The sequence below is a fragment of the Vicia villosa genome, unplaced genomic scaffold (assembly GCF_029867415.1).
Source record: "Vicia villosa cultivar HV-30 ecotype Madison, WI unplaced genomic scaffold, Vvil1.0 ctg.001687F_1_1, whole genome shotgun sequence".
NCBI classification, from domain to species: domain Eukaryota; kingdom Viridiplantae; phylum Streptophyta; class Magnoliopsida; order Fabales; family Fabaceae; genus Vicia; species Vicia villosa.
In genome coordinates this window covers 331,138-403,226 of record NW_026705698.1, presented here as the reverse complement: position 1 = coordinate 403,226, position 72,089 = coordinate 331,138, and the positions used below count along the sequence as shown (strand labels likewise).

Here is a 72,089-nt window from a genome sequence, read left to right as displayed (position 1 = left end):
TAAAAATTAAAAGATCAAAATAACACAAAAAAATATTAAAAAATCAATATGAATTTAAGGATATAATTAAAGGATCAAAATGAATATTTTGTCGAAAGAAAATTGAGGTTTGTGATTTTAAAATTTGAACTTTCGGTGACAAATTATAAACGAACATGATAAAATTGTCTGATTCAGTTCATGATTTTAATTTACATTGTAATTACAATCTGATATTGTTGCAAAATTTATGACCGCAATTACAATTTAAAATCACTATTAGAATAATGAGTTTTGGAAAGAAGTTGACATATTATTAAAACCCAACCCATGTGTTTTTGTTAGAGTGATGAATGAAGAATGTATAAGAAAACAAAAGATAGTGTTAATATTGGTTTAGTGAATAATGATGATTGTGATGTGGGACTAATCATTAATCTGTTGTCTCCAATGGCTTTGCTTCTAGACAGCCAACATCTTAGGACCCCTACCCTTGCCACCTTATAATGTTGGGGTACCCCTCTAAACTGGTCACTATCTATTATCTACTCTTTTGTACCTATAACTTTTTCCTCTTTCTTTTGCAACCACGCATGAATTAGAATTTGTAATTTAGTATGTCGAAACCATTTGAGTAACTAAACATTTATGACCAAGAATTTGATTGGTGATTAATACTTTTTGTATGCTAGCATACCATATGCACATGTTGTGGTTGAGGTAGATTCGCCCACTCCTAACAATTAAATTGTTAGTACAATTTTTAATTCTATGCATGTAGTTGTATTCACTAATATCCTCGATAATAATACCAATATTTTTGAACAAAAATGTATTTTATTTAAGGGTGACAAATAGGTATGTCCGTCCCGTTTAGACCAACTCTACAAAAATTCACAAAAATAGAGCGGGACGGAGCAGAAATAATTGATGGCGCGGACCTAAAATCTTACTCTGTCTCGCATAAAAGTGAGAGCAGGGCGGAAAATGCTCGTGGACACTGCACATTTTAGGCCTTAAAAACATAAAATTGTGTTACATGCACGCAAAAGCTCAAAAATAACAGGACGGGGAACAGTCACATTAAAAGGGTGATGTCCAACGGGTCGGGCCCGTTTTACCACCCCTCGTTATATTGGTAAATATTCTATATGATTTACCGACGTCTTTGAACAATAATTTGTTTAGTATTGACGTGTTAGTATCTTTCCGTGTCTCATATCATATATATATATATATATATATATATATATATATATATATATATATATATATATATATATATATATATATATATATGATTGCTTTAGGTTTGGTTGTTTAAAATAATTTTTTTCATAGCATAAATATTAAATTTATGACTACATATTTAATAGTTTTAGGCTGCTTAACTGTTGGGACAAAAGGGTTTTGTTTAAAAAGATGTGAGAAGAAAAAGAAGGGAGATAATAAAGAAAATTGAACTGTGAAAAAATAATATTTGTATTATTGAGTGTGTTATTATTTATATTATATTATGCTCTTTATATAAGTAACTAAAGCTCAGGCTTAAAATTTTACGAATCGACCGAAGTCCAAAACATATAAAATGTAAAATATAAAATTATTAGTTACACTTCGATCGACACAATAAAACAACTATATATTATATTCGACTTTGTCGAATATAGCTAACTCCTACTATTTCGAGTATCTTTTGACAGAATATTGAGTCACAATTTCTGACATTAACAATAAGTTTGATAATTATATTATATTAATTTTTTATAATAAAGACAAAGAAGCCCAAAAAAGAAAATTGTGAACTTGGAACAGACAGGATTTACATTTTACAGGTAGTTTTAAATTTGTATGCAACAACTTCTATATAGGACAACAAATTAAGAAAAATTAAAATAAGTTGCAAGTTATGTGTGGACCACGAAATTGTAGGTGTACTAGAGTATGCTACTACGGTTTAAAATAGAATTATCATTACAACACATTATTTTCCATTTTCTGCTGTATTTTTCTGGTATGTTAGAAAGAAAAAAAAAACTACTGTTAAAATGTGAGTAGTGACCACTAGAGTAGAATAGTTTTATTATGGTATATAGGTTATTGATGACATTGGGATGTAAATATTGAGAAGATAGCAGTGCAATTAATATGTAAGTTGTGAGTTTGTTATTATGTGTTGAGAATATAATGTTTGGTTACTTTACCCCACAAATGACTTTGTTACGTCGATTGCATACCTTTCGTTTTGTTGCTCATCTATTGTGACATTTTGAGCTGTTCATCAAAGGTAAAAGCAAACAGGGTATTGTTTTTCTTACATAAAAAAAAAAGTAAAATATGTTTTTTTTTATCACCACCGGTTTCCGGTTCGGCCGGTCTCCTTATCAAATCTAGCGCCAATTACCACTAGATCAATTGGTTAAAATATATTATCTTAGGCTAAACTGTTTTGGTGTTCTGCATATGAGATTTTAATTTGTTGTGTTTATGGGTTGAACTTTTTTTTATCAAATTTATCATTTGATTGAATCAAATTTGGTGAGATGTCTCATTATACTAAATACTATATATGTTTTTTTAAATCTTATAAATATTTAGAAGTGTCTTCTTCATCACGTTCAAAAATTATCTTTTAGACACAGTCTAATCAACTAACAATGCAATGTTAATTTGAAATGATAAAGGGTGGGTACAAATTGTACGTGTGGCCAGATGAAACTTCTGGACAACAAGTTATTTTCGAAATGTAATGTTGTTTTTACATGATTAGCTTCTTAAACCATATTACTCAAAACCCTATATTATATTTCCTGAAACCATTTAAAAAAAAAACATTTTCTTCTTATTTAATTATTGGGTTTGGTAACACAATTAAATTATATTTTGATCTTATAAACATCATATATGTCCTAAATTATATATAAGTACATATGTATCTCTCTTTATTGAATCGTAATATTCTTTTTTTTTCTATGTATTGAGAGTGTTATCCAGAAGAATTCATCTGAAATCTTTTAAATTTTATCCAAATGTTAACTTACAGACGTTTGGAATGATTGCTTAAATTCTTTTTGGTTTTCAATAGTTGTAGGTATGGTGCATTCTGATGCTATTAATCAAGCTAATGCATTAGAGGATAATGTGCCAGAAATTCTCCAACTCAGTTTTGTATATGTTGATAATAGAAAAAGATTTTGACACTAAAGAGAGTATAGTTTACTCCCCTTGAATATATACATCTCTCCCCTTTGACATTATCAATATGACGGAATAAAAAATGGTTTGATTTGGCCTCCCTTCCTATGTGGAGAAAGATTCAAATATGAATAGTTCATTTGTCTCACTTATTTAAGCGGAGATGATCAATTTAGGGTAGAGAGATACAGAAAAATAAGGATTCAAAAGAGAGAAAAGAGGAGAGAAACCTATTCATGTTTTTCTGTAACGATTCGTTAACCGTCGGGTCGAGCTCAAATTTGGAGGGTAGGTTCGCAATACCAGTATCTCAATTTTGACTGTTCATAATTTAAAAACAAGGTCTGATACTCTGATCTGAGAGATATGTGCTTCGCTCTGAAGCAGCGGATTTGGGTAATTTTTAAGCTTTCTTATTCTTATTTGAAAGCTAGTTTTGCTTGGTGATTTGCGGTTGTTAGCAATAGTTTGTGGATCACTTTAAGACTCTTTTGTACCCTTATTTTATTATAGTGGAGTTATTTATTTGGTTTGGACGACTCTTGATTTTTACTCTCATATTGAGGGATTTTCCACGTTAAAATATCAGTGTTCTTTTGTGCCTTTATTTGTTTGATTTGTTGCCATATATATTTTTTGTTGATCCTAATAGGTTCTTATAACTTTAGGGAATTTTATATTTGTTGCGTATTGGTATGTAATTGTCTATTAATTTCCCGTCAGGGTGGCATCAGAGCTCTTGGTTAAGAGTTATTTTACTTGTTTGAATAATGGAGTCAAATACAAATAGGAAGATGGTATTGTTGAATGATTTTAATTACCATTTATGGAAGGGCAATATGAAAGACTTACTATTTGTGAAGAAATTGCATTTACAAATTTTTAGTTTCGCAAAGTCGAATTTAGTGTCTGATGAAGAATAGCAGTTTGAGCATCAACAAGTATGTGGTGTTATACGACAATAGGTAGAAGATAATGTTTATAATTATATTGCTAATAAGACACATGCAAAAACTTTGTGGGAGAAGATAGAGTCCTTGTATGCCTCTAAATCAGGGAATAATAAATTAATCTTGTTGAATAACTTCACAAGTTTGAAGTATAAGGAAGGGACTTCTATTTCACATCACTTTAGTGAATTTCAAAGGCTCGTTTATCAGATATCAGGAATGGGTATTAAGTTTGATGATAAACTTTTTGGATTATTTCTATTGCTATCTTTACCAGAGTCTTGGGAGACATTTCTGGTTTCTATCACAAGTTATGCTCCTAGAGGTATTGTTTCTTTGGAAACAGATGAGGGTGATATTCTTAATGAGGAGATGAGAAGGAAGGCACAAGGCTCTTCATCTCAATCTGAGGTACTTGCCACTGAAAATAGGGGAGAAGTCAGAAAAAGGAATTGAAGGGTGGTAGAGAGAATAGCATAAGCAAGTCCAAGCCACGATACAAGAATATGGAGTGTTATTATTGTCACAAAATAAGACATGTATAGAAGTATTGTTATCAATGGAAAAGGGATAACAAAGACAATAAAGGTATGTCTAAACAAAGATATTATGATGAGTATGATGATGATTGTGTTACTACTGCTACTTGTAACAATATTGCTATTCTCACTACAACGAATAACACTTTTTATGACGAAGCTTTCATCTCCAACATGCTAAAAACCAAGAGGATATGTCTTGGGAACGCAATGTTTTATTTTTTTAATAAGATAAACAACATGTTACGTCGGTGTTATACAAAATCGAAGTAACACAACTATAAGTTAGCGCCTTCATTTATCCATAAAAAATTAATGAACTTGTTATCTCAGTTTTCTAGAGAACCGAGATAATATATCTATAAAAACCTCGCTTCGAATCCCCGTTTCCTCATTTAAAACTTTGTTATCAGTAAACAAGAATAGGTAATAATAGAAAATAGAAATATTTCATTGATAATAATAAAAAAAAACACAACAAAGAAAACTACCCAACAAATTCAAACTTCTCAGTCCACTCAACTTCAACATTATCCCTAATTAACTATTTCTAACTTATAGAAAAGTTCAGAAAGAACTCTTCCCTAAGGTATGAGGAAATTCGTTTTCTCCCGAGAAGTATTTATTATTTCCTTCAAGAAGTTGAAAATGGTAAGAGGAATAATAACTCTCATGTTGTAGATGAGGAATAACAAGAGATGTTTGTCATACCAAGTAAGCATTTCCAAGTCTTTCTCTCTTGGGCAGAGATTTGCTACTAGACGTTGAAACCAAAATTTTACAATAGGGAGTAGAGAATCAGGACTGGAGAGGTTATTTATTTTGGCATAAATTCGGTGAAGTTGGGTTGAGTAGACATTTTTATTTTCATTGTGTTAAAAACAACTACCTGTCTCTTGACAATTGGTTGTCATAGCAATCAGTGTTGGAGTAATGAAGAAATATGAGCCATTAATATAGGAATGGATGACTTCATCATGACCAGTTGGCACAATGGAGGCATTCATCCAAAACTCTTTAACGAGATTAGTGTATAAGGGGCCATGAAGAATTTGAAAGTAATCATCCAACCTCTTTCTTGTTAACAGCTTTCCTTAGTTCAAAAAGATTGAAATCATTAAAATCTACATACTTCTCATTAATAATGAACAACAAATTTACATCTATTTTTTAAACAATACGACCTTGAAACAAGAAAACAAGAAACAAAGAGTTGGCAATGAGACATTGAAAATAGGAAAAAATTTTGAAACAATGTTTAAGATCACAACGAGACATTTAAATAGCTCAAAAGCCTCCTTGATAATCCAAAAGAGACATTACGACTGATCATTGCTAGTCTAGTGATATGATTCCAATCCATGTGCGCCACGTCGGTGTTCTAACCTCTCTTTTAATTATATTTTTTATTTGTAAATAAATGTTCAAATCCGTCGGTTTTACAAAAAAATAGAGGGAACATTGGAACCACTTTTGTAATTGATTTTTTTTTTTTGTAAATAAATGTTCTAACCCGTCAGTTTTTTAAAAAACTAAGGGAATATTGGAACCTTTATTTTAATTGTATTATTAATTTGTAAATAAATTTTATAACTCGTCCGTAATCAAATTCTTGTCGTTCATTTCATGACTATCAACGCTTAAGACATTATCATTAGTGATCCGCGTGAAACAAAAATAACTTCCATTATAAAAGCATTTTGAAACATCATAAAATCCTTGAAACTATCCTCCACTTTAAGATTTGCAACATAATTTTATTTATTTATCTAACCTTTTTTTGTTCACCAGAATATTATGCACCCATCATTTTTTATTTCCCAGAATATCAAAGATTTGAAGATCCAATATCATGAAGAGTTTAAGGTTTGCTAGAGCAGAAGATTATTTGGGTATAAGGTTTGTGTTCTTATTTGAGCAGAAAATTATTTATTTGTGTAACACTTTTTTTGTTCATATCAGAAACAAATGCAAACAAAAGTCATAGAGAATACCTTTTTTTTGTTGAGAATATCAAATCTTCATGGATAATTAATTTTTTATACTGAATAAACACTGTAGTTTGTAAACAAATTATTTTATTAATGTTATGTGAAAACACTATAACGAGATTTATTAAAATAATAATAATGACCCCTCGTTTTTTATAATAGATCGAGATAAAAAAAGGTGCTAATTTTTGTAAATAATTAAAGTACAGAAGTTGGGGTTCAAACCCATGCCATAATCAACCATTTACCTCGGATTTTTAAAAACCTAGGTGTTAAGTAATTACTTTTCATGACGCCCTTTGTTACCTCGATTTGTTGGCCTAGGTAAGATGTATTTCGCGTCCGACGCTAGAATCACTTTTCGTAGTAGTGTCTACATGATATTGTTTAGTTCAACTTTATCTTGGATTAAGATTAGATTGAGCCAGACTTTAGGATTCTATGCAAATACGACAACATGATTAGGGTTTCCCTATCATCCAAACTTTGAACCCATCATGGCATGCAGGCCCGACCCAAGGGGTAGGCCACCTAGGCTACTGCCTTGGGCCTCTAATTTTTTTTGCTTTCTGTACATTAGTATTAGTACTAACTTACTAGTTATAAGTTGTGTTATATTAGAAATATGTTACACTATTTATTAACTATAAGAAATACGTTACACTATTTATATTAGCTATAAGAAAACATATTGGTAGCTTAATTTAATATTTGCATTTGTAATTGAAGAACTCAAAGTGTTAGACATATTTTTTTTATTATTTAAATCAACTATTATTAATAACAACAATAATATGCATTCAGCAAGCACCATAAATTTAATTTATACTCCTTTTATATATTATAAATATACTTTTGATTGTAAAAAAAATGTAATCATTTTTATTTTACCATTTTATGTTATAAACACTTATAATAATAATAATAATTATTATTATTATTATATTAAAATTAATAATTTTTTATTTTAAACTTGTATAAATAAATATTGAATGAATTGCTTTTATTATCTATCAAAAAAACATATTAAATAAATTCAATTAAAAAATTTAATAAATAATGTTAAGTTTTAAAAGATTAAAAAATAAATTTAAATATTTTATAGTAGATTTTATTTAAAATCCGCCTTAGGCCTCGATATGTATCGGGCCGGCCCTGATGGCATGTTAACATTAGGTTAGAAACTCCGTCTTCAAATCTCAACTATAGGTCCACTTTGCATGATAACAATTAAGATCAAGTTTCCCATTAGATTTTGTTTCTTTCTTATGCATCTGCATCTAAAACTAAAACCTTTTTCTTAATCAAATCCAAAAACACTTAATAAATATCTCAAATACTCAAATACCCCCAGTCTTAAGGGACCATTTGAGGGATTACGTAACAAAACACTCAATAAATTCAAAGTCTTTTTTCCTTATGGATTTTCTTTAAAACCATTTCAAAAAGGACATGTTAATTCCTTTTTACACAATACAACAATGCATGAGTCTCCAAGGGTTAAGTGGCAAACGTTAACTGTTACAAGGCAAACTTATCATCGTCCATAAAAACACACAACAAACAAACATTTTCTTATAAGAACTACGGAGTTCTGATTCCCTTTAGGATACGTAGGAACTGAGTTGGAAAACTTGGACGAACTCAATAATAAAAGATTGAAAGAACAACAAGATTTACAAACCTTTTGATTAGAACAACGAGATTTAAAGATTTAAAGAATCGTAGATTTGAAGATGGATGATAGTGAGCGTAAGGGATGTTTAAATCAAAGAGATTTCACAGGTCAAGTGTAAAATGCTTCACTTTTCAGAAAATTGATTTCTTCATGAGGGATTGTCTCGAGAATAAAGGAAATGATGATTCTATTCAGATTGTAGTTACCTCTTATAAGGTAAGTTATGAAAGTACCATAGTATTTGTGGTGTCGAGTTTGAAGGTCGAAGTGGTTTGGGTCATGGACTCGAGTTTATCATATGTGTCCAAAAAAATAATACATTGACACTTTAAAGTTGGAGCAGGGTGGAGGAGTTCTCATTGGTGACAATAAGGCTTACAAGGTTCATTGTATGGGTATGATCAAACTTAAATTTTTTAAGGTGTGTTCTAAAGCTCAGGTGAAATATTTTATGAATGAGCATGTTTGATGATATATACTATTGCACTAGAGTATAACATGGGGTGTTGAATATTTTGCATGGTGAAGTGATCGTAGCTAAATGATCTAAAATATATGGTTTGTATTTTAGAAAGTTCTGATATTGTTGTTCATTTATCATCATTTAGTGACTCCTTTCATGGCAAGTATAAGTTATGGGATTTGAGGTCAAGGCATGGTGGCTGCCTGGATGATGTTTTAGAGCACTTTAATGAATTTTACAAAAGATAGGGGATAAAAATGCATGTGACTACTTATTTTTCATTAAGTTTTTGGGGTAAGGCTGATTCCAAAAAACTTACTGGATGGCAAGTGTTCATTTCCATGAATAGACTTCCAAACACTTATGGAGGTTTGAAGTAGAAAAATTGTAACCTACTTTGTTTTGAAGTTCTTCAAAACTTTTTCTATTATACAAATCAAGCTAATTCAGTTTGATGGTTAAGTTATGGATTACATCTTCAATGGTTGTCCAATAGATAGGAAGGGTTATGAGTTGTTTAGAGTGAAACCTGAAGGATCAAAGTTCATAAATTGTATATGTATTACTTTTAATCAGTCTTGTCTAGGGAAGAATAGTAAAGATTTTGGATGAAGCTTTTAATAACTATGATAGAGAAGTCTCTATTTTAGTTGGAGGTTCCTACTACGAATACTAGTAATAATTAGGGAAAGATTATAGAAGCCTTTGATTATCATTTGACTCGTAATAAGGTAAAGAGGTAAATTATACCATCTCAAAGGGACGATTATGCAGGCCTTGAATGTTATGCTTTAAATGTGGATGAAGGGTTACAAAACTAAAAAATATGGAGCTTTAGGGAGGAATTCAAAAACATGTGGAGTAAAATATGGTTGAAGAATCAACGGCAGCGACAGTGGCCGACGAATAAGTGGTTCAGGTCTATTCGCAGGAGGTTTAAGTTTTTTGGTCATCATGTCTGGTTTTCTCAGTTTGGTTTTTTTTTTTGGCTTCTTTGTTTCGGTCCTTCGATATGTTTGATAATTATATGTGATTTGTGCATCTTATAGATCCATTGGGTTTCAACAGTTATAAATATGTATCTCTGTCTTTCATGTTGTCACAACCTTTAGAATTTTACACTTGAAGATAAAAGGAACAGGTGGCAACCCTAGTAAGGGAAATTTAGAGAGGAAAGGTTAAGGGAAATATTTAGGGTATCTAAGGGGATTGGGAAACACGTCTAAGCACATTGGGCTTGTATTATTTATATATAAATAGTTAGAGAGATTTGAAAACACTTGGGTAGAAAATAGGGTTTTTTCTTAAGAACTTGAGTGATTATTTTCTTGTAATTCATTTGTAATCTTTTGTAACAACTTTTGGAAGTATAGTGAATCAGAGAGCTTTTCTCTCCCTAGAGTATATCCATATGTAACATTTGTAAAGACATATTTGTAGAAACAATATTTTTATATTTAATTAAGGTATTTACTTATTTTTCATTTTGGCACGCATCACATGACCCATGCTTTTCTCAATGCAATTTTGACAAATAGATTACTAGATTATTGAGACCAATTAACTAAACCATGATTTCAGATGAATCAAAAGTCATAATATTATCTTTGTCACACAATTAGATAATACTTAGAAAATTATTTTTTAAGTCAACAACTAAAAGAACCTCCCCAATCGTTGGATTGGGGAACTTATCATTGACACCAGAACCAGTATACAAAACCCCTTTTTTAGGAAAGAAATAAGAGAAAAGAGATTTGTCTCTAGTCATATGCTTTGAACAACCGTTGTCAAGGTACCACTTAATATTTGCTACTGTAGCGCTTACATGCATTGAGAAATCAAGTCTTAATTTTATATACCTAAATCATCTTTGGTCCTTTAATGTTAGTGTAATGCCTATTATCTTTAGATTTTTAAATAGGACCAAAATTGTAAAAATAAGAAGTAGCATGCATATTTTTCTTCTTATTTTCATGATAGTCTTTATAGAAGTGAGAGGGAGAATATGCATTATTACAATTATGACTTTTTTTATAACAAATCAAAATAGAGAGACATGATCATTTTATTGCAATAATTACATTTAAGAACTTGACATTTCGATGTCTTATTTGCATGACATATGTTACTAATTTTTTTTTAGGTTCATGACCTAGATCGGCTTTGTTATAAGAGATTCTTTGATTATCTAGAAGAAGATTCAAGTTATCTCTTGATTTGATAAACTTAACAAGTGTGTTATGCAAATCGTCAATTTTATTTTTTAAAATATTGTATTGTTCACGCTTGGATGATTCAACCCTACTTTTATGAGAAAGATAAGGGGAAGAGTTTTGAATTAACATACTTTGTTTATCTTTAAGGCTATCTATTTCTTCTATCAAATTTTAATTTTTTATTTCAAGGAAAGAGATATTAGTCTTAGAGGTGGAAATAATGTGTTTAATTACCTGATTCTTTATCTAACTTTTTGCATATGTGAAATGATTATTCATAAGTAAATTAAGAAGTTACCTTGTCATCTTTATGATTTGCCATAAAACAAATGTTTACTTCTTCCTACTTTTTTTATTCATTTAAAAATTCTATATCATTGTCATTCGAAGTTATACATGTCTTATTTGTTTCTTTTTTAGGTCTTCTAAAATTTTCAGATTTCTTTTGATTATGGTTTTAAGAACAACTTAGTTTTATATGAACTTTCTTTCTATATTGAGAATAGGTTAGGGCAAATAGATTTTCCTTCTTATTTTTGTGTTTAAAATCGTGTTGTTTTATAAGCCTGTTTAACTTTAAAGGACAGGCCACAAGCCATAAAAGTATTTTAAGCCTATTAGACCAACATATTTAAATAAACATAAATAACTTTATCATTATTATATTTTATTTTGTACTTTGAATTAAAATACAAAATTAAAACTTAATTATCTTGAAAAAATTATGAAAATAAGTTAGAAAAAAAACTTATGTTACTAGGTAAACTCAAATGAGTCAATGAAAATAAATATTTAGTCTCATTGATATTTTAATTTGTTAGTGTATTTTTTTTTTTTTTGGAAATCTTGGTATCCGGCCTTGCGACCGACTAATCCAAGAGAGACCAATCCCACCGTCCACTAGCGGAGAGCCCGTTTAAAGCCAGAACAAAGTTCTGTATGGACTGGCCCACGCAAGGATTGATAGCATCTAGCAAGATTCGAACTTAGGACCTTGAGAGGAGCACACTCTCAAGACCCAAGCCTCCATTTGAATTGCTTATTTATAAATATTCAAATGGAGTGGACTTTTAAGTAGGCTAGTAGGTCAATCCGGCCTTCGAAAAGACTAAGCTCAAACCTAAAAATAAGTCTACGATAGGCTACAAGTCAATTTTAAATTTTTTAACAGACTAGGCTCAGGTTTGGTAAAGTCTAACTTGACCCAGTATATTATCACCCTTACTTTTGGGTATCAGCTGACAAATGTGTTAACAAATAATTTATCAATAGAACGATTCAACCAACTTACTTGCAAGTTTGGAATATTTGATCGGAGAATACTTAGATGTAATTTATTAGGTGTGGTTTGTACTATTTTCCAATGAAAATATGACAAGTGTATAATTTTCTCTTACACATATATAATTTTCTCCTATTTTCACTCCTTAAATGATGTTAAAGTGCATTTGTCATATTTTCATTGACAAATAACATAAACCACATCTAAGAAATTGTAGGTAAATTTTCTCTTAATTGATATTCCTTCATCAATATTTTAGAGGAAGTGTTGTAAATATTAAATATAAATAGTAATTTGTAATATTAATTTTATTTAATAAAGTATGTTATATTTTTTAATTTAAAAAAGATTATTTCAACATTATAATTACATAACCGGAACTTAGTCCTAATAATGCAGTAATTTTAAATTCTCTTGAAAAAAATTTAACGTTTATTGTAATCTTCTTCAACTTAATTAAGAGATCTTCTTCAACTTAATTAAGAGATTAATCTATGTAATTTATAAATTAAAAAAAACACATTCTAATTACAACTTTAAATATATCGAAACTTTATTTTCCAACACCCAATAAACAGTCATTAGCAATTACTCTCTCCGTTTTTTATTATAAGTCGTTTTGGATCTTTTCACACACATTAAGAAAAATAATAACTCTTGTGTGAAAATGAGAAATTATGAAGGTTTTAACAAAATTGTTCATCATTAATGACATGTGAAACATAAATTTACATAATTGAAAGGAGAGAGAATAATAAATATTTAAGGATATAGTAGGAAAAATATCATTAATTATTTATTAAAATTATAAAACGACTTAAATTAAAATACAAATTTTTATTCTAAAGCGACTTATAATAAAAAAAAAAAAAAAAATAGAGAGTGACGAGTAGTGAGGAAAAACACCTGCAACTAATTTATTCTTATGTTTCATAAATTGTGGGAGCCACTAGTGAAAAATGTCATTACAAAGCAAAACCCTACATCCACATTGAGAATTAATTCAGCATGTGAGGATTGAAGCACTTCACATTATGCATTGAACACACACGACAAAAAAAGGGTTACTTAAAACTATCTAGCAATAATTTCTGCAATTTTGAGCCTATAATGTTAGTTGTAGCAGTTTGATGGGTTCATATGTTATGATGATAGAGATATGTACAGAACTATGACCTTTGTTATTTATATGAAATTGCTCAATTCGAATACATTACTTTAAACACGCAAGAAACAGTTAGATGAAACATAAGAATAATGAAATTGCAGCATTAATTTAGAAATAAATGTGATATCAATTGTGGGGAAGATATGTTTGTTTGAGACAATGATAGTTGGTATTGGATTTTAATTCCTTGACAACATGGGAATGGGAATATTTCCACAATATTTCCTATGGCTAACATTGTTTCATGTGAAAAAATGCTATGGCCCAGAAATTATAAAGCATACAGAAATGGATTTGGATCATGTGTGCATGGCCATCTCTCACTCTACATAATTGTCTTTTGCATATGCAGCAAAGGAAAATGTTACCTATTAGTAAATACCCTTGTGACATGTGTCAAAATTTTAAATAATCAATATATTAGTGTTTTTAGTTTTTTTTTTATCTTGAAGATGATATTGTTACTAATTAAGATAACTCATATTTAATTAAGATTATTTTAATCCCAAATTGGGTCAACCTTAGTGCTAACAAGAAAAATAACTACTCTCTAGTCTCTCCAATGATAAAAAGTTGTTTTTGCAATGTGCCATGCTGGATCAATGGTTCGAAAAATCTCCCATTACATCGCGTAGGTTTTTGTTTTGAATAGGGGTGTTCGCGGTGCGGTTTGGGCGGTTTTGACGAAAAAAATCATCCGAACCGCAAGAGAAAAAATTGTGCGGTTTGGTTTGTTTCGGTTGACTTTTAAAAAAAATCTGAACCAAATCAAACCAAACTAATGCGGTTCGGTTTGGTTCAGTTGGTTTGGTTTTTTACAAATATTTCATTGAGCCATACATTCACATATAGATGATAATATAATTTTGTATTTAGACATTCATACACTATCAAATAACAACAAAACTCGTTATATTTTGACAACAGTTTTCTATTTAATATGTAAAATTTAAATTAGACAAAAGTAGAATATTAAACATAAAATAATAGCATAAAACAATATAAAAATTATTACAATTAAACAAAAAATAGAAGAGACGAGAGATTAGTGAAGGTGAAAAAGAAAAAAAGAGTTGAGAGATTAGAGAAGAAGATGTGCGATAAAAACAAAACTGAAATATGGAACATTTACATAAAAATGAGAAAGTGAAAAAGAAAAAGAAAGAATATAAGAGAGTAGAGACTATAGAAGAAGGTGGAAGATGTATGTGGTAAAGAATGTGCGATAATGTTATTAGAGATTTGAGAAGATCGGGACTGAAATTATATATGTAAGGATGAAAAAATTGTTCGTAATCATAAGGCTAAGATATAATAGGTTTAAGTTTGGTTGGATGTGAGTTAAGTAAAACATATCAAATACTTTAAATGATTTGATATTTTTGTTACCTTCAAGTGTAATTCACTACCACAATTCATGAATCTTGACAACAAACTCATTAAGAATAAGATGTCGGGCGTTGAGCTTCATCAACCTTATCAACCTCATCCTCCTTGATGAACTTCTCATTTTGATTCATATGAGTGTTCAATTTTTTGCATTCATTAAGCTGGAATTTTTTTAAAATCTCTTTTGCATTTTTTTCTAACAAATAGAAATCTCATTCTTCTTTTGAGTGATTTCCATATTCAAAAAATAAGTCATAAGACCAAGATCAGTCATCTCAAAGACATATTTTATTTGTTGCTTTAATTCTTGAACTAGTGTTAGGTTACTTCTTGTTACTAAAAGATAATCAACAAATGATTAAAATATCAACACTAACATGCTTGACATAATGTGTAGCTTTAGGTAGGCTATTTTTAAAGTCCAAATGCAACAAATGATTATTAATTTTGTTGCACCAAACTCTTAAGGCTTGTTTAAAGGCATATAAAGCCTTTTTTATGTAAGTAGACTTTTTCTTCTTGGCCTTTGATTATAAAATCGACTGGTTACTCTACATATATCTCCCCGCGGAAAAAGAAAAGTTGACTTAACATCCATATGAAACGCATGTCACCCTTTTTGTGCAATAATGGCAAGAAGTATCCTTATTTTGTCGTATATTGCTACATGAGCAAAAGTATTTGAATAATCAATTTCAAATATTTTAGAATATTCCTTTACAACAAATCTTGCTATGTATTTGTTTATAGAACAGTCAGAGTTAAATTTTGTTCTAAATACCTATTTCACTCCAATGACCCTTCTATCATGATGTCTTGGAACCAACTCCCAGGTTTAGTTTTTGTCGATCATGGACAGCTCCTCCTGCATCACAACTATCCATTTATCCTCTATGACAACTTTTTCAAAACTAGCAGGTTAAAATACATTTATGTTGCACGTTGTTGCGTTGCTTCTTTGATAGATATAAGAGACTAGCCTTGTATCGCGAACTGGTAGATCATATACTCTATCTTCGTGCTCAAATACATCATTGTGATTCTTTAGATATCTCCAACACCAATTTTAATCCTCCGTGAAATGCACATCTCTATTTTCCAAAAAAAAAAACTCAATTTGATTTTGAATTTTTTTTATAAGCTTTAGAGATTGTGTTGTAGCCAATAAATATTTTAGGTTCATCCCTTTTGTCAAGTTTTTCATGATTAACTTGACATGTGAGTAGCATAAACAACCAAATACTTTAAAAAAAATATAGAGAAGGTTTAAAACCAAATCATGCCTCAAATGGAGCTTAATTTTGCAAAGCTCGTATAGGGAGCCTGTTTTGAATAAAAACGTTAATACTTGCAGCCTCAATCCATAACTTATTTGGCAATTCCTTTTTTATGAAGCATGCACCTAGCCATCTTTATGATTGATCTATTTTTTCTTTCATTCATTACATTTTGTTGGGGAGTGTAAGGAGTAATCAATTGATGCTTGATCCCTACTTCTTTAAAAATTATTGAAACTGATTTTATACATACTCTTTTCCATTATATGACTTCAAAATTTGAATACGATAATTGCTTTGATTTTCAACATAAGCTTTGAATTTTCAAAACATTGCTGATAAATTCATCAATAAAAGCAATATAATAAAAACTTCCATTTAGTGACAAAGTTCTTTATGGTCCAACAAGATCGGAGTGAATAAGTTAGGGCTTCTAGCTCGTCCTCCAGCAAACTGTAGAAAATGGCTTCCTTGTTTGATTTTTGAATTTATAAGCTTCACATTTGTGAGATATTGGATCGAACTCTAGTATGATCGAAGGGTAGCTTCTTGGTTCGACAGGATTAAGCATGAAGTCGAAGGTTGTTCACATGCTTGTGTCGAAGATGCTAGGGTTGTTAGCATGTTAAATTAGGTTTTAGTGTTTAAATCCTAGTTTGTTAAGTTAGCTTGTTTATTAAGTTGGCTTGTGTAATGGGCCTTGTGGAAAAAGCTCATTAGTTAGTATGTTAGGTTTTATTATAAATAGCATACTAGTCTCTTATCATTGCTAAGCTGCAAATCCTAATTTAGGGTGAGAGAGGTTATTTGTTATTCTTGTAAACTTGTAATCTTGTTTTAAGAGAAAGTAAAAGAATAACGGTTATAACCAATTATTGTGTTCTTCTTCTCCCCTATAATTCCCTATTATACTTTGTTATTGGTATCGTTTTTCACAACAAACTGGTGCGGTGAGCGTGGAGAAGATGCCTTCAACAAAGTATGAGATTGAAAAGTTCACCGGAGTGAATGATTTCGGTCTGTGGCGCTTGAAGATGAAAGCCCTACTGGTTCAGCAGGGGTGTTTGGAAGCGTTGAAGGGAGAGGCAGCCATGAATGCAGAATTGACGGCAGCGGAGAAGAAGAATATGATCGAGAAAGCACACAGCGCAATTTTGTTGAGCCTTGGTGATAAGGTTCTCCGGCAGGTATCAAAGGAGACGACGGCATCAGGGTTATGGGTGAAACTTGAAAGTTTGTATATGACCAAATCGCTGGTAAATCGACTCTACCTGAAGCAAGCTTTGTATTCATTCAAGATGATTGAAGACAAAGTATTGGCTGAGCAGTTGGATATGTTCAACAAGCTGATTCTTGATCTTGAAAATATTGATGTGAAGATCGATGATGAAGATCAAGCGCTGTTACTATTGTGCGCTTTGCCTCGATCACATGCTCACTTCAAAGAAACTCTCTTGTATGGAAGGGAGTCCCTGACGTTTGAAGAAGTTCAATCAGCCTTGTACTCTAAGGACTTGAATGAACGAAAGGAGCATAAACCTTCGACTGTTGGCGAAGGTTTGGCCGTTAAAGGAAAACTCTTACGAAAGGATGGTAAGTTCGACAAGAAGAAAGGCAAAAGCCAGTCGAAGACTTACAGTGGCGAAGCATCTGGCATTCGATGCTACCATTGTAAGAAGGAGGGTCACACAAGAAAAGTGTGCCCTGAACGCTTGAAATATCATGGAGGTAAGGATAATGGCAACGCTGCCATTGTTCAAGATGATTTCGAATCATCTGATGTTCTTGTGGTTTCAGGCAGTGACTCTAAGAAGGAGTGGATTATGGATTCAGGTTGCACTTGGCACATGACTCCAAACAAAGACTTGTTCGAGGAATTATGTGATCAAGCTGGTGGATCAGTATTGCTGGGAAACAACAAGGCTTGCAAGATTGCAGGTGTTGGATCTGTGAGATTCAAACTCCATGATGAGTCAATAAGGTTATTGACTGAAGTCAGGTATGTTCCTGATTTGAAGAGAAATCTGCTTTCTCTTGGTGAATTCGACAAGAAAGGATATGTTTTCCAAGGAGAGAAAAGTATCCTAAGAGTCATGAAGGGTTCGAAGAAAGTCTTGAGAGGCGTGAAGAAACAAGGCTTGTATACCCTTGAGGCTGAAGTTGTAAGTGGTTCGACAAATGTTGCATCCACGAAACCTTTGTTGAAAACAGAAATCTGGCACATGAGATTGGGCCATGTCAGTGAAAGGGGTCTGGTCGAATTAGGGAAACAAAATCTGCTTGGTGGAGACAAAATCGAAAAGCTGAAGTTTTGTGAACCCTGTGTACTTGGAAAATCTTGCAGAGTGAAGTTCAACAAAGGCAAACAAAGAACACATGGATCCCTTGATTACATCCATGCTGATCTTTGGGGGCCTGCAAGGTGTCCATCACATTCAGGAGCAAGGTATTTTCTATCCATAGTAGATGATTATTCCAGAAAATTATGGGTATTCATCCAGAAGACTAAGGATGAAACTTTTGAGAATTTCAAAAGTTGGAAGACTCTGGTTGAAAATCAGACTGGCAGAAAGGTCAAGAGGTTGAGAACCGACAATGGCCTTGAATTTTGCAATGAGGCATTCGACAGTTTTTGTGCTGCCTCTGGTATTGCAAGGCATAGAACTACTGCAGGTACTCCACAGCAAAATGGTTTGGCTGAAAGGTTTAATCGAACTATTTTGGAGAGAGTCAGATGCATGTTGACTAGTGCCGGTTTAAAGAAGGTGTTCTGGGCTGAGGCTGTTTCGACAGCAACATATCTGATAAACAGATGTCCTTCGACAGCGTTAGATATGAAGACACCTGAAGAAGTTTGGTCGGGACATCCACCAGATCTCGACAAACTGAGAGTATTTGGCTGCATAGCCTATGCTCACATTAGGCAAGACAAGGTCGAACCTAGAGCTTTGAAATGCATGTTCATGGGATACCCTGAAGGAGTCAAAGCTTATAGGCTATGGTGCCTAGAGCCAGGTCACAGGAGGTGTATCACCAGTCGAGATGTAGTTTTCAATGAAGCTGAAATGGCTTTTAAGAAAACTGATGATGATGATCGAAGTGCAGAAGAGCTGGAACAGGTAGAGATTCCTGTTGAGGTGGAGCATGTTGATGCTCAATTGCATATCCCAGATGAAGTCGAAGAAGAAGCAGAAGATGCAGAAGTTGAGGAAACTGACGATGACTACCTATTGTCGAGAGATAGGTCGAGAAGAGTCATCAAGCCACCTCAGAGACTTGGATATGCAGATCTTATAGCTTATGCCTTAATCTCTGCAAGTGAGGTTCTAGACGAAGAACCTAGAGACTATAAGGAAGTTATGAGGAGTCGAAATAAGACTGAATGGCTGAAGGCCATGGATGATGAGATGAAATCTCTTCATGATAATCATACTTGGGAACTGATCAAGAAACCTGTCAGGGCAAGGTTAGTCAGCTGTAAATGGATTTTCAAAGTTAAGGAAGGAATTGAAGGAGTGACGTCGAAAAGATACAAGGCAAGGTTAGTTGCAAGGGGTTTCACTCAGAAAGAAGGTGTCGACTTCAATGATGTGTTTTCTCCTGTTGTAAAGCATAGGTCCATTCGAATGTTGCTTGCCATGGTGGCACAGTTCGACCTTGAACTGGAACAAATGGATGTGAAGACTGCGTTCTTGTATGGTGATTTAGATGAAACGATCCTGATGAGGCAACCTGAAGGGTATGTCGAAAAGGGGAAGGAAGATTATGTGTGCAAGTTAAAGAGATCTTTGTATGGACTGAAACAATCTCCTCGACAGTGGAATAGGAGATTCGACAAGTTCATGGCACGCATAAGTTTCATTAGAAGTCAGTTCGACCACTGCGTTTACTTCAGATTTCGACCTGGTAATTCATTTGTTATTTTGTTGCTTTATGTGGATGATATTCTCATAGCAAGCAACAATGTTGAAGATGTGATGAGGGTGAAGGCTGAACTCAATAAGGAGTTCGATATGAAGGATCTGGGAGCTGCTTCCAGGATTCTTGGAATTGACATTCGAAGAGATAGAAAGAAGTCGAAGTTATGTCTATCTCAAGAGGCATATCTACGGAAGATTCTTGAAAAGTTTGGTATGTCGAATTCGAAGCCAGTTGTGACTCCAACAAACCCTCAATTCAAGCTGAGTATTGATCAGTGTCCCAGTACTGATGTCGAAAGAGCCTATATGAATAGCATCCCATATGCTAATATAGTTGGTTCTTTGATGTATGCTATGGTCTGTACTAGACCCGACATAGCATACGCAGTAAGTCTTGTAAGCAGGTACATGGCGAATCCTGGAAAGGCTCACTGGCAAGCATTGAAGTGGATTTTAAGGTACATAAATGGGTCTCTGAATAGAGTCCTAATTTATGGTGGAGCCTTGGGTGAAGATAGTAAAGCAGTAATAGAAGGATATGTCGACTCTGATTATGCAGGTTGTATGGATTCCAGAAAATCTATTTCTGGATATGTTTTCACTATGTTTGGCACTGCAATTAGTTGGAAAGCAACACTTCAGAAGGTTGTTGCTCTATCAACCACTGAAGCGGAGTATATTGCCCTAACTGAAGCTGTGAAAGAAGCATTGTGGCTTGAAGGTTTTGCAAAGGAGCTGAAACTTCAAGGTCGAGGTATCACTGTTAAATGTGATAGTCAAAGTGCAATACACCTGTCGAAGAATTCAGCCTATCATGAGCGAACTAAGCACATTGATGTGAGGCTGCATTTCGTCAGAGGAGTAATCGAGCGTGGAGAAGTCCAAGTGCTGAAGGTTTAGACTGAAGACAATGCTGCTGATATGATCACCAAGACATTGTCGAGTTGCAAGTTTTTCCACTGTATGCAGTTGATAAAGCTGCATGAAGAAAGCTAGTTTGTTCCTTGATGTTGTAGAGTTAGATCCAAGGTGGAGATTTGTGAGATATTGGATCGAACTCTAGTATGATCGAAGGGTAGCTTCTTGGTTCGACAGGATTAAGCATGAAGTCGAAGGTTGTTCACATGCTTGTGTCGAAGATGCTAGGGTTGTTAGCATGTTAAATTAGGTTTTAGTGTTTAAATCCTAGTTTGTTAAGTTAGCTTGTTTATTAAGTTGGCTTGTGTAATGGGCCTTGTGGAAAAAGCCCATTAGTTAGTATGTTAGGTTTTATTATAAATAGCATACTAGTCTCTTATCATTGCTAAGCTGCAAATCCTAATTTAGGGTGAGAGAGGTTATTTGTTATTCTTGTAAACTTGTAATCTTGTTTTAAGAGAAAGTAAAAGAATAACGGTTATAACCAATTATTGTGTTCTTCTTCTCCCCTATAATTCCCTATTATACTTTGTTATTGGTATCGTTTTTCACAACAACATTCAATTAGATTTTATGTTAAATAAGGAACTCCACAAATCAATTGATTTTTCAGCATGTAGTTCATCCCCAAATGATAAAAATGGTCTAGTCTTTTGTGTTAAAGATCAGTTGCACTAGTTGTAATTAGAAAAACATATTGCTACTCCTTCATTGGATAATTGTGACTTTGAATTTTAATCTAATACATGTGGTCTAGCTTGATATTTTGGATTTATATGATGCTCCAAGATTCATCTGATGTTTTGGGTTTATCTGGTGCAATTAGAATGTCATCTGCTTATGGTTTGGATTTTCTTTAATATTTAATCTAAAGGGAAAGAGAATGCTCATTTTGACTTATTGTCAAATGCTTGCTTTTTGTTTGGTTAGATATTTCTTTTTCTTAACTTTCTTTATGCTTTAGGATAGTCCATTCATCTCTTACGCATCTTCAATTTTTAAAATTCTCTCTTTTCAAAACCTTCATGTTTTCAAACTTAAAACTTTTTGCAAGAAACTTTTACTTTTTCAAGTGATCTTAAAAATGTTTTTCTCAATAAATGCTAAAACATCTTAAGCATACTTAAACTCTTTGAAAATTATAAGATGTAAAATTTCATTCAAAATCTTTTGCCACTTGGTTCAAAAGATTAGACATGAGTCATCTTCATAGTCGAGATATAATTCCCATATCCCCATAGTATTGACTTGAAAAATGTTGACTTTTTCCACTTGGGTGAGTTAGTGGCATGCTTGTTGATCTCCATCCAAACTAGAGCCCTTCCTCGTGATGATTCAAAAGATGACAAAATATCTTTTTATCCAAGGTAATCATCAGATCTTTGTTATTTCTTTATAAGAAAACTACAAATGTTCTGACTTTCCTATTGCACAAAAAAGGTATATATACACAAGATGCGACGTCTTGCCGAACATAATAAGATGCAACGTCTTGCCAAACATAATAAAAAATATTCTTTTCTCATTCTATCAATCTTTTTGCATACATCTCTTTTATTTCAATACAGATTTATAAAATATTCTTATAGAGTACCATGGATGTGAGGGGTACAAATAATTTCTGTATACATAAATTATTAGTTTTTTTAACCAACCCTCGTACCATTTTCTCATTGTTTTATTAGTTTTGTTTTTAAAATTTTTGTGGATTTTATCTGTTCTTATTTTTCTGAGTTAAATTAATCAATAGCTTAATCTCAATCACTACAAGAAATACTGCATTTTGCCAGGGGTTAAACCCCTCACTAAAGGCAAAAACCCCTCACAAATACACAATTTGCGAGGGGACAACTCCCCTAGCAAAACAGGGGGTCGCAAATCCATTACCGAGGGGCTATCCACCACGTTAATTTGCCAGGTGCTTTCCCCCTCGCTAAATGACAATTCAAAATTCTGCACTACACCCTACAGAAATAGGCACCAGCTAGCCGTCTGCAATGGGGCAGACTGCGTCAGAAAGTTTGCTTGGGGTTAAGCCCCTCGCAAATTGTAATATATTTTTTGTTTGCTTGGGGATAAGCCCCTCGCAAACTGTTCTATGTTTAAAAAAAAAATAAATTTTCAAAACCGTAAATAACAATTAAAATATATATATATAATTATAATATAATTTAAATTTAAAAATATATATAATAATTCAAATTAAAATAAAATTATTATAATACATATAATAATTAATATTTAAGCAAATATATTAAAAATTAAATTCCATACAAAATTACAATAATATTTAAAAATAAGTTTAAAATAGTTAACACAAATTGTTCCATACAAATTAAAATAAACATAAATATGAAAGTTTAATTATTCCCCCCATCTTGTTCCTCCTCTTCTTCATCAGCTCCTCCATATCCACTAGTTCCTCCAAATCCACCTCCACCCATATTCTGTGAAGCAAAAAATTGATCAAACCTTTGTGACCGCTCATTTGCAATTCGCATTGCTTCTTGATACTCTTGTGCCTGCCTCCTCAATTCTTCCTGAAATTCTCTCCTCATTTCTTCCCGTAATTCTCTTTCTCTTCTTTGCATTTCCTCCTGCATCTCTAATTGTTTTCTCTTCATCTCTTCAATTTCCAAATTTCTTGCTGATACTTGTTGTGCTGCCTCAGTATTTGCCAAGTTTCTCACAGTTTCAAGCATTTCGGCGGTTAATATAGGTGGAGTGGATGATCCTTCTCCATCAGCATATCTCATTTTGAAATCTCTACTACGCCGCTTGATATTTTTGGAATACCCTCCAGCACAATACACTCTCCCATTTTTCTTCTTTCCACCTGAAACCTTATACCAAGTTTGAAAACCAATACTAGGGTCAACAGGATACCCCGGTGGTGGTTCAGGTATTTCAGGATGCTCTGACAACTTTAGGGCAAGTTCTTTATCAAAATTCTCCTATAAAAAAGTTAAATGTTATCATGATTCAAATAAACTATGTACATATAAAAATTATAAATAAAATATCTTTGATATAAAAATAACTTACTTGTGTGATTTTTGCGCGCTCGTCAATAAACTCTCCATTTCTCTTGAGATGAGTCTCCATGTGAAGCTCATTAAGAAGTGGAGTTCTGCCTAATTCTTCACGCTAAATAAGTAAAAAAAATTAATCATACATAATGCAACATTTAAATAATAGATTTAATAAAAAATTAATAAATTTATATACCATTCTTCGCGCAACTTCAGCCACACTAATACTTCCTGCTGCGTAGTTGCAGCCACCAACTTCAGATGCTCTATTTTTCTTTGCCTGCTCCGATATTTCCTTAAACTTATCAGAATTCCAATGATCAATAAGCTTTGGGAATATATCTTCTCCTATCCAACGTGGACGTGTCCCTTTTGCTTCCCATTTCAGTCTAACATTCCTCATAGTATCAGAAAATCGAGCAGCACATTTGGAGTGAAAGTTTTCTTTAATCGCGGCCTCATCTCTAACATCCCAAATACAATACTCCTACATTGTTGTATGAATTTAAAAATATTAAATAAAGTAGAATCATGAATATCACAAAAATTAAAAAGGAAATGTCAAAATGAATAAGTAAATTATACCTTAAATGCCTGAAACCATTTTTCCTTATCATCTTCATGTACAGCTCCATAAGACGGCCAGAATTGTGTGTACTTCTCTTTAATAATATTTGTTATGATCGATACTGCCTGATGTGAGGGAACAATTCTAAACAACAAAAATCTTGAGTTAGTATTGATTAAATAAAACTCATATTTAAAATATAATATAAAAACACAAAGACTTACGATCCTGCATCGGGATAAATGACTAGTCTGCCCTCATGATACTTAATTGTTTGAGTCGTATTTTTTTTCAAAATACGCTTCCTCTTCGTTTGCACAATAAAATAAGACAACTTTATTTTCCGAGTCCATATAATTATAAACCAACTCGTAAATATGTGTGATAACCCCATAGAAGTCGTCCTCACCACCCTCTGTAACTCCTTTTACGACTACACCACTGTTTACGGTTTTCTTCCCTACACTCCATTCCTCAGTGTGAAATTTGTAACCATTTACAAAATATGTGTGCCATTCATTTACACGTTGACTAGGGCCTTCAGACAAATTTCGCAAATGTATTAAGTCAGGACTTAGTGTAACAATACATGATAATTGTTGCTTAAACCATGTTGGAAAATAGGCATGTGTGTAACCAGTCGATGGTTGTTCGCCTGTGCTTTGATAATAGTAGGTACCAAATGCCCTATTTCGAAAAGAAAAAACGGTTAGAGAAGGTAAATCTTAACCAATTAAACATATACACTTAATTTAAAATATACTTACTCAAGATATGGTTTAACTTCAACGCAGTTAATCAGCACATGAACATGAGCAGACTGCATTTCTTTTTGTGAAAGCCAATGCTCACTCTTCTTCCCTGCGGGACGGCCTGGACGACCGAAAACTGATAAGGTAAATTGACTTCTTTCAGTGAAGTGAACTTCATTCCTTATGATTCTTGGAGACAACATCATGTGATTGAAATAATGAGAGCAAAAATGTGATGTTTCGCGATGTATATAATGTGCACAAATTGATCCCTCAACTCGTGCCTTATTTTTAACTGATCGCTTTGAATCACCCATGAATCGTTCAAATGGATACATCCATCTATATTGAACAGGTCCACCTAGAAAAGCTTCATAAGCAAGATGCACAGGGAGATGCTCCATAGAATCAAAGAAACCTGGCGGGAATATTTGCTCCAACTTGCAAAGAATGACAGGAATATTTCGGTCCAATTTAATGATGTCGTCTACTCTTAAAGTTGAAGCACAAATGTCTTTAAAAAATTGACTGATCTCAGTAAGTGGATTAAGCACATTCTTGGGCAGTGAACTGAATGCAATTGGAAGTAATCGTTCCATGAAAATATGACAATCGTGACTTTTCATTCCATGCAATTTACCAGTGTTGGCGTCAGCACATCTTGCCAGGTTAGAAGAATAACCATCAGGCATCCTCAATTCATTTAACCACCGACATACAGCTTTTGCTTCTTGGGGAGTAAGAGTGTAACAAGCCTTGGGTTTTAATAATTTTCCGTTTGGTCGAGGTTTCAACTCCAATTCTTTTCGATTACAATAAAGTTCCATGTCTTTCCTAGCCTTCTCATTGTCTTTTGTCTTCTCATTATCCATCACCGTGTTAAGCACATTATCAAAAAAGTTCTTCTCAATATGCATGACATCAAGATTATGACGCAACAAATTATCCTTCCAATATGGGAGGTCCCAAAAGATACTTCTTTTTGTCCAATTATGGTCAACCCCATATCCTTTAATTCTACGTGCTTCACCATAGTCTGTGAATTTTGGTAGGTCACAAACATTATTCCATACTTGAGTCGATGACAATCGAGGGGGAGGTAGATCTTTTACTTTTATTCCTTTTCTAAAAGCATCTTTATTCCTTCTAAATTCATGGTTGGTAGGTAAGAACCTACGATGACAGTCAAACCACGAACTTTTCCCACCAAAGTCCAAAGTAAACGCTTTTGTGTGATTCATGCAATGCGGACATCCCATTTTACCATGTGTACCCCATCCAGACAACATGCCATATGCAGGAAAGTCATTAATTGTCCACATCAAAGCCGCTCGCATATTAAAATTTTGTTTACGAGGCACATCATAAGTCCACGCTCCCACCCACAGCCTCTTGAGATCATCAATTAAAGGTTGCAAATAAACATCGATTCCCGCCTTTGGACTCGACGGTCCCGGAATGATGCATGTCAAAAACATGTAAGGTTTCGTCATGCACATCTCAGGAGGGAGATTGTACGGGGTAACAATAACTGGCCAACAAGAATATGCATTTCCTGAAAAATTATAAGGAGTGAAACCATCTGAGCATAATCCAAGTCGGACATTCCTAGGTTCAAGTGCAAATTCAGGATGAACTCTATCAAAGTGTTTCCATGCCTCGCCATCAGATGGATGTCGCATCATGCCTGAACTAATTCTGTTTGTATGGTGCCATGCCATTTGGCTTGCACTGTGCATTGATGCAAACATTCTTTGCAACCTAGGTATTATTGGTAGATAGAACATAGATTTCACTGCAATGCGATTTTGTCTTTGGTCAACTCCTTTACTGCTAACTAAATACCTCGGACTCTCGCAAAACTTACATTCCTCCAATTCCCCATCATTTGTACCAAATTCGTTGTCATAAAACAACATGCAACCTTTAATGCAACAATCAATCTTTTTAACTTCTAATCCCAACTTCGACACCACCCTCTTTGCATCATAATAACTTGTAGGCATGTTTTCTTTCACAGGAGTCGCGTCCAACATCAATCTCGCAAAGAATTCTAAACACTGATCAGGAACATTCCAATTTGATTTCGCAGCCAAAAGTCTCACACACATTGATAGCTTAGAGTCAGAAGACCCCTCAAACAATGGTATATTTATTTCTTTCAACAGCTGATAAAACCTTTGAGCTTTCTCATTCGGGAGCTCTTCTCCATCTAAGTCTTGTGGTTCATCATACGCCACATTCACCCCTAATGCGTCAGTGAACATCTCCTCGACAAGATTAAATTGCTCCTGGCACTGCATATGTGACGAACTACTCCCTGGATCAACTCTATTTATATCTGGTTCTATATGAGTTTGACTGCTAGAAGCCTCTCTATTCATCTCCTGCATTGTTTCCCCATTAGATGTCCAAACCCAGTAATTTGGCCTAAAACCCACTCTCTCCAAGTGACGCTTCACTTCACTAGGGTCACTGATAATATTTCTGCAACCACACTTTAAACACGGACACCTTACCCCTCCTTCCCTGCGACAACATTCTTGAGCAAACGCATACGAGAGAAACGCGGCAACTCCTTCCACAAAAAGTGGTTTAAGCCCACGTCGTCCAGGAAACATTCTATCGTACATCCAACTACGATAAAATTGGTAATGTTCCATACTGCACATGTGAATCATGTTTAATTATATTCAATATTTGTCTTTTTCTAAACATATTATATAAAATATATTTACGTGGTTTTAGTCCTAAAAAAATATTTGTTTTTAAAATATATTTACTTGTTTTTAGTCCTAAAAATATATATACATGTGAATCATATAAAAACTATGTACTTGTTTTTAGTCCTAAAAAAATATTTGTTTTTAAAATATATTTACTTATTTTTAGTCCTAAACATACATACTTGCTTTTAAAAAATATATATAAACAAAAGCACACAAATTTGTGAGATATGAACATATATATAAACTATTTATTTATATAGCGTTTTAATAAATATATTGTCTTTAAATATTTTTTAGTCCTAAAAAATATTTGTTTTTAAAATATATTTACTTGTTTTTAGTCCTAAAAAAATATATACATGTGATCATATAAACTATATACTTGTTTTTAGTCTTAAAAAAAATTTGTTTTTAAAATATATTTACTTGTTTTTAATCCTAAACATACATACTTGCTTTTAAAAAATATATATATATATACAAAAGCACACAAATTTGTTAGATATGAACACATATATACTATTTATTTATATACCGTTCTAATAAATATATTGTTTTTATATACTATTTTTTATTATATACAATAAAACTATCTTCAATATTTATCTTTTTCTAAACATAAACTATATACTTGTTTTTAGTCCTAAAAAATATTTGTTTTTAAAATATATTTACTTGATATTACTTGTTTATATATACTATTAATTTCAAAAGTACAAAATTTATATACTGTATTTTTATATAATAATATTAACTATACAAAATTTATATACTCTTTTTTTAAATACTTCTTCCTTTTAAACTATACATACTGATTTTAATATACTGATTTTAATATTATATACTTATTTTAAATATACTGACTATAATCTATTATATAATGATTATAAACTATTATATACTGATTTTAAACTATAATATACTTAATATTTTTAAACTATACATAGTACTGTTATAATATTATTAAGTATACATACTGTTTTTAAACTTAAATAAAAATTAGACTGTTTTCATTAATACAAAATAAAAAAGTTAATATTTTTTAAATAATATTGGTATAATATTTAAAATTCGTATTTTTTATTTAATATTTAAATAATTTTCTAAATAAAGATTATAATATTTACTAACACACATAAAAATATACCAAACAAAATCTTATTTTTAATACTAAACATAAATTATATTATTTATATTGATACTATATTTAAACTATTAATTTCAAAAATTAGCAACTATAGAATTTAATTTCGAAAAAATAAAAAAAAAATTCTAAACACATACAAAAAAAATCTAAAGTGTAATCTATATATAACAAACACACAGAAAATTTATATATAACAACATACACACTATATATATATATACACTTCTATCATAAACACATATAAAAAAGTTCATAAATTTTATATGTACCTTATTTGAAGACAACTTTGGTGTAGACTTTGAAAATTTCCTTCAAAATATCAGAGCTTTATTCCAAGATTCTGCCTTCTAAGATTCAATTGTTGTAAAAAAAAAAAACGAAAATTAGATTATATATGAAATCAAAAAGAATGTATACTATTGTTGAGAGTAAGTTGAGGAGAATTTTTACCTTAAGTGTTGTTGAGAAGTTGAGAGGAATGGAGTTTTGAGAGAAATTGAGAGGGATGAGATTGAAAAGTTGAGGAATGGAATTGTGTTGTTAAAAGGAAGAAGAAAGATAAATAATAATAATGTTAAACGGTCCAATTAATGTGCAACGGATCTAATTCAGATATCAGCGAGGGGGGACCCGTCGGTAATGAAACGGTCCAATGGGGCGTGGGGGGACCCCTCGCAAATTGCAACCTTGAAACTTGGGGACTGCACGCGCAGACTGCTAGCGCAGTTGATGAGACAATGCTGTCTTTTTTCCGAGGGGCCTCCCCTCGCTAATATCAACACTACTATTTCCTTGGGGATGCCCCTCGCTAAATGCTGCATTAGCTGTCCACCAAATTTTCTTTTTGGCGCCACTTTATTTTGCTTGGGGTATCCCCTCGCAATGCAGATTTTGAAAATCAAAATTTCCCTCTTCTTCTATTTGCGACGGGTATCCCCTAGGTATACAAATGCTGTTTTTTTTTTTTGAAATTGTGGTTTGCGAGGGGCTTTACCCCAAGCAAAGTCATTTATTTGCGTGAAGATTTACCCCTGGCTAATTCCCCTGGCTATTTCAAAGATTTCTTGTAGTGAATTTTCCCACCGCAACACAATCGCAAGCATAAAAAAAAGGCGTGAAGAATAGGTATGACTTTGTTTAATCACATAACATGTAATTTTGACTTCCTGCCAACTTTCTATTGTAAAATTTAATGTGATGGTGATCCAGAGAAAATTAGATGAGAGAAAAACAAACTTTCTATTGTAAAATTTAATCTGATGGTGATCCAAAGGAAATTAGATGAAAGAAAAACAGTTCTAACCGTCTAAACTATATAAAATTTTACATGCGCCAACTTCAAAATTCGATTCCCCCATCCCATTGGAAGCACACTCTACCACAACTTTTCTACCACATAATTTCACTTTATTATCAACTACCACGGGTATTGAACATAACATAACGAATCACTAGAAAATAATAACACAGAAAATAATAACAAAAATAAGATTTAATCTTTATAAATATTTTAATATATGCAACTTAGATTGCAAATTAGTTTTCAAAAGTGTAGGCTCTCATGCTTATTTTCTCAAGACTTTATTTTACATACTGAAGAGTTTTTTGAATTAAAATGGACGAAAATAAAATTCTGAGAATCAGCCACATGTAACATCGCAAGGAAAAAAATTCTATACTAATAACAAGATCGATTCTTGTCCAGAATTTGTCATGAATTCCAATATTACCCATAAATCAGCTTTTATACCAACTTTCAATTCTCATACATTACCATACATGTAAGGTCAAAATCAATTCTACACAAATTTTAGAACAAAAAATACACTGATTCTACATTCATAATTACAATACAAAGTTATTATGGTAAACTAATTACATACAAAAACACTCATTGAGATTGAGAGAGACCACACTTGTTAATCAAATACTACATTGGAATCATTTGTTGAATCTGCTGCTGCTGCCGATTTGGAACATTGCACTTGAAGCGCGAACAAGACCGCGCTTTGTTCTCTGATAAAGGCACTACAGGAATATTATCACAATTACAGATTTCAATCATGGACCCATCCGGATCATGGAAAAATAGTTGATCAACGTATATTCCATTTTCTTCCACTCTGTTCTTCACATACTCTATCTTCATCTCTTGCAGTTTTTTCTCCACTGCTCCCATACTCTCACACTACCAACAACATTTCAAATAATAGTAATAATAAGTATACAATATATGAATGAATAAACTATGCTTTTAATTTAAGGTTGTAAATATTGTAATAGAGGAAGATATATACTTGGAAGGATATGTGGTTGTCCTTTGGATTTATGTGTGGATTCTTGGTCATGCTTTCTGGATCATCTGATTGGAGAAGGTGTATACCAATGCCATAATTAAACAACCTGATTAATCAAACCAAAATGTGATTAGGATTATTGAACAATAATAATAATAATAATAGTAATAATAATAATATTTAGAATAATGTGTATTAAACTATTAATTACTAAAATGATATATACATACCATGCACCATTGAAGTTTAAGGAGGTGGGTCTCTTAATTGGAACGAAGCCAAGAACGTTGACATAGAAATCAACTGATTTTTCTAGTGATTTACACACCAAAGAGATGTGATTCAGTGATTTGAGCTGTAGAGGGTTTCCCATTGAAGTTAAAGAAGAAGAAATCTGAATGAATGTTAGGTCGGTTATAGAAGTTTCGGTGTATCGAGAGAGCTAATAATATTGGAATGGAATAATTGAATAGAGAATGGAATGTACTATTTATAGGGAGTTGTTTTTGGTAAGAGTGTGAAAGTTTCTTTTGGCATGTTTTGGAAGTTTCGTGTTTGTGTTTAAGATTTGGTTGTTGTTACACGTAGATGTCGTGTTGGTGAATCAGGACGCGACATGCAATGCTTATCTGGCTTCATGACACGTAAGTCTGTGCTTGTCTGGTTTTAGTAGATGAAAAAAAGAAAATGTGTGTATTTGGTGACGGATCAAAATTAGAGATAAGGATGAATCCTGCAATTGAGAAGGAAAACATGTGCAGGGAAAAGCTACCAATTGCGAATTTTCTGTGACTTAGGTGTATTATATTAACGTTTATCCTTCTTCAATGCTAATAGTATAGCACTTTTTTTATTATTATTATTATTATTATTATTATTATTATTATTATTATTATTATTATTATTATTATTATTATTATTATTATTATTATTATTACTGGAAAAAAAATATCTTTAACAGTTTCAGCTTTTTATACGAAGAAGTTTATACATAAATAGAAGATAAATAGAGAACAAACTTGACGGTTATATTTTTTTAATAAATAAAATTATTCTTCTTAAATACTACATCAACTAATTTATGAAATACAATATCGTTATACATGAATTTTTAGACTTTCAGTAAAAGATTTATTGTCTATGGCGTTAGTATCAAAAGTGTCGAAGACAAATTATATCAAAGTATGTTGATTGTCAAAACACGCTTTCGCATGTTTGACCACTTTATTTGAAGTGATTTTGAGAGTAAAGCCTTCAATTTTCAATCCCCACAAGTGGAGAAACTTCAATTAAATCCGCACATGCATGTTTTTCTTCTACTCAACTGTACACCAGAACATCTTCTGACCTAAGTGTAGATCTCCTTTCCTACATGTCAGTCAAGAAAGTTACAGGTATCTTTTTCTTCGCAGATACTTCGGCATACCAAAATATATTAAATTGGAAATCCCTAACAATGTCATATCGGTATTTGAAGCTCGAAAACCCCCTACAATGAATTGTGTGTGTCCCAAATGTATCAAAGCACATATTGCGACAAACAAGACAAACCTCATCAAAATAAAATAAGGGAATCGTAAGGCGGTATCTAAAAATGGTACGATACTCTACCTGTGACATGTGTTTCCCTAGTCCATCAATAAGAATAGCAAGGAGAAAATCATGGGCATGTGCGGTTTGGAAACAACGAAAAATTGCTTCTTATCTTGTGGTCATATCAAACTTTACCTTCATTTCCTAAACACTTTTACTAAAAAGGGAACTTGTCAAAACTTGTTGTGTTTTAGGAAGGATAATGTTTTTGATAGTAAAATTGTTGAGGTCAAAATTTGGAATAACAACAGTAAGATGATCTAAAGCTTTGTCAAAATCAAAGTGCATGTCATATGTTCCATTATCTCTGAGTATATGATCTTGTAACATCTAATATTGGTCCCTAAAAGCCACAAAAGCATGTGAGACATTCTCTAGTTCCAAGTACGACCCTAATCCCCTAAGCTAATGGTTGAAGAAGCCACCCTTCATTAAAGGTCTATGAAGAAAGGACATTCACCAACCATGGTGTCTTCAACCGCTCTTCTTAACTATCAAACCAAATAGTTGTTTCCTCCATATGATTACGTTGACTTGTTTTTAGACCAAAAAGTAGTTTAGCGATGCCCATACATAGCCAAAGCAGAGTAAGCTTGTGGAACTATGTGCTTGGAGGTTCAATTAACAAGTGATCAAAGCCAAAGTTAGTCATGTCTATTATGAATTTATGGTTTGATTTTGATGATGACAACTTATGAAGATGCAACCTAACCTTGATGGGACTTTAATGATAACTTGTGGAGATATAATTTGACTGAAAAGCATAAAGACAAGCAAGTATGTCAAGCATAAAAAGATGCACAAGATCGTCTGTTCAAGTTCATCCTTAGAAGAACGCCGAAGAGTTAGTGTCATGCTCCCAATTTTTCCCCAGAATTATTCATTCATCGCATTTGCAACATTGATCAGTCTCTCATGCATTAGGTCGGTTAAAAGTCAACATTAGGTCAACTTTGGCTTCATTTTAATATAAAAAAATAATATAATTGCATTTTCATTCATTGATATTGCCTCATGCGTCGTGTGAAGTTAACTAGAGGTCAACCAGAATAAAATTTCAGTTATACAGGTTGATCGGTAAAAGCCATTTGCCACCACGCGTGAGATTAGTGGGCAAAATATTTTGAGTTTAGACCTTTACCGAACTATTTTACGAAACTACGCTGTGCGTAGGTTATTTCGGTATGTTCATTTTATTTTTTTCGAGTCCACGCACAATCGCTTTTTGTATGGTCAAAGCCTTTTTATCATGATATTTTCACTTGCAACTTTGAACGTTACCGAACATTTTTATTGTACTTTGTTGCGCATAGGTCGTGTTGCTATGTTCATTTTCTTTTTTCGACTTAGCACGTGCTCGCATTTTATTCATTTTTGGTTTATTTCGGTTTCATTTTCTTTGTTCGAAAATTAAAACAAGATATTTTTTCGTAATTAGTTTATTTTCTTCTTTTTAATTCTTAATTTAATTGTATATTTTAAATTTAAGCCGAGGGTATATTGGGAATGTTTAATCAAAATTGAAACGCTAGCATGAACATGTATAACAAGTTGTTAAATTGGAGAAGGGAACCCACCAATATGTAGCCGCCCCAAAAAATTAGAATCCACTTATTTTCCAATTCCACCAATCAAGAAGCACCACCTATTTCACTCTCTACCCCATTTTTTCATTTCAAAAAGCCGATAACAAAAAGAAAAGTGAAACGTAAAAGCAGTAGGGAATAAATCTGCTTCTTCTTAGGTTATGTACAATGGGGGTGTTGAAAAACAAATTCAAATAGTTGAATCCTTGCAATGAGGGGGTTGAATAGGTTGTTTAAAGTGAGGTGTATTAATTGGTGTTGAAAGTTTTCAACATGTTAAATGTGGAAAGAGTGGGGTCCACAAAATACTTTGTAAAAATTTATTGGTTGTTTTGAATGTTTAAATTTTTTAGTGTGTTGTGAATGGTGGTGGAATAGGATGTTGAAATTTATTAAACAAAATCATTGTAGTGAGTATGAATTGAATGTGTGTTGAATTATTAGGTGGAAGAAAGAGAAGATGATGTGTAGTATAAAAAATGAAAAAGAAGAGTGTTGAATAATAAAACCATTGTACATAGCCTTACTACATCTGTAAAACCCTATACTCATTTCCTCTTTTCGCCTTAAGTTTCCTCTCCATATCCATGCAATACCATAACCATTTTCCATTTTCTTCATCGAGACCTCCCCGTCCCTTTTCCATAATCACCAAAACTCCCTTCATAACTCTTTTCATCGATCTAACACCATACCACCATCCAAATACTTCAACTTCATATTTCAAAACATCATCTTCTTCACTCAAATATTGTTTTGTCCATACCACACACCACCACTAAACCATATTTATCCCCTTTCTCTATCTGGCCAGCATCCTCCGACGAAGCCCACCATAAAACACCACCACTGACTCACACCATCCAACTAACTCCATATCAACCCTTCATATACTTCAAATAGCAAACCGAACTTCAATATAATACTCCGACCATATCCTTCCTTTCAAACGCATCACTACAAAACCTCCAACAACCATTACAAACTGAAACAACTTCCAAATCATTAACATTTTGGTTCCGATTTACTTACGCATTTCTTGGTCTATATGCTTTGATGTCGATTATGTTTTTTTTTGCTTTATTTGTATGTTGGACCGTTGAAACTGTTGTAATAATACACAAACACACACACACATATATATATATATATATATATATATATATATATATATATATATATATATATATATATATATATATATATGTGTGTGTGTGTGTGTGTGTGTGTGTGTGTGTGTGTGTGTGTGCGTGTGTGTGTTAAGCTATTATTTTTATTTTCCGTGATATTGAAATCGAATTCAAACTTTACACATGTTCGACATCAACCTTTGTTTGATGTTGGTATATTGAATGGATATTCGGGACACGTTAAGCTTTTGCGTGACAACGCGTTTGCAACGTCATCTTGGTTGGTATTTCGATATGTACGTGTTACGTTTTGTTCTATCATTTTGCGATGAGCGCATCACGCCTTGAAAATTGCTGGATTTTCATTGTGTATGTGTGCCACATGTTGCTTTCGTGGTCGTTACATACCATTCAATTTAAATTTCATGTTGAAACCCTCACGCCGGATTTCTTTGTATTGAGGTTGCTTGGTTTAGTTGCTCCATTATGCCACTGCTACCTTGCTTTTTTTAAAATGTTATGATTCATTATCGTTTTTGTAGCAACCTGCCCTAAAAAATTAGATTTTAGAGTCGCCACCTATTCTACCAGGGCGAATAAGAAACCCTACGAAGTTTTAGAGAATTCTGGGTAAGTTATTATATTCAAGTCAAGGGAAGGTGTTAGGCACCCTTAACCCTTTTCTAAGGTTTGCATTTAAGGTTTGTAAGAGTATTATGGTAAGGTTTGTAGTTTATGGCTAATGACAGAAAGTGAATAGGGTTAAAAGTGAGATTTAAACCTAATTGAGGTTTTGGGGAAGGGGACTCGCCTTGGTTATTCAAGTGCCTACGTACCTCCTTATGGAAGATCAGAGTCTACGTAGTTCGGGGAGGGTTGTACGCCTTATATTTAATATGAATGTGTGAAGGTATTTTGAATTACCTTATCGCAGTTTTGAAATTCGTAGTTTGTAAGGTATTTTGAATTACCTTATCGCAGTTTTGAAATTCGTAGTTTATAAGGTATTTTGAATTACCTTATCGCAGTTTTGAAATTCGCATTTTATGAGAGAGAGATGTGTTTTTTGATGTGGCGTACAACTCTGATTATTATATGTTTCATTAATCGCGATGATCAATAGGTTTGATAAACATAATTAACAAACTAAATAAAGAATTGCTAATTATTCTAATCGATTGATTCGATTATCACCGTTAGCAAATTGACGTGTTTTAATAGATTATTTGAATTGTTTTGGGAATTGAATTATTTTATTATTAACCATCGCAACCAATTAGTTTGATTAAAACGATTAATAAATTAATGAAGGATTGTTAATTATCCTAATCGATCGATTCGATTATAATCATTAATCAATTGATTGTATTTTAAATGAATTATTAATATGAAGAAAATTAATTATCGTTAATTATCGCAATTAATAGGTTTGATTAAAACAATTAGCGAATTAAACCTAATTAAAATTATTAACCTAAAACCTAAATTAAAAACATTAACCTAAAACCTAATATTAAAAAATATTAACCTAAAACCTAAATTAAAAACATTAACCTAAAACCTAATATTAAAAAATATTAACCTAAACCCTAATATTAAAAAATATTAACCTAAAACCTAAATTAAAAATTAAATTAATTATTAATAAAAAATGTTATGAAAAGTTCTTCTTTAAGAGTTTTATGAAACATAAAAAATAACTATGTTAAAAAAACTATATTAGTTTAATTAAAAGAGAAAAGAAAAAGATTATATAAAAAAATAAAAGTAAATAAAAACCTGGGCGTGATTCTGTGTGGCAACTCTGTGAATGTCCATGGTGTGCTTCCCTATTCAGGTGTGTTAGATCCGGTCTTGATATGATCCTAGAGCCACAGGATGAGGATGCACCATATGTCTCTTCTGGCAACGCACATGGGATCTGCAAGTAGGTTAATTCCAAAAAAATATATGGTGGGACGAAGGGTCGAACCCACGCCCCTAGCTTCACATGCCAGCTTCCTTACAAACTCAAACACGCGCCTCAATCGTTAGTAACATGCACACAAAATATAATATAGGAAACGTGACAATTAAATGAAAAAAACGCGCGCTGATTCAAATGGCCAAATGGTAGGAGGCCACATACTCATCTTCTTCGTCTGTCCCCTGCAATAATTAGCTACGAACACCAACTGAAGTTTTGCTATGGTTTTACGACCAACAATTCGTAGCCACATCCACGATCATGGAACCTGCAATAAAACGTGCCAAAAGCAAGAAACAAAAGCCCAGATCGATCCCAAATGGCCTCACGAACCTAATGGAGTCCTTAATTCAACCGGAAATTGACTCTATCCAAGAATCCCCAATTTGAAGAGCAAGAACCCTAACCATGGCAAATATCGGTTCCTGTACTTAAACAACAATTAAACCACACAGAAAGCTTCGAAACAATATCCAGAACACGAATATGCAATCAAACTACGTTTATCATGCGCAAATTATTGAAAACGATTCCAAGTTAAATGTGCCAAACCGTGAGTGCATAAGTTATAATTCTGAATGCTTTGATCGTGGATGATGATTGGGATAGCTCCAGGAAGCACCAAGGGATTGATTGGAATACTCAAAACGCCTTAAAACAACATCCAATTATGAAAATGATTTTGACTTTTTTCTTGATTTTTATGAACACGGTTAGGGTTTTGGAGGCCAGAAAAATCCTCCCTTTTTGATCTCAGTAACTTGCCCATATATATGAGAGGGATTTAGGTTAACAAATTGAATTAGATTGTAGTGAATCAAGGAAATTGGAAATTGATTGAAAATTATCATTGAATCTTTCTAATTTTGGTCCAATTTCAATATTCTCTTCCCAATCTCTTTAGTCACGATATTTGATTCAATTATAGTGATATAATCTTGATATTTTCATCACATAATAGACCTAAAATCAAATCTTTGATTTTCCATTATTTATTTTAGTTAAATTGAACTTAAAATGAATTAAAAATCAAGATAAATAAAATAAATAATAAAAATGGAATGGGATTGGGCCAGGAGTCTTCTAACAAGATTAGAATCATGTTTGGATCAAAGAAATATGAGCCCATTTGGAGAATTTTCAATTTTAGTCAATATCTTCTTCATGCATTTCTTCAAATATTTGCCAACTTTGACAAGGCATAACTCCTTCAATATTTATCGTACGAAAATGTTCTAGGACTTTTTGGAAAGCTCAAGATGTCCTCTACCAGCCACTTTGGAACCTTTTTTCCATTTGGAGATTTTATCTTGATGATATTGCTCCTGATAAAAAACAGCTTTTTGCGATCTTCTATAAGGACCTGTAATGTTTTGGCTTATATCTCTTATGCGGAAGCATTTCTTGACCTTGGGCCCAACATAAAAGTTGTAGTGAATTGAATTTACTTGAGAATGAGCTTTGCTTGGGGAATTTATGATAAAGCATGAGAGACTTATGGCCAGTCAAAGTACAGTTGACTTTTGCTTAGAAACCCTAATTTAGCAACTTGGACTTTTGTTGATTTCTGAGCTCTCCTTGATGAATCATGATCAACCCTTGATCAAATGATGAATGATACTTCAAAATAAGGATGTTAACCAAAAATCAGGAATTTTGACTGTACTTTGACCATAATTGACTTTTGGGTCAAAATAGTCGACTGTTGACTTTCTGAGCTTTTGACTGAGTAATCTTGGAATTGAAGCCTGAAATTTGTCATGGAGGTGATTTAAATCCTAAGAGATCATATGAAGCTTGCTTGAGGCCTTGATACGTCCTTTCTCCTTAGCAAATCCAAAACCCTAGTTTGAAGACCCTTTGATTAGGAGAGTATGCTTTGGGTTAACCATTTGAGCCTTGAATCATTGTATGAGTTTGAAAGTGAAATGAGATGGGCAAATTTTGGGGTATGACAGTTTTCATTATCATTGAGTTTACATTTCATGTGCCTACTTGGTTTCCATGAACGCGTCTCGCGCTAGCAATTTGTGGTTTGATTCATGTTGAAGCTACAATTCAATTTCACTGCGTATAATTTAAGTTTTGTATAGACAGATAAGAACTCGCACCATCGCGTTACCTAAACCCAATTCGTGTCCTTGCGATGCATGAGCTCAATATGGGTCCTTACGTGACAATTCACGTGTGACACTGTTTTGTGTGATTACTTGTTATGTGTGTTATGATTTGTTTGCTCTATCCCCATTTTAAAAATGTATCCCTCTCTCTTGATTGTACTTTATTTCGTTTTGATTTTTGTTTTAGTTTAGTTAGTTAACTTGCTAATGTGACAATTAAAATCAACCTTTCACGAATGAAACACTTGATCTGTATCAAGTTATTTTCAAAAACAAACCAAAACACTTTCACAAATAAAATCAACTGTCGATTTAAAGACTTTTTCATTCAAACTTAATCAAATTGTTTTTCGTAAGATGCGAATGAACCCTTGGTCAACACCAAGTCCATTTTCCATGCAAACGCAAAATAAACCCTTGGTTAACACCAAGTTCTTTTCAAATTCATTTCATACTGAGTCAATTTTCAATTCAATCCAAATAAACACTTAGTCAACTCCAAGTTCTTTTTTCAAAATTGTTTCATAGTAAAAATCGGTTAAAAAAGGAATTATTGGGACATACTTATCCTCTCTGTTTCTCGAGTATTTGGATTGCTATCAGATCCCAGGAGCAGCTCATCTAACGTCTCTAGCAAAGAGGGTGCATCATAATCCATCAGAGGCTTGCCACACTGGATAATGCGCAGGTTTTTTTAATTTTTTTAATTTTATATAACTATTTTCTTTATTCCTTTATTTCTTTTTTTAACAATTAATTCTTTTTTTATTTCTTTTTAACTAATTTTTTTTTTTTAAATTTCTTTTTTAAAATTAATTTTTTTTTATAAAATAACAAAATCCTTTTAACAAAATTTGTTTTATTTAGTAAGTGATTTATTTTAATTTAATTAGATTATTTATTTTATTTATTCTCTTTATTGAATAAATTAATTAATAATTTAGTTAATAATTTTAATTAGTTTATTTAATTAGTTAATTTTAGTTAATAATTTTAATTAGTTTATTTAATTAGTTAATTTTAGTTAATTAATTTAATTAGTTTGTTTAATTAGGTTGATTTAAGTAATTAGGATAATTTAATTTAAGGTTAGCAATCAATTTAATCAGCATTAGTCAATTTTAAAATTAATTAGGTTAAAAACCAGTAATTAATTTTTAGGGTTTGTCTAGCCTCGATTAATTTAAAAAACCCTAGTAGCCATAGGTGTCTTAGGTAGGTGTCGTTCATTAACTTAGTGTCGATTTTTTTCTCATAAAACCTCATTCCCTAAAAATCAGGGTATGTCCTGAACATTTTCAAAAAACCTTTTCTTTTTGCCTTCCTTTTCAAAAACCTTTTCATTTTAATTTATTTTGCCTTTCTTTTTTACAATACTTTTGTTTGCCTTTTGCCTTGCCTTGCTGATATATTCTATTAATTGTGGTTAACTTGTTCCCCCATTTGGGGTTTGCCTTTATTATATTTGCCTAATTTTGTATCTGCCCCAAAGCCTTGTAATAGCTTAGGGTTTCTATTTTTGCTTTTATATTTGCCTGCAGGTGTTTATTGTAATAGTTTAGGTTTTCTTTTCCGCCTTTATTTTTCTGCCCACAGGTGTTTATTGTAATAGCGTAGGAATTTATATTCTCTGCCTTTAATTTCTGTACGATATTAACTGCGTGGTTAGTAATCCTAGGGAGTAAAAGCCTGTTAATTGAATTAGCATCACTAATTTACAAGATAAATATTCGAATTTAACCACGTGATTGTGCCACACACACACCTTTAGGGTAACCCTTCTTGTTGCCTTGTTGCCTGTTGCCTTTTGATTATGATTCTGAAATAGTCAAGTCCCTCGATTCTGAGGATACCTAAGCAAAACAAATGTTGCTCTCAGTTCATTATCATCATCAATTTTGTCCCTCGAAGTTGCCTTATAAATGATGATTGTCCACATTGCTAAGGTATCCTCGCCTATTGCCTAAAATGACTATTATATTCTTCCCTAAGACTACCTGCCCTCTTTATGGCAGGGACAGTCTTGAGGCGAACGATGATTTCGACGACCCTTTTTAAATCCAATGAAAGGACTACCTGCCCTCTTTATGGCAGGGACAGTCTTGAGGCGAACGATGATTTCGACGACCCTTTTTAAATCCAATGAAAGGACTACCTGCCCTCTTTATGGTATGGATAGCCCTTTCCCATTAAAGTCTAAAAGAACATAAATTTTAAACTTAAGGGTAATTGTTTTTAATTGCTTGCTCCGTTCAAATTCAAAATTCAAATGCTTTTCCCACTTCTTTTCAAATCAAAATTCAAAAGACTACGCTTATTTACAATCTAAAGATCTTATTCAAACTTTTTTCTCAAACTCTTCAAACATTTTGAAAACAAAAAGTGAGCTAAGCAATTAAGAGCCCATGGATAACCGTGGATACAAAGGTGCTTACACCTTCCCTTAGTATAACTTACCCCCCGAACACAAAATCTCTTTTAAAGGTCTTGTTCTGTTCTTTTAGCCTTTCTATAAATTGGATAAAATAAAAGTCGGTGGCGACTCTTGCTATCCGCAACATTTCAAAAAGTCAGTTCTCCCACCGAATTACATACATCAACTACATTGATTGTATCCCGACAATATTACAATTACATTTATATTAAACATATTATGAATCTTGACAAAAAAATTTTATCCATTAATCTTTTTAGGGTTAAATAAGTTTTTGGTCCCTATAAATATTGCAGTTTCATTTTTAGTCCCTCACTGCCTTTAGGCAACGGTTTATACAAAAAAACCGTTGCCAAAACCAGCTAAAACCGTTGCCAAAACCCAGGAGGAACTAAAAATGAAATTGTAATATTTATAGGAACCAATAACTTATTTAACCCATCTTTTTATTCTATTTTAAGTGGACATATTTGTTGAGATTGACTCAATTTATTTTTCAACAATTCTATCTTGACACCAAATAATGACACCAAATACTACACCGTATTTATACGGTGAACAGTATTTTTTCATTAAAATAATTTTTTTTAAAAAAAAAATAATTTTTTTTTAAATTTATTTTATAACACAAATATAAGGATGTGTCATTAACTAAATTCACAATTATATTAACCACAAAAATGTACACTATTAACCAATTAAATACATACTATTACCATGTTCTGACATTAAATTATAAATGTATTAACCAACTTTTACACTTCATTACTCAATTTTATTTTACTATTTAACTTCTTTTTTATTTTTTTGGAGAACTCATTAACATTGTATTAACCAACTTTATACATAATATTAATCAAAATTGATTTACTATGTAAGATTTAAAATTCAATGTCAGAACACTCGATAACCAAACTCTAAATTATATTAACCAAGTTTTTATATAAGTTATTTTAATATGAAAATTATAAAAAAGTCAAAATAAAAAAATTATTGTTCACTGTATTTGGAAACAATAACTACAGTAATATTTGGTTTCAAAATAACCTTATTCTTAAGTTTTTCATCCTCACTTTTCATTTCTCTACTAATCTTTGTTTAAAATACCGATTGAACCACTAATATAACTGAAAGTGGTATAATATATATTAAAAAATATATAATATAGAAAAGGAAAAAGAAGGAAATGCACTTACAGTATAAAATATTTTTACACTGTCAATTAATAAGAGACATGCTTCTATTTTTAATTTTAAAAAACTATAATTACGTAGTAAATTAAAGCATTTTGATTGATTGTATGGGTAAAACTCTTATACACTCAGAGTGACTATACTCTATAGAAAAAAAATATGTAATATAGTTTCTTAGGCTCTTTTTGGTAAAACTAGCTGATAGCTGATAGCTGGTAGCTTTTAGCTGGTAGCTGGTAGCTAGTAGCTGATATTTGATAAGCTAATGTTACTGTTTGGTAAATTAGCTGTTTCATTAGCTGATAGATACAAAATGACATTAATGGCATTTTAATTAATGAGGGTAATAATATATTTTAGTTAAAATAATAAGGGTATTAATGGAAGAAAAACTCACAAGCTATAAGCTACAAGCTCAAAAGCTACTTCAAATAGCTTTTGAAAAAAAAGGCTAAAAGCTAGTAAAAAAGCTACAAGCTAAAAGCTAAAATAGAGTTACCAAACAGAGCTTTTTTATTAATACGAGCTGAAAAGCTAAAAGCTCTTTTTTTTGTCTTACCAAACAGACTCTAAAAAGAATATAATATATTTTTTAAAAATATTTTTGTAATTATGTATAATAATGAAAAGGTTAGTTAATTTTTACAAAGAAAAAAAAAGAGAAAAGGGGTCATGCACTGACAGTGTAAAATATTTTTACACTGTCAACCAATCACCACCAAGCATCCAATTAAAACATTCTTTTATTTAAAAAAAACTTTAATGACATGGCACATTTATGACTCCCTATTGGATGACAGTGTAAAACTATTTTACACTGTCAGTGCACTACCTTTTAACTCAAAAAAAAAACAGTTTTATTAAAAAGATAAAAAATATAATAAATGAATATAGAAATTTTTCAAAAGAAAAAATAAAGTTAATACTTAATAGTGTGTGAATAATAATAATATGCTATATAGGAATTTATCAAATTATTCTTAATTACCAAATAACTTTTATTGAGTTAGTAGAATATTTATTCAAAAAAAAAATAAAAAAAATATTTATTATTATTCGATTACAATAGTGATGAACCCTAAAATCAATTTGAAGAACATAATCAACAACAGACTCCCAAACAATAGAGATCCGACGGAACAATCCTGAAAAATGTGCATTAAAGACTCACTCACCATTACACTTACAGAATAGATACATTTTGGATCATTGCCTTTTAAACCCCCTGAAACTACTTTGTTGTACCGTCATTAAACCCAACAGACTCACACTCTTGCCTCAACCAGACTCCGCCACCGGTGCGCGACCCACCTAGCCGCACCTTCTTCTCTTCTCTCTCGCGCGTCGCATTTCTCTCCGTCTCCCTCGCGCGCAGATTGGTTCTTCTCCTTTCACCAACCTTATACACTCTCCATCAACATTCAACACTATCCAGGGGTATGTAATTTCTATCATTACAAGATTGAAGGTGTTTCTTAGATTTAGAATTTATACAAGAAAAATAGCCCCTCAAGTCACATGACAATTTAATAGGGTAACCAACTGGACAATTGCTTTCATCTTTTTATCTCAGTTTCAATATTGGGGATTCATGTTGTTTAGATTATTTTAAATTTCTTAACCATTTCATTTTAAATTGTTTTACCATTTTATTTGCACCCGAGGCTGACTTTCATTAATGATCGATAACGAGATTGTTCCATGCTTAGGCAATTTCTTAATATTTTGATGTCGATGGTACTCAATGCTTGGTGTGGCGATCCTTTATCATGGATGATTGGTCTGACGTGTTTATTCTCTTATTTTGGGGCATTACTTCTCCCATCCTCAGTGGTGCGGAAGCACCCTATAGAAACCCGAAAATGTCCCTCAAATCCGGAAATGCATTTCTTGATGCATCCTAATTCCTAAATCACCACATTCCTTCCTAAGTGAGTCACACTCAAAAATAGTTCGGAAGTATACTTACGCAGGGAAAAGAACAATAACCAATGTATTTCTAATAAGGAATCCCCTAAGTGTGGACCTTTCTTATAGAGCAGTATGTAACACTAAGATTGAAGACTCGTCACACTCACTTCCTCCTTATCATCAAAATTTTGGGATCAATGTATTTCTAATACACTTGGCATAGCAAAGTTATAGCATGCTTAGATCAAGATCAAGAACTAACTTGTGTTTAAGATGATAAATTTTCATTGAAGGATATATTTTCAAAATCTAGGTTTGTAGCAAAGCCAATATATAATAAGTATTGCTATCCCATACATTCAAATACCAGAGGTAGTAAACTAGATTGTTAAGATAAACTAAGACCTCAAAGGCATTAACAGGATTTCCCGGAGATTGATGAGCTCGTTATTGGGTATTCGACACTGGAGTTTTTTGTTCGTTGCCCATGAAAAACACCTTGTTATGGTTAAATAATAAATTTTCCCAAAGAAGAAATCTAAGATTGAATATAGCAATTTGTTTCCACTTCCTACATTACACCTTGTTGTAGTAATAAATTATGAAAGTATTAATCCATTACTTTTCTATATGATATTATTACAGGGCAAGATCCTATTCTTCATTTTCCTGTGTTCTTTTCTCTACGAAAGTATACTTCCGGATTTATTTCGGAAGTAATCTTTCGGACTATTTTTTTGGCAAAATGGGGTGGCTCGCTCACGAGATATTGTCGCGTGGTGCGTCCCGAAATACATTTCCGCATTCTAGGGACATTTTTGGTTTTTCACAAGGATGCGTGAGCATCCCTAAGGGTGGGAGAAGTAATTCCCTGATTTTAGCCCCCTCACATAATGTATTTTTTTGGGCCTTTCCCTCATCTTATTCCAAAAACTTCATGTACACTACTCCTTTTCCAATCCGTTCACAAAGCATCACTCTTTCTCCTTCTCGTTCAGCAAACTTCTTGTGCATCACGCTTTCTCCTTTCCGTTAAGCAACCGCCGCCGCCGTCATCCCTATTGTGCCGCCGTCAACTCCATTGCACCGTCGTCGTCTATGCTCCTTGGCACTTCTATTTTTCTTCAGTACTCTTGTCTCGTCATCTATCTTTAATCTTTAGTTTTTCGAAAATTAACATTCACTCTTCATCTCATTTGAATTCACATGCTATAAATCTTCATGTTATAGGAACAAATAGACTAGAAATGTTTAATATGTGCACTCACAAGCTGTTTGTGAAAATGCCTCAACGAGGTTCTTACACATGTTATAAAAAAAATATTACTTCATGGTTTTGATTTTCTTCATATATTTATAGAGCTGCTAGATTTCTATAAACAACTAGATTCCTATAAGATAATATTGGAACTCATACAATCACCTCTAAATTTGACATTAGTATCATATAAATCTTCCTAACTTCTTCCAAGTGAATAAGCAGTTTTCAAGCTTCAAAATGTTAAATCCAAAACAACTCAAGAGTAAATTTTGTTCTGTTCTGATAAATAAAGCAGATACTACTTCATGGTTTTGATTTCCTTTGTATATTTTACAGAGCTGCTAGATTTCTATAAACAACTTGATTGCTATAACATAATATTGGTAGTTGGAACTCATGCACAATCACCCCTAACTGTTGACTTTTGTTATTTCTCCTTTTCGTTATGATATTATGAAATAACCCTTTGCTTGTAAAAATAGTGATTTGCATTTTTTTGTTTCAATTACCGTGTGGCAATTATTATGGGTTAAGGGTTGTTAATTTTGAACCAAATTGTTCATTCTTGTTACCGACTGGTTGATTTTCTTGGATGCCCTTATAAATTTAACTCTTGTTTGCAAGATGGTCATGGATTATTCTGTCTTTGTTATATAAAATGAAAAATAACTTCGGTTTTGGAATGGGATTTGGAGTTGTCATATAAATGATTTTAGTGGTCTAGTGGTTTAGGTTATATCAGACAATTCAACTTCAAAAAGTTTGGTTCTTAATTGAAGATTTTTATAATGACAGAGGTACTGTGTGTTCTTTGTTGCTCTCCGATTGAAATTTTAAAATCGGAAAAAATTGAAAATTGACTTGCATTGTGACTTTATTTCTGAGTTTTATCATATGCGAGGGGTCTGGTTTACCTTGTTTTGGTGTTTTATCATTTGTGAGTGTCTGATTTATGTTTACGTTACTGTTGCAATTCATGGTTTTCATAATTATAAGCCTTGACTGCAAGTAAGGAAAAGGGAATGATTTGATGGAAGACAGAGTATTTGTTTGAACATTAGGGTGTATTTTTTGTTTTGAGAAGTCGAAATTGATTTTGTTTTGAAAATTTTATGAGGTTTCAACTTTCAAGTTAACTGAATGTCAATATTGTTGAGTTTGATTATGAGATTTCTAAAATTTAATGTGCATATATTTAAAGTCTATTATTCCGTCCGTCTCATACCCTGTATCTCATAATAAGTGTCTTATTTGAGCTATGCGCGATTCTTAAGAAATCATTAGATGTGTTGATTTTAATGATAAAATCAATATCATTTACTAAAATGTCCTTATTAATTATAGTTAGTGAAAAAGTTGAATAGAGTGAAAGTTTATAAATAAGGGTATAATAGTGGAAAAAAACAAATGTTGTATTGGTATTGTAAAGAGATATTTATTTTGAGACAGAGATAAAGTGCAAATGAAACACTTTTTATGATACGTTGGGATAAAGTGCAAATTAATTTTTTTTTTTATTTATTTCTTATTTTGAGAATATTATTTTTTTAAATTAAGTTTTTTTTTTAAAAAATAACTGTTAACAGGTTGACAAATATTTTATTTTATTGACTACAAACAATAGTCAAATTGTACATTTAACTGATAATTTGGTGGTTAATTGACTCTATATTAAATTGTAATTATAAAGGCTTGTAAGGATAATTATCTGTTGATTAGATAGATAAACAGGTTAAAATGAAAACAATATTCTTGTTTTGTAATACCATTCACTGTAATTATTTATTTTTTCTATTGTTTGATTATAAACTGATTAATTGCTATTTTATTATGCAGCTAGGCTTAGACTTCAAGCAAGTGTCTAGTCTCATGCCGCATTACTTGGCGGCTCAAACACGATAGGGTTTTAAGAAATTGTTTGGCAAACAAACTTTCCGAAGATGGAGGAAGGCATGGAATTGCAACTTTCCCTTGACAAGCTCCCAATCAAGCGCTTGGATTCCATTGAAGAAAATGGAATTGAACGATTCCCTTTGTAAGCTTCTTCCTCTTCTCCTCCTTTTTGTTCCTCAACTAATATTAAGATCTTGTGCAACGTGCGAGAGAAAATTGTGGAGTTATGCTATCTTTCTTAAGAATGTTGAATTGAACTCTAATTTCTGTCTGCACTTGCATTTTGTAACTCCCTCTGTATTGTTGCAGAGATGTGGATTACGATGAAAAGCGGACCTCTCTAATCAGGCGAATTGACTTTGCTTGGGCCATTGAGAAGGATGAGGAGAAAAAGAAGCAGAAGAAGAGCTCAAAGGAGGCCTCAACACCATGGCAATGGCAAGGCATGGTGGAGAATTTGCAGTTCGCTCATCAGGAGCTCTCTGTCATCATAGATATCATCAACACTGTGAGTACTGCATGTTTCTCCCACAACAACAAATCATTGCTTTCATGATTTCATCTACATTTAGAAATCTTCATGACTTCTGACTAGTTCGAATTTCTCTCGTATATTTGTTTGCAACATTTGCTCTAAGCTATTTGGTTTCTGAAAAAGGTCTTTAAAAGCTCCATTTGAAACCTGGCTCTAAAAGAAAAATAAATAGTGTCTGGCTTTAAAAAATTATGTATGTCATCCATCAAAGGATGAAATTCAGCTGTGAGAAAATGTCTATGGATGTCAACTATCGATTCTTTAAGAAGTAGCAATTCCGGGTTCATCAAGAAATGGATGACTTCAATTTAGAGTTATCAATTCCAGACATCGGAATGAAGCGGCCGACCCCAAAAATGAGATAGCGGGATAGCCTCTATTTGACTATTTTTTAAACTAATTATATGAATAATAACTATTAGAACATATATTTAATGTAAAACTAAACAAATAACACAATACCCATAAAGATTCATAAAATCAAATATCAAAGCACAAGGCTTAATCAAAACTCTTAATCAAATTCAAAACATCACATCTTAAAATTCAAACTTAGAGTACTATTATATTAAAATTCAAACTTAAGAGTACTACTATATTAAAATTCAAACAAACATAGAAATCATAGATCGATAGCAGGTTTCAACCTGTTCCGGGCCGGGAAGCGCTCCGCTCCCGTGATCGCAAACTGCGACACGATGTGCTTTCACATAGCGGCTGGCCTACGCGCCACACCGCTCTCCCGGGGGATTGATAACTCTGCTTCATTTGGTCTTAATGAATCCATTTGCAAATTACCAAGTTTTTGGCATTCTGAACAGCAACCATGCTTTAGATATTGCTAAAGATTTTTTTCCCATGACACAGTTCATTATATTGTATGATATGTACAGGCTGACAATATAGGATGATGTTTTGTTAAAATTATTCTGCTTAGGTGGAAGCAAATGATGCAGTAGCTGTGGCTAGCATGAACAGGCCAAAATCATTACCAAATGAAACTTTGTCAGACCTTGCTGTATCTGCAGCCACGAAGCTTCAATGCTACCGTGTAAATACTCTTCTATCTTCATTTTTATTTTAAAAAATTTAATAATTCACTAGTTTGTTTCCAGTTTATTTATGTTCACAATATTAAGTTCCTCTTTTCACTGAAGTTATAGCTTATTTGCTTTAACTAAAAAATACAACTGAAAACATGGAGCAACTTGAGTCTCTAATAACTTGTCCATGAGTCATAAGCAAATTTGTATAGCTTTTACTGGGGTATATAATAAGCAATAAAGTTCATTTACAAACTTTCTTCTCTGTGCCAGCAAGTTGGGAAATATTTCAAGCAATCTGCCAAAGCTTTTGAACAGCAGGTTGCTCGGGAAGCTAGATTTTATGGTGCCCTTATCAGGTGATTTTCCACTCTCACCTTTGAATTTTAATACACCTATTTTGGTCAATGCTGATAAGAAATTTGAGAGCATGTTTAGATCTTACATGAACTACATTTCATTGTCTTTGGGTATGAAATAATTTTGCAAATCCCTGTATTTGTTCCATAATCAGCTTATTTTGCAGAATGTCTTGTTTACTAACTTACATAACTAGCTATCACATTTTGTGATAAGAACAGGTTGCAGCAAAACTGGAAAGTAAAACGGCAACGACAGACATCTTTAGTTCCAGGGAATGAAGGCTTCACTTTTGACCTCTTTGATAACTCGTATGATCAAGGAGCCATTTTTCGGTCACCTCATATGTCCACTGTTCGTGTCAATCATGATGCAGCTGGGATGCTGGCAATAAATGTGTCTCCCGAATTATGTCATTCTCTTCAATTTGGTTTTGTTGGTGCACAGCCAGATGACATACAGAAGAAATCCAATGAAGACAAATCCCACTTACCTGGTGAGGATTGCTTGGAAGAATCTGGAATAGAATCTTCAAATGATGAGAAGTGTGTGAAGAAAACACATTTTCTCCTTCGTGATGTACATAAAGCAATTTTCAACGAGCAGGTAGATTGCCGTGTCTAGTTTGTCCAGTTTACATGCATTGTGCATCTCATGTTTTAATATGTTGCTTTTTACTTGTTTCTTCTAGGTATTTGATCTAGTGAATCGCGAAGCATTTAGCACTTCTACCGGTTACACTCTGACTGGAATACGGGAAAATTATTTACAATTAAGTTTAGGTCAAGGAACCTCAGTGTACTTATCACTGGTGTCCTCTGGTCAAGATCGTCATACAGTCGAAGGTGAACTTACCAATAATGCAGATGATGCATTTTCAACTTTGGGATCGTCTGACATATTAATGCATGATGCCCAAAAAAACACTCTTAGGAAGACTGGGCAGCTTTCTAATTCTACATGCTATGAGATTTACCTTCAACAGATTTATCACGAGCATATATTTGGAAAAGGCAGCGAAAAGCAAATTACCTCTGGTAATCGTTTATCTGGTGCACAGGCAAAAGATGGATCAACTCTTCTTGGTCACTTTTTCATGTCTTTGTCTCATAGGATATTTTCAAGTAAAATTCTTGCAGAGATGGAAAATGTGGTATTGCTCTTTTGATCTATAGACTACAGCTGCTTGTAATGTGGACATTTTGTTTAATATATTCTTTTTGACATCTGCAGGTCTTCAAGGTCCCTTATCTCCAACTAATTTCCAATCCCACGTGGCATTCTCGGGAGTCATCATGGACCTTATTCATGGAGGTTCCTTCATCTATTCTTCGTGGTTGCCAAATCAAAACTTCCGATCATTTTGATAAAAATGCTGTCAAGCGTCAGTTTTGGACTAAGGTCGTGGTAATTGATGATTGCATCAATGTTAAAGCAGAAGGTTCTCCTAATGTGGCAGGTCTGTTCAAGGGAAAATCTGAGGATACCCACTCAATAAACCAATATAATTGCAACTTAGTTGATCTTCCTGTGATTATTTTGCAGCAGGTAAAAGTAATTCATAAGATAAAGATTGTATTTATGTTGCTAATTTACATAAACTTGGAAAGCTTACAAGTATTCATGCATGCTTACTACCTTAATTCTTACAGGTGGCTAGCCAGATTGTTAATTGGCTATATCATGAAGCTCTGATGGTTGGGATAAAGGCAAATCGGGACTTCTTATGCTTATCGTTTGAACTGGAGCAGGGCGAAACACTTGGCCTTGTTGCAAACGTGGATCCAGAAGATAATGACGCCTGTATATCTTGGTGGTTAGTCATGGATGATAGTTTTGCAGAGGTGCAAAAGCTTAATACCAACCTCACTGATGGTGCATCTGAATATAGGAAATTCTTAGGTCCCTTGTCTCTTGATTTGTTATATGCTACCCTGATAGATGTAATTGCCCTTGTTAGTGGTGGTGGCCAATGAAGTTGTATTTACTCTCTTTGGTCTCAAACATAGACATTTTTTGTTTTGTTTATATATTGGAGGCTGAAGAGAGTACTTATGCTTGTTTTTTCTTGCATTGTCAAGTGGAAGAAGATTTTCGCGTCTCGGGCAACTATTATTGGACATCAATATATTATTTATCATGACATATTAATCAGATATTAGCTCTGGGAAATTTTATAAGTGGAAAGAACTATCTTTTGTAGGTAGAGCAAGGCTCACTAAGTCTGTCATCAAAACCTTACACATACTATGCAAACAACTTTATTACCTAATCCATTTGTGAAAAATTGGTAACTTATGCAGAAGTTACATTTAGGGAGATAACTGATAAGGATATAGTCAGAAAGCCCCCATTTGGTGTCTTGTGTTGTACTGTGTAAACAGAAGCATCTTGGACGTCTAGGATTATGGAAAACTCGAGTGATTAACAAATGCTTTAATGATGAGAGCGAACTGGAGACTTTGCACGCCAAACCTGCCCTAGTACCAAGGTTGGCGTTTCTTGTGTGTTGGATTATGAGTTTTGGAGTATTTTCTATGGGTTTGAAATTGCTTGGAAAAGGGGATTTAAGGAAATTATTGGCTGATTATGTATTTATTCTCAAATATTGGGCTGGTTTGGTGGTTATGACACATATCTCAACTTCGGGAACACTAATTCTTTGTAGATTTTAATAAGTGATGGATTTATATTGACTAGATGTTTTTATATTAGGCAGTTTTACCAACTCATTAGATTTGATGTTTTCATACTAGTCAGTTTTACCAACTCATTAGATTTGGTGTTTTCACTTTAGTAGCATATAAAAATTTGGTGTCTTGGGTCTTTCATCTTCCCTAGGACTCAATACTCCTCCTTAACAAGATAGACCGACTTCGCTAAAGACGTCATTAAGATTGCCAATTTTAGCGAAAACAAAAGCAGTAGAAGAAAAAACAGTGTCTACTCAAGAAAATCGAATATTCTTATGAGACTTGTGAATATTCTTATATGATTTTTTTACCTATATTACACTAACTTTTTAGGTACAGGAAAGTGAAACACCAAAGGAAAAGATAATTGCTAAATTAAAGAAATAACTCAGAAAGACAACACCGACTCTTCAAAAACTATGATCTAGCATGCAAAAAGACTCCACCAAATGTGTCAAATCAGTCACACACAATACTCAAGAGTTTTAGTTCTTAAGAGGTGCAATGATGATACTTCTGAAAAGACGTTTTGAAGCAAGGAGCGTTAAAGGCATAAATCTCCAGAAAACTAAAATATTTCTCTATCGCCTGTCCGAAGGTGATCTCAAGATTGGTGGCGTCCGAAGCTGACATAATAAACCTATGCCTTGCTAACCATAGGCACGAGCTTGGGGACAATTGTTTTTGGCCGGTCATATCGACCCCGACCGACTACTTTGATGGATTAATACTACTTCCAGAATCATCTTAGCACGAGCACTTTCCTCACGACGTTAACAAAGATCTCAACTGAAAGTACATTCAACGAATCTCCGCAATTAACTCCAAACAAATAACGAGTTTGTTATTTCTTTTTTACATATATAGAGAAGTTGCCAGATTGAAATAACAAGTTTCAAAAACAATTTTAATTCACTTTTCTCCCTCACACTGACTTGAGCGTTGGAGAGCTAACCTTGCAGGCCCACTCTCCACCGCGCTGAGGTTCAGATCCACCATCACTTTCAATCATTACTCCTTTTTTGATTATATATATATATATATATATATATATATATATATATATATATATATATATATATATATATATATATATATATAAGGAGAGATCAATTACACCCCTAAAGAGTTACATCACGAGTTACTTCAACGCGCGACTACATCCCTTCGTCGTCTTCGGCAAACTCGTCATAAAGTCCATGGAAATGTTATCCCATTTCCACTCAGGAATGCTCAACGGTTGCCTCAGACCCAACAACTTCTGATGTTCAATCTTTAACTTCTGGCAAATCAAATAGGCATAAACAAACTCAGCTACCTCCTTTTTCATACCCGACCACCAAAACATCTTCTTCAAATTCTTATACATTTTAGTGGCACCATGATTAATACTCAGACCACTCTTATGACATTCTTCAAGAATAATCTTCTTAAGTTCTTGCACCTCAGGCACACAAACCCCGTCTTTGAACCTCATAACTCCATTCTCGTCGATCTTTAACTCATCACCTTTACCTTGATTGATCGATACTAACCGGTCAACCAATCCCAAATTGATCTTTTTACCTTCTTTGATTTCCTCTAGAATACCACTAGTTTGCTTCAACATACCCAACTTTACATTGTTAGAAGTTCTTTCATACAACAGACTTAGATCTCAGAATTGCTCGATTAACTCCAATTCTTGAACCATAAGCATTGACATATACAACGACTTCCTGCTTAAAGCATCAACTACGACATTGGCCTTACCAGGATGGTAATTTAAACCAAAATTGTAGTTTTTCAGAAATTTGAGCCACCTCCTCTGCCTCACGTTCAACTCTTTCTGATCGAACAAGTACTTCAAATTCAGTGCAGACCTTAGAAGGTTTGAGTCTAGCCTACAATAAATTTTTAAAGCCTGAACTTAGTTTATGACCTATTATAAAAAAAATTATCTGACCTGTCCTTTTTAAAAGTCTGACGCGACCTAAAAACCTATTTAAAAGTTTGTTTGACATTAATTTTTTCAAATAGTTTGTTTTACAAATAAAACTTTATGAACCAACCAAGCACTTGGGCTCCAGTGGTTAAGGGGCTCCTGCTAAGGACGTAATCCGGGGAATACCGGGTTCGATTTCTAGGTGGGAACAATGTTTGGCCAGTGCTCGTACCTCTTGGCATAAACTCTGGATTACTAGGGCCTCTTTCCTCTGGGAACCAGAGTGCGAAAGAAAAAAAAAACTTATAAACCAACCTATTCTATTTTCTAATATAAAAGTTTATAATAGGTCATAAGATCATAAGATCATAGACATTAATGAGCATTATAAAAGTCTATGACCATTAATGATGTCAATAAAAAAAGCATTAAACTGACCTAGTCAATATATAAAAGTTCACATGTTTTTTTAATAGTCTAATTTTATCCTATTTAATTAAATAGACTTTTAAAAAAAATTAAAAATTAACTTTTTTTATTAAATAGATCAGATCAGACCAAATCTCAAATAAATCAGTTCACGTTAAATATTAAATAAATCAGATTATAGTTCTACATAGACTAGTCTGATCTATTCTATCTTACGTTAGATGTATATTTATTAGTTTGATAATAAAATTAATATGAAATGTATCATTATATAATTTAGTTTTAAAGGTAATGCATTTTGAAGTAATTTAATTTTTTTTTGTAATTTTGATAATTAACTAATATTCAATAATTTATATGATCAAATCTTCATTTCAAAACTTTGATAAATTAAAACTATTTGAAATCTTACACTTTCATAACCAAATAATTTAGTAAAAAAGAATAATAAATCTTTAAAATTGAATTCAATTCATAAATATTAATATTTTTATCGGTACAAATTTCATAAATATCAATATTGTTAAAACTAATATATTTTGTTAATAATTCTAACCTAAATCTTATTATCATTATTATTTCATCTTTTTTCTTACTCATTAAATTTGTTAGCAAACTCAAAATATTTTTCTTTAGAAAACAAAATCAAATTGAAGAAAACAAAAAGAAAACAAAATCTTTTGTTCTTTCTTTTCTAAGAGAGAAACAAAATCAAATCTTTGTCAAAAGTAATAAAAATAAATATTCAAGTCAAAAAAATTAACTATGAAAAAGATTCGAAGGGTACCAAAATAGGAAAAGAATCTGAATTCATTCATTGTATGAAAATGAAAATATTAATTTAATTTTTATTAATTAAAAGATTGAAACTTGGATTTGAAGAGTAGTCTCATATTCATATACCTTAGTTTCTTCTCATCTTTTGGAGAAGAAATCACGCATGCGCACATGCCTAACCCTCTTCGTTTTTTCAAATCCAAGTTTCACTCTTTCTACAAACTCTTACCAAGATCCTTTCTTTCTTCAAGATTCAACGTTCTTCGCCTCTTCCTCCAACTGGGTTCCCTCCAATTTCTCCTATTGGCTCCTCAGTATTGGTAGATTATCAAAACCAAATTGGGATTTTTTTTTTTTTGGTTTTTTGAAATTATTATTGGAAGAGTTTTTGTTTCTGTCTAGGATTTTGGAGGTTTCATTGTCTTTCGTGGGTAGGATTGTTCGTAGGTTGTTTTTCTGTCTGACGATTATTTCTATGCCTGAATTGAATCTTATCCATGAGAGATTGATTGATTAGCTGGTGCTGAATTGTTGGGAAGTTTACTCTATATCATAGTGAAATTCTTAGAAAGATTAGATTTTGTGTATGGGTTTTGGAAATCATTAGTTATCTGCAGAAAAATTATTGATTTTTGTCACAATTGTTTGGTAGTTTAGAAGAATTGAAGGGTGGGGATATTCATAGGTTTTGGTAATTTTTGTTGTTACTAGTTGTTGAAACTTGGTGGGTTGTTTGTGTAATCTGTTGCATTGCAATGTCTGGGGGAACACCTACTGGGGCAGGTAGTTTGATGAGACAAAGACATAGCCAGGGTTATGCTAGTAGTGGTGATGACTTGGAAGATGATGCATGCTCGAGGCAGCGTTCTATTCTGCCTCCAAGTCCTCCTCCACCGAGGACATGGATCGAGATGCTGGAAAATTTTCTTTGGCTTGCTTCGGCTGTTTTTATTATTTACTATGGTGATCAGCATTCGAATTTCATATATCTCATGTGCCATGACGATCGCATTAGAAGGTAATAATATTCCAAGTTAGCTTTGTTGTGTTACAGTTTGAGTTATTTTTATAAACCGCTGCTGTCTTTTTAAATTATGTTGATGCTCATTGTTTCTTTGATGCTGGTGTAATTAAAGTTATGACTTTTTTGTTGTACCGAAGATGGTGGCGGGAATTTGTTTGCAAACCTTGATAGGTTAGCCTTCATGGTTAGTTTAGACCAGGGTTGTCAATTGCGTGTAGATTGTTAAAATTCCGCTATTCAATTGTGCTATACCGTCGCTTTTGCAGCTATTTGACAATATTTTGTGCTAAATAGTGTTTCGTGAATCAATAGCGGTTTGTCCAAATTCTGCTACACTATAGTGCTATAGCGGCTATTAAACAACATTTTATGCTAAATAGTGTGTCGCGAAACAATAGTGATTTATCCAAATTCTGCTACACTATATCGCTATAGCGGCTATTAAACAACATTTTATGCTAAATAGTGTGTCGCGAAACAATAGTGATTTGTCCAAATTCTGCTACACTATACCGTGGCTCTCGCGTTACTTATTAGTTGAAGATCTTGTGAACTGTAAAGCTAACCACATTGCGAGTCATAAACGTTGGGGGATGCTTAGCGAACTAATAGCCTGTTTGGATCCGCGGCGAAAAATGCTAGACGCGCGTTTTGGAGTAGAAGCTACACTTTGTAGCTTCTTGAAATCCCGGTGGGAAGGCTGCTAGACGCACGTTTCTGATTTCAAACGCTAAACCAAACACACACTAAGGATATTGGTTGACAGTGTTCGCTTTCATGTGTTCATTTTCATGGAGGTACTTGGGTCAAACCGTGCCTCTCGGATAATGTGAACTTTTCCATTCTATAAGGTGTGAAATTAAAAGGGAAATCAAAACATGAGGTGGGCTATGAGACATGCTTTTAATATATATCCACCATATACTTGGAGAAACCCCAATGTTTTGTTGCTTTTCAAATATGATGTCTCTTACGGTCTTACCTATTCATTTATTTCGGCAGACCATGAGGCAGGCATGCATGCATGCAAATACTAGATCATCAATCTTAAACATAAAATCAGTACATAACTCAAAACATGATCTCCCATTTTCGGTTTAACCAGCTGAGTTATCAGCTTGTACATATTTACTATGTATACGTTCAGCTAAACAGTATCCGACAAATATTTCAAACTGAATCGGTGTTATTTACGTACCTTCTATATTTCCTATTATATTTATGCCTGGTTTGGTGAAGTGTAAATTGAGTGTTTCTGTACCTGTTTGACAATATCTATATTTGAAATAATGAGGGCATCTTCAAATTTATTTTTGTGATTCATAGAGATCTAATACTCGGCTTTATATCATTATTACAATTTTCATGATCTTCTCCTTAGTTCTATTGCAGACTGCCTTTATATCTTGGGATGATAGGTGTTGGTTTGAACGTATTGATTTTCGTTTATACAACTATCTTGGCATGGAGCGTTCGGAGGTTTGATGAAAAATGGGGATTAAAGAAATGGGAAATAACAAGTATCACAGTGTTGCCGTTCGCCACTGTATTTGGGATAATCTCCTTTTGCTTGTAAGTCGCAACTATATCGTATATTTACTTCAATTGCATTTAACGTATAAGCGTTTCCCTGATTTGCTGACTCGTATCTTTCGATCCCCAGATTCTCCTTTGCTCTGTGGCCAATATGGGGTTTCTTGACAATTCCTCTTCTGGTATATCAACAGTTTTGTTTTCCATTTAGCACGTTATAATACTTCTGTCGGTTTTATTTAATGCCATACGTTAGAATTATGAATAAGTAATCTCATGCTCTTATGTTCTGCAGTTTACACTATTCATGGCATGCATGGTAGTAATCCCTTATCTCATATTTGGGACTCTCCGGCCTCAGTATGATGAACTCCGTACAGATTAAGCTTCTTGACAGTTGAATTGAGAAATAGTACTGACTTAGATAAAGAGTTTCTAACACACATCAAAGATTGATTGGTTGGTAGTAGATTTGTTATATGTGGTTTGAAGTTTTGTCTCAAATTAGTATGATGCGCGCTTTCCTAAACTGGTGCTAACCGTAAGAACTAAAAATTCTTTTGATCCTTACAATTGAGTGATGGTAACTCTGCTAGTCTTAGTTGCTACAGGTAGAGAGATATAGGACTTGTTTGTTGGTAGGTAAAAGTTTTCAGCTCTATCAATTGGATGCCTTCGGATTGATGATATCAGAACAGCATTTTTACATTTCCGGCTCTGTGTGTCTATTTATCGCCTTTTTGTTTTACATCTGTTTGACTGCTTCTCAAGGCATAATCAATTTGATCATGGAATGTCTGAAACCATTGTATGTCATATAGTGGTAAGGGAGGAATATCCATAAAGTTGAATGTAGTAATGAGTTGAGTTTGTTTTTTTCTGCAACATTTCATGTTAGGTAGTTATGAGGGGAATGAAAAAGTTGAATGGTGAAGCATGAGCCACAAAGAAATGGACATTGATTGTACACAACCATCTCATGGCCCCAGGGGTATGAAAATGACATATTTCGACATCAATATTATCAATAGTAATAAAGGGAGATGTTTGTGTTTGGTGCTAAGTAATAAGGCACTAAAAAGACATTGCTTTTGGGAAAGGGGAAGAGGGACTTAGCTAAATATTGATTGTGACTAATTAAGTTCATCTATATACTCTATCTGCACCCACCCTACTACTTCATTTATTGGCAAATCAATGTCTATCCCACTAGTAGTAACCATAAATTTGAATTATGCATCTTTTTGAAGAGTGCACATGTCTTACTTTTGATGTGTTGTTACTTGTTGGATGCATAATTTAGTTGATTTATTGATTTGACCCGCTATTGCTAAATGCTAGAATTTTCAATGAACTAATATTAGCACAAAGCAATATTGTTCCAGACTGGGTAAAGGTCTAACCAGAATGAACTATATTGTGAGGGTATGTGTAACGTTGCACACTTTTCTTTTGTTCCTCAGCCATCAATCACCACATGATTGAGATCAAAGTGAGATCTGGCAATCACCAGAACGATTCAATATCTGTAGAGGTTTAAAATAAATTTTATAATAAGACCTTTTTAAAAGAAAAATAAATAAATAACACTGGACAAATGTAAAAATATCACATTGTGCCGCCGAATCTAGAACATATGTTAAAGATGTAACCAAAAGAAAGTGCTAGTTTCACATGAAGCCTTTTATTTTCGCAGTTGCCAGCGGTCAAGTTAACCGGATGGAGGTGCATTTAAGCTTTCTAGATCATAATATTTTCACTAAAGGTTAAGGAGACACTACACTATTGTGAAGGAGAGAGTGGACCTAATTGAAAAGGGATTTATGAAAGTGTTTCTTAAAGAAGGAAATCGATTGCTACCAAGTGTCACAATGGATGAGAACATTTTTGAAAAGGGATTTAAGAAAGTGTTTCTTGAAGAAGAAAATCGATTACTACCAAAGATCACAATGGATGGAAATTTTTTTAGGAACTATGCAACCCTTGGAACGAGGTGTTAATCATTAAACACTTTGGGAATAATATATACTATCATTTGATGAAGGATAGGTTGAAGAAGATGTGAAAACTTACCAGAGGTTTTGAGATCATAGACATTGATAATATTTTTTATGGTCAAATGCGAACTGCTCGCAGATAGGGAGAAAATTGTGTTAGAAAGTTTGTGAATGTTTGATCATTATTTGGCAGTGGCTCAATTGACTTCAGACTTTTCATCTCCTCTCGCAAAGGTGGAGAATACTCTGGTTTGATTTTGATTTCCAAGACTTAACTTATTTTATTATGATGAAAGTGTCCTTCTTAGTTTGTCATATGTTGTGGGTATTATTATTAAGGTAAATATTAACACCTTGAATGTAGAGAGGAGAAGGTTTATGAGAATTAGGATGGAGATTATCTAACCTTTACCAGTTGTCGGAAAAGTCAATGTTAATGGTCATTGGTACAACGTGCAATATGAAAATCTTCACATTAGTTGCTCCAGTTATGGCTGTTATGGACATCACACCCGTGATTGTAAGAAAACACCAGATAATCTGACACAACCAATTGTTCCTACAGTAGCACAACTAAGGGGTCTGCCGAAAAAAAGATGATTTCCACGAGCAAAGACTAACGTAGTTGCATTAGAAAGTGGGCGATGAAGTGCCAAAATTGTAGCAAGAGAATATGGAGAAATAGACGTAATTCATGGTAATTGGTTGGTGGTGTAAAGAAAAAAACACAACAAAAGAGTCATTTATAGTCAAGGGAAATCTTTAGCCAATAATGTACCTAGAGGTTCAGGGAGTTCTAAAATCAAAGGGATTGATATTTCTTAAAAGGAATAAGCGGTGACAGCAGAACTGCTGGATCCAATCAACTTGATGCTGTTTCTAAGAAACGACGATTTGATAAGAGTGGATCCACCACAGATGCCCGTCATCCAGCACGCAGAGGAGACCACGTGTCAAAGCCAAGTCTGCTATTTTGGAACCACGTCAAGCTATTAGTGTGTCTTCGCACAAAATTAGGCTATTCCATTCTACTTTGCTCTACTCCATTTCATTTTCATTTGTTCGCTTCCATATCATTTCGTTCTATTTCGTTTAATCAAGTTCCAAGAATCTTAACCTATATTTTTTTCCAGTTCAAAGTCCGCTTTAGAATTCAAATAATATTATATTTTCTTTTAAGAAAATATTAATGAGTTTAATATAGATATATCCTTAATAAAATGCATGTATTCAATTTTTCAAAAATTTAAAATGTCATTTTTTAAATTAAAAATATTTTTAAATTTCTTGAGACATGTCTTTAGTTATAGTGTGAAGGAAGACTGGTGAAGGAGCTCAGGTGGATATCATTTATATCAAGTAGTAGTAATTACCCTACTGTATAATTTATATTAATATTATCAAAGAAAGTCATGATTATCAAATTGTTACTACAAAGGGGTTAATCAATATAATATTCAAGTATCCAATTTGTCTCAAACTTTATCATATGAAAATTTGGTAGGCCCATTTTAATTACGTCATGTAATCAGAATTATTGCTTCAAATGAGAATATAAAAAGGGGTTTGTCTGCTTAATGGTGATGGAGTTTGAAATATTAGATTACACTTTGCTTATAAAGTCTTTAAAACAACATGTGACAAAGAGTATCTAGCTGGAAAGGTAGTATATATTTCATGTCAAGCATACATGAGGAATATGAAATCCCATTGATGTGGAAAAGTATGGGACACTCTATAGATACGTATCGTTTAAAATAAGATATTGTGATGCATGCACTATATATATGTCATTAGTTATTAGTAGTTGAGATTTAGGTATTATTGGAGTAGTTGTAGATTTTGAAAAAAATAGCCAGATTAATACTTAATTTTTCAATTATTTGTGTAAGAGTTATATTAGTGTGACTGTGTAGGAACTTCAGTTACATATACATTATTTCTAGAGCAGAAATCTCATTTGGAAGCAATGATGAATAAAAAAAAGAAGGCAAAAATAATGATTCATAAATAAACAAAAATAGATGTGACATGCCCTTTTTCTCCAATTGTAGGGCCACTAGTAAATTTGCAATGAGAGGAAACACACTTAGTGCATGATCAGTAGGAGACCACGCCCATGAAATTCTTAAATTCCATTCGGAACTCAGAGGCATCAATTAATATCTCCTTGTCTAATTAGATTCTAATGCATGATGAAAAGATAAAGTAGTTTAACAATAGTTGAATGATCCCTCTCTTCTAAAATAAATGATTTAGTTGATTATTTCAGAGAATTTGTATAAATGAGATGAGTGGTGGAAAAATCCTATCATGGAGGGTATACATGAGTCGATTTGAATTGAGCTCAGAATCTAATTCATATTGTTATTTGTTTATCCATCTCTTAATAATATTCATTGAGACAAGTATATCACATTGTTCAATTTCATGACCGTTTTTAAGGGTGTACAAGGCGATCTACAACTAAGGGTCTCACACTTTTTCATGATTAAGTTATGGCAAAAAAAGTCTCCATACACATATTTCATGATTAATTTACGGTTAAATATAGTCTCTTAAAAAATTCACGACTTATATAAAGCTAATATCAACTTACATAGGATCTCTAAAAAATTTGAGACGACTTTGTTCATGTTGTTTTAACCCATAGAAAAATGTATTCAATTCGATGAAGTAGTCATCTTGATGATCCAAAATCATATACTTCAAATAAATTAAAATCTTTAAGGAGCCTCATATAGACATCATTATCAAGTGAGCCATATAAATAAGTTGTTATAACATCGATCATGTGCAAATTAATCTCTTCATGTGATACAAGGCTAATTAAATATTAAAATGAACTTGCATTCATTACAGATGAATATGTCTCATCAAAATCAATTTTAGGTCTTTAAAAAAAATCTTGAGAAACAAGTCCAACTTTCTATTTCATAATTTCATCATTCTCATTTTGTTTTACTTTTGATGCTCAATGTATCTTGATAAATATGAATATGTAAAGTGTAATATTGCTAATCATGCACTTTATGTGTTTATTTTGGTTGTAATTTGTATACTCATGTACTTGCTAATTATGATATCTAATGGCAAACTTGTTCTGTCAAACTGTTGCTGCAAATTTACTTGCCAACAGCATTGCTAATTATGATACCTAATGCCAAAATTGTTATGTCAAACTATTGCATTTACTTACCAACAACCTTTTTAATTATGACATATAATGCCAAAATTGTTTTGATAAATTTTGTTTTTCATTCATTGAACATCAAGTTATATTAAACAACAATTTATATTAAACATCAAGATACATTGAGTATCAAGTTCTATGGTTACATACTATTCTGTTAATGAACCATAACGGAATAGAAACTAGAGGTTGCGAGATGCAACGATGGACTCGGGCTTCTGATGCAGTGAGGGAAGAGTTGACCTGCAAGGTTATCACTCTAACACTCAAGTTAGTATGTGAGTAAGATGAGTGAATGTAGTTTAAATTTGAATTGTGTATTTGGAAAATGATGCACTTCCCTTTTATATAGTGGGGCGGTAATAACAACCCACTATTCTTTAAGCGTAGGATGCAGGGCGGCGTTGGATGAATCATGGATCCAATTCCCATGCGCCCTACCCCTAGATAATGCTCCTACCCTGCAAGTGGCTTGGTGGACTATTGCCTTCTCTAGGTCACGACTGTTGGGCCTTTTGTCTAACCCAAAATAGTAGCTCCCTGAGCCATTGTCTCTACTGTTAGTTCAATGGCTTTTATCATATTTTTACTTTTGTGTCGGATGCATCTCGACTTAAATGGAAAGTCAAGAGGCGACATTGATGTCATTGGGAATTCGCGCCTTATGTGCGTCTGCCTCATGCTATATATGTATTTTCGTAAGTTCTATCATAATGATATTTGGAAACTAAAATACTCGAGTGTTTCCTTAAGGTGATTTGGGACAATGATAGTGCTTATTATTTTTTTTGGTAAGTCACCGCACAATCTATGAAGAGTCAGTCCTACAATTTCTTGAGACGTTACATTTTCTTTCTATTTTTGTCAAATGTATTTCCATAACATACCATTTTTTGTAGCCGAAAGAAAAGTCAAAAATTGAAAGAAGTTGCTTCTGCTTCTTAGGTTAATTTCATTAGTTTGACAACTGCATCCAGCTTTTCTCGTGAGGGTAGTCTTGAGAGGGTGTTCCTCGACGTGGATCCTTTTTCAGACTGGGGTGTGTTAGCCCCTAATAAATATAAAAGGATTTGTAATAAGTATGAAAGGTGCATCATTCCTTTCTATAAGTGCACCCTTTTGATATTGAGTGTTCATTTTCCCTTCAACCATTTTGAAATAGAAGTTTTGAACCACCTAATGATTGTTCCTTCACAACCGAACCTTGTGAGTTAGAATTACATCAAAGTCTTCCAGTACTAATGTGAGTGTCTAGGGAAAAAACCTCTTTATCCATTTTCTTCAATTTCTTAAAAGTGCAACGTAGTTCAGCAAACCATGCACAAGGCCAGAGCTTAATAACATTGGTGCAGGTTACTCATTGTTTCATGAAGCATTCTGAAACTCGGTTCTTCTTGGTTGTTCCTCTCCATAAAGAGACTCATGCGACAATATACACCATAGGAACCGAGACAAAGAACATGAGTATCAGTTTATTTCATAAGAATTAGAACCAAGGTCATTTCCTGACAGGGAATTGATTATACGTCTATAAGGAAAGTGATCTATCTCAGGAGTAGCTTTATCTTAAGAAATAGATTATCACTTTCGTCAAAGAGTTGGGTTATGCTGGGGGTATCACTCGCCGATATGAAAGCTCAAAAAAAAGTTTGAAGTGGCTTGTTAAACTCGCCTACTGATGGACACTTATACTAAGGAAGAGTGGAATGTCATTTTTGGTGAGCTCCCAATAATTTTTTCTCTTTGCCCCCAGTTTTGTTATTTGTAATGCCCTTAAATTTTGATAATTGTTACTTGTTATTAGATGAAGAATGGGAAAATAATCCGCCAAATAAGAAGGGTAATTTAAGTTTCCCAGCTATTGATGGTCCTTCCAACACTTCAATATCACTCAATGCTCATGTCGACTAGGATGGTGGGGATTTTTCCTATGCCCTCTCAATCGGATTCTCGAGGGAGAGTAGCTTTGGGGTTTGTCAGAGATGTTGGCACTCTTAGCGATTCTAGAAACATGTCACGTTTTCTAGGTCCTCTAGCTCATGTATTCATGGCTAGGTCAAAACCTCATACTTCAAAAGAGCATCGAGAGTATACTTTATAAGAGAATTTCTCTTAACTTGCCAACCTAAACTACGAAGCTCTTAAATAGGAGTTGTCGAATCTAGCATATCACACTAAAATTCCTCTGTTCTGGCCATTGGTGGGGCCAGTTGTTGGGATGGTTTTTTATCTAATCATCGTCATAAGTAGAAACCACTACTAGAGAAGAGTATTTGTAACATGACACTTCAGCGAGATACATACCTGCAAGAATTACAAAAGGATTTTATTTCACTTAGCGGGATAGGTGATGCCTTGAATGCCTTCAATCTCCATGTCTCTTAAGTATATCATGTACAACTCTTGGTGAGGTAATTAGAAAAGAAGGATAAAGCTATGGCCACCGCTTGGGTTACTTTATATGCTACGAAGACATCTTTTTCTGTTGTTTAGGAAGATCTTAAAAACTTGCGCCTTGAGAATATATCTCTGGCCTAAAAACTAAATAAATTGTTTGTTGATGGTCTCACAACCGTAACAAAGTCTTTTAAGAACGCTTTATTGATTTCTTTAAAGGGACCAAGTACGATTGGACCATATGCTTAAAGATGGAAAAATCATTTCTCTTAGAGATTAGTTGTGTCTTTCTCCATATTTTTCATGTGTAAATGTATTACCATGCACTGGGAAGTGCGACTAAATGAATTTGACATTAAGATATTGCTTTTACCTATTTAAGGTTCATGTGTTTAATCTCGGGTTAAATGCTTTGGGCCTTGCGTTACTTACAAGGTTTTTGCTCGAAGTGTATGGGACGTCTCTTGGGCCGTGCCCGACCAAGGGTCAGTACCCACCTCAAGTTTAAACCATGTCCAAGGTTGACGTGTGGGAGACCCACCTTGGCCTCTAGAGTGGCCAAATACTAAGAGGGGGCGGGCTGGTTATTGTCTTTTTAGTGCTCTTACCACTTTCTTAGCATGTGTGCTTTGTGTTGTGGAGTTTTGATTGCTTTAGTCATACGCCCATTACATTTGTGATTACACCCTTGAATCTCTGTGTTGGGGCTTCGATCTCTTTGTTCGTACTATAAACTCGTCATTACCTTTCACGATCACAAAGAAAAGATAAATTTTTGAACTTATGTTTCGTACATTAAAATTGAAATATTCTAGTACACAAGATAGAACTAAAAATACTTGCTGATGACGAACAAAATGACAAGAAAAAGAAGAAAATTATCGACTAAAATCCACTAGCATTAAAGATATGGAGCCAGAAGATAAAGAGTGTCAAAGTAAAATTAATAAATTCATGGAATTCATGTTTCGTAAATTCAAAGAATTCCTAAAGCCCAAAAATCAAACTTCAAGGCTTCAGAAGCAATGTGAAGAAAGTTTCTCGTCCATTCCTATATGTCAACAATGCGGAAAGAAAGGTAACATAAGACTAAACTTCCCTCAAAACCATAAAAGAAAATAAAATCAAAGAAAGTTCAAGAAATCCCATAGAAAATAAAACAAAGCATACATATCCAAGAATAATGACGGTATGGAGTCCTCAAATAAGGAAGAAGCAAACATCTGTCTCATGGAAAATTATCAAGACAAAGTAGTAACCTCTTAATTTTCTTATCAAGACTTTTTTCACATTCGTAAGAATCTAAAAAAAGAAACAAGTAAATTAGAACAAATTATATCTATTTCTAAAGATACTATCTCTTCCCTTGAGTTAAAAAATTAAAACTTGTTGAAAGAAATAGAAAGTATTAGAAAGAGACAAGTTGATTTAATTTAAAACTCTTCCTCATCTTACAAAGTAATAGATGAATCTATCAAGTTTGATCAATATGACATTTTGCAAAATAAAATTGATGATATTCAAAATACACTTGGTAAATTCACTAAATATAGAGACAGCTTGAATATTTTGTTAGGTAACCAAAGAGCGTCTTACAATAAGGCCAATCTTGGTTATGAACCTAAGAATAATAGTAAAAGATTTAGCAATATTTCTAATGCCCAACCAATATCAAAATGAAAAACCCTAAAATATGATTATTGTAATAAAGACGGTCATTTTGTCATTTTCTATTTTATTAAGAAAATCCATGAGAGAAAAGAAAGACAACCTCCTTCATACTTTTATAAAGAGAATTGTGAACATAAAAAGACAAAGATGTATGCTCATAATATGTATTCCACAAAAACTTATCGGCCACATCATAATTGTGAACATCTCAGCTGATCACAATCCTCAAAGTTGATGCATCATACAAATTGTAACCTCCAGTAGAGTGATACCATACAAGTATCATCAATTCTCCCTTATCATCCAACTTATTTCTAAGTTGCACCGATACCTGTTGATACGCTACAGAACCGAAAACTCTCAAGTGATTTAGATTCAGTTTGAATCTGGACCATGCTTACTCTGGTGTTATCCTCTCAAGTTTCTTTGCTAAACACCTATTTAACAAATATGCAGTGTTGGATATCGCTTCTCCCCGCAACTTTTTTGACAAGTTTTTCCCCTTCAACATGTTTCTCACCATTTTCATAGCCGGTCGATTCTTCATTGTAACACCATTTTACTGCGGTGTATAAGGTGGTACTACCTCATGTACTATACCTTCTTGATCACAAAACCTGCCAAAGTCATTTTAGATATATTTGCCTCCACCATCCATTTTGAGAACTTTGAGCTTGTGAGCGTTTTGCCTTTAAACCATGGAGTAGAACTTCTGAAACACTTCGAATACCTCGTCCTTTCTCTTGATTAGGTATATCCATAACTTTCTACTGTGATCATTGATGAATGTGACAAAGTATCTATTACCACCAATTGAATAAACTTGCACCGGTTGATACACATCAGAATACACCACCTCAAGGCGATGTTTGGTCCTACAACATGCACCCTTACTGAATTTAACCTTGTGTTACTTCGCTTGCACATATTCTTCACAAACTTCAGCCGATATGTTGATCTATAGAACCCTCGTTACCATTCTATTTCTTAGAAAAGCATTGAGATCCATAAAGTTAAGATGCCCAAACCTATAGTATCATATCTACTATTCTCGACTAGCCACTGTAACAAGACACCTATGCTCCATAAACTTCAATTTAACCTTGAAAGTTCTATTGGAAGCCATAGGAGCTATTAGGATCAAAACCTCGTTTGCATCCATAACGCATAGCATCTGGTGCTCCATACAAATCTTATAATCCTTCTCAAGTAATTGACCAATACTTAGAAGGTTACACATGATTCTGGGAATATACAACACATTCTTTTTCAAAGAATGTCTATCATCCCTTCTCTCGATTGATACACCACTGATCCCTTCCATTTTGTTCTTTATGACATGATTGATTGTAACAAGCCAATATTTTCTACCTATCATGTGTGTAGAACATTCGGAGTCCAAATACTATTTCTCACTGCATTGAATTTCCTCTTTCGTAGTCACCATGGCAGATTCTTCTTCATGTAACTAGTTACAGCGTATTGGTAACCAGTTACAACATGGTTATGTAGTGTTTCCAAAGCTACTATTGTTGTCCCGTAGCCTATTGCTATTGCATTCCCCCTCTGTGATCATGACTAAAAGAGTGTTTTCCTCGTCAGTAACTTGTATTACAACCTTGGTTTCATTCACTTGAGGTTCCTTCTTGTTCGTGTAACACCCTTCTAAAACCCCGCGGAAAATTAACAAAAATCAGAGTAAAACATGAAAAGGGCATTACAACTCCATATAAAATAAACAATTATTCATGTCATGCCATAAAACGAACAATAAACCAAAATTATCCAGATAACATGTTAACACAGCGGAATATTCTTAACATCTAAATAATTAAACATCTGGAGTCGGAGACTCATAATTCAACCATAAAACAAATAGCCAAAAATAAGAGTTTATAAGGTAACTCTAACTAACGTTCCCAGTATTACACGACCAGAGCATGACACAGACCCAACTGACTCAAACGGATTTACTCTACAAGCTAATCCTCACCAAGCACAAAAGCTATTCCTCAATCTGAAAAATAACAACAGTAAGGGTGGGTCTCATTCACATTTAACCAATGTTATAAGATATAGATAATAAAATATCAATCACATGTTATTCACCCAATTACAGTTACGATCAGATCCACAACAACGCAATTAGTCACAACAAATACACAATCAACACATATTATAACATTGGATAATCTTCCATTCATGTTATAATAACACAAGTAGCCTGATGCAATGCAACTATACGCATGTGGTACCAAACATGGGATAACCCATCTCACCGATCCACCACCATAAAGATTCGGCTACTTCTCTCACTAATTCCACACAATGGGAATTAGCTACCGCTGTCCCACCACCATAAGGGATACAGCTCACAACATGATTATGAAATGCATGCATCACATATAACATGCTAATCACCAACATTAATCAACTGAATGTCATAATCATCAACCAACACAACAATCAATAGCCACACACAGTTATGCTATTTCTCAACCATAACAAACACATATTTTACATCAACAATATATGTATATCAATCACCAGTTACAACCACGATATCATAACAGATAAAATATTCACCAATGTACCTGTACGCATAAACCATCACAACCAAATAAAATTGAGTGTTTTAAAATAAAATCAAGTCACGACTCAAAACACCATTTTATTGTATAAATCATTTAATTAGCTTCGCTATGCTCGAAACGGCACCAAAATCTGATTTACGGTTTGAAAGTTAGGAGCTTTTAAAGTTAAGTGAAATTTAGGAAAATTTGTGGAACCCGGTTCCTCCCCATCTGGGAACCGGTTCCTGCTGAACAAAATCATCTCATTTCGGGTTTTTACTATGGGAACCCGGTTCCTTCCACCTGGGAACCGGTTCCTGACGCTGCTGTAGCAGAAAAACTCCAATTTTACAGCACTGTAGCAACCCGAATCCATACCAATTCGCACCAGAATGTATCATAACATCAAACAGCAACAACAAACACAAATTGGCACATTTATAACACATTTCAAACATTCAATTAACACCATACATGATCAATACAAACAATATTAACCAATTCCCCAAAATCTAACATTCTACAACCTAAACATAACTCAATTGATACAAACAACATGTTCAATCCATCCTACTACCTATAATCCCATAATAGAAGATAAATGGAAGAGTCCCCCCTTACCTGAAGGTTGATTCTTCGCTCTTCCGCTCTCCGCACTTCTTCGTTTCTCTGCTCTTTCACGTTCAGACTTCTATTCCTCTTTTTCTCACAATTCCTTTATTTTGTGAAAAATAAAACAATTCCAATTAGTAATAGGGTCTACTAACACACTCCCTTTCCTTACTAATCACAGCTTAAGCCCATTTGTTTAATTCTCACAATTCTCAATAAATCCAATAATTCCCATAATTCAATTAGATTAAATTAAATTAAATTATGAAAAATACTGGGTGTTACAACTCTCCCCCACTAAAAGAGTTTTCGTCCTCGAAAACATACCTTAGGCAAAGAGTTCCGGGTAGGAATCCTTCATCTGACTTTCCAGTTCCCAGGTCACATTTCCACTTATTGATCCTCCCCAAGCTACTCTGACTAGTGCTATCTCTTTGCCACGCAATTGTTTCAGCTTTCGATCTTCAATCCTCATAGGCAAAGTTTCAACTACCAGATTATCCCTTACCTACACATCATCTACTTGGATCACATGAGATGGGTCAGCAATGTATTTCCTCAACTGTGATACACGGAATACATCGTGCAAATTCGCAAGCGTTGGTGGCAACGCAATATGGTAAGCCACCTCTCCAACCCTCTCTGTAATCTGATACGGACCAATGAAACGTGGAGTCAACTTCCTTGATTTAAGTGATCTACCAACGCCAGTTGTAGGAGTCACCCTCAAGAACACATGATCTCCTTC

At 33.2% G+C, this 72,089-nt stretch overlaps 5 protein-coding genes across 6 annotated transcripts; 2 read left to right on the top strand and 3 right to left on the bottom strand.

Moving 5' to 3' along the window:
- Positions 1 to 23,328: 23,328 nt before the first annotated feature.
- LOC131636304 (uncharacterized) lies at positions 23,329 to 24,802 on the bottom strand. The gene is made up of 5 exons (XM_058906930.1): positions 24,793 to 24,802; positions 24,586 to 24,689; positions 24,197 to 24,487; positions 24,014 to 24,115; positions 23,329 to 23,922 (listed from the first exon to the last, which is right to left on the bottom strand). The coding sequence occupies exons 1-5, from the start codon at positions 24,800 to 24,802 to the stop codon at positions 23,329 to 23,331; spliced, it is 1,101 nt and encodes a 366-aa protein (XP_058762913.1).
- Positions 24,803 to 25,494: 692 nt separating this feature from the next.
- On the bottom strand, positions 25,495 to 27,941 carry LOC131636303 (uncharacterized). Its single transcript, XM_058906929.1, has 3 exons — positions 27,286 to 27,941; positions 25,605 to 27,081; positions 25,495 to 25,509 (listed from the first exon to the last, which is right to left on the bottom strand). The coding sequence occupies exons 1-3, from the start codon at positions 27,939 to 27,941 to the stop codon at positions 25,495 to 25,497; spliced, it is 2,148 nt and encodes a 715-aa protein (XP_058762912.1).
- Positions 27,942 to 30,903: 2,962 nt separating this feature from the next.
- Positions 30,904 to 31,961, bottom strand: LOC131636285 (glyoxylase I 4-like). The gene is made up of 3 exons (XM_058906912.1): positions 31,724 to 31,961; positions 31,494 to 31,599; positions 30,904 to 31,384 (listed from the first exon to the last, which is right to left on the bottom strand). Exons 1-3 carry the CDS (start codon positions 31,864 to 31,866, stop codon positions 31,127 to 31,129), a joined length of 507 nt encoding a protein of 168 aa, XP_058762895.1. The 5' UTR covers positions 31,867 to 31,961; the 3' UTR covers positions 30,904 to 31,126.
- Positions 31,962 to 44,589: 12,628 nt separating this feature from the next.
- Positions 44,590 to 52,698, top strand: LOC131636296 (mediator of RNA polymerase II transcription subunit 17-like). 2 transcript variants are annotated; one of them, XM_058906922.1, is made up of 9 exons: positions 44,590 to 44,952; positions 48,528 to 48,722; positions 48,890 to 49,088; positions 50,053 to 50,166; positions 50,432 to 50,517; positions 50,740 to 51,124; positions 51,210 to 51,671; positions 51,752 to 52,066; positions 52,171 to 52,698. In XM_058906922.1, the coding sequence occupies exons 2-9, from the start codon at positions 48,628 to 48,630 to the stop codon at positions 52,492 to 52,494; spliced, it is 1,980 nt and encodes a 659-aa protein (XP_058762905.1). In that variant the 5' UTR covers positions 44,590 to 44,952; positions 48,528 to 48,627; the 3' UTR covers positions 52,495 to 52,698. The 2 variants fall into 2 exon arrangements, with proteins under 2 accessions (XP_058762905.1, XP_058762904.1); XM_058906921.1 differs by having other exon boundaries at positions 48,524 to 48,722.
- Positions 52,699 to 56,424: 3,726 nt separating this feature from the next.
- LOC131636280 (uncharacterized) lies at positions 56,425 to 59,610 on the top strand. The gene is made up of 4 exons (XM_058906907.1): positions 56,425 to 57,359; positions 58,758 to 58,937; positions 59,029 to 59,080; positions 59,194 to 59,610. Exons 1-4 carry the CDS (start codon positions 57,097 to 57,099, stop codon positions 59,281 to 59,283), a joined length of 585 nt encoding a protein of 194 aa, XP_058762890.1. The 5' UTR covers positions 56,425 to 57,096; the 3' UTR covers positions 59,284 to 59,610.
- The last annotated feature ends 12,479 nt before the right edge of the window (positions 59,611 to 72,089 follow it).

Excerpts from the sequence above, each read along its gene's own strand:
- LOC131636280 (XM_058906907.1), top strand. The coding sequence starts at position 57,097 with ATGTCTGGGGGAACACCTACTGGGGCAGGTAGTTTGATGAGACAAAGA. Across the intron at positions 57,360-58,757 it reads CATGACGATCGCATTAGAAG|ACTGCCTTTATATCTTGGGA; the intron begins GTAATAATATTC and ends GTTCTATTGCAG. Across the intron at positions 59,081-59,193 it reads TCTTGACAATTCCTCTTCTG|TTTACACTATTCATGGCATG; the intron begins GTATATCAACAG and ends TATGTTCTGCAG.
- LOC131636303 (XM_058906929.1), bottom strand. The coding sequence starts at position 27,941 with ATGTTTCCTGGACGACGTGGGCTTAAACCACTTTTTGTGGAAGGAGTT. Across the intron at positions 27,082-27,285 it reads GCAAAGAGGGTGGTGTCGAA|GTTGCAAAGAATGTTTGCAT; the intron begins GTTGGGATTAGA and ends AATAATACCTAG.
- LOC131636304 (XM_058906930.1), bottom strand. Across the intron at positions 24,488-24,585 it reads AATGGTTTCAGGCATTTAAG|GAGTATTGTATTTGGGATGT; the intron begins GTATAATTTACT and ends ACAACAATGTAG. Across the intron at positions 23,923-24,013 it reads AGCGCGCAAAAATCACACAA|GAGAATTTTGATAAAGAACT; the intron begins GTAAGTTATTTT and ends ACTTTTTTATAG.
- LOC131636296 (XM_058906922.1), top strand. The coding sequence starts at position 48,628 with ATGGAGGAAGGCATGGAATTGCAACTTTCCCTTGACAAGCTCCCAATC. Across the intron at positions 50,518-50,739 it reads TTTTATGGTGCCCTTATCAG|GTTGCAGCAAAACTGGAAAG; the intron begins GTGATTTTCCAC and ends TGATAAGAACAG. Across the intron at positions 51,672-51,751 it reads TTGCAGAGATGGAAAATGTG|GTCTTCAAGGTCCCTTATCT; the intron begins GTATTGCTCTTT and ends TGACATCTGCAG.
- LOC131636285 (XM_058906912.1), bottom strand. The coding sequence starts at position 31,866 with ATGGGAAACCCTCTACAGCTCAAATCACTGAATCACATCTCTTTGGTG. Across the intron at positions 31,600-31,723 it reads TTAAACTTCAATGGTGCATG|GTTGTTTAATTATGGCATTG; the intron begins GTATGTATATAT and ends TTGATTAATCAG. Across the intron at positions 31,385-31,493 it reads ACAACCACATATCCTTCCAA|TGTGAGAGTATGGGAGCAGT; the intron begins GTATATATCTTC and ends TGTTGTTGGTAG.